Genomic DNA, 72,089 nt, shown 5'->3' on the forward strand with positions numbered 1-72,089 from the left:
CCTCAGAAGAAACCTAGCCTGTGAGAGCCTTGATCTTGGACTTCCAGCCTCCAGAGTCATGAGAGAATAAACACCTGTTGCATCAGCCGCCCTGTCTGTGGCACTTTCTCACGGCAGCAGGGCAAAACACTGCCACTGCAGACGCTAGCTTGCACTAGCTCAGACCGTGAGGACTCGTCTGGCAAGGCCACCTCTGAGAGGCAGTGACTCAGAACCCCTTTCTGAGATCGGGCAACTTCCTTTGTGCTGACTGCAGGCTCCCAGGAAACCACCTTTTCCGTGCCTTTTCTTGAGGTCAAGCTGTCTCCAGCACTTACTTCTCTGGCCTGTTTCTCCTGAAATCTGGCAGATGTGTTCCATGCGTGTGCATGTGTGTATACACACACATTAGTGAGCACGCCTACAAGCATCCGTGCTCGGTGATGACAGCCCCAGGTAGACAGGTGCACCAGCCTGGGGCAGATGGGCAGATCTACAGGCTAAGGTAAAACTGGCAAAATAGAGCTTGTGACGATGCGAAGTTGAAAGCCAGATGCTGAACATTAGTGAATGATAGTGAATGAGCCCTGATTAGGCCGTTTATGGTACTAACAGTCCGGGTAGCCAGAGAGTGAGGCTCAAGCACTTTGCTATCTGGTTCCCTGTGTTCTTGGAAACACAACAACACTAATGCAGTCTAGAGACGGTGGCTGTTTGCTTTGCAAAAAGAAGAACCGACTTATAAATTCAGTCTGGCCTAATGGAAACCGAGAGGGAGGGGCTGTGATACGTGCACCAGGAGGAGATACACCTGTCTAGATAGCCAGCCCCTCTTGCATCCTGCCTAGAGCTGCACATAACTGGCCCAGCACAGGTCTCTAGTCAAAGGAGTTCTGGGGATGGGGATGGGGGACGAGGGGTCTCAGATACTTGGTACTTTTTCATTTCATGCAACGAGTTACTGACACATTTGAGAGCAGCATGGAGGTTTAACATTTTCCCAGCAGCTTCTCTCGGCCTCTGGCTGCTAGCAAGAAAGGACCTGTAACCAGCGGGGGCCTCTCCTGGCCCAGGCCTGGTCTCAGGGCCTCCAAGAATCTGAGCGCTCTGTCTGAAACACTGAGGTCCTCACTGGCTCCTTCTTTCCTCTCATCCTTCCAGGGAAACGGCAGATTGAATCCCATCATTCTCCCTACCTACCAGCTCTGCTGAGACTCACCCCACGACCATTCAAGGGTCTCAACTTCCCTGCACATCTCCAGGGCCCCCATCTCGCCTCCCAGGGCTTGCCCTGCAGCCTGGCAGCCACCGCGGACCCCTCCTCATCAAGGTCCACCCCAGCCTCCTCCTCGGGCAACTCCTCCTTCCCCACGAAGCCATCCCCGTGAGGCCTGGAGCCGCATCAAGTGCTCAGGTAGAACCCAGGCTCCCTTCCATCAGAGCCCACTCAGTCTGTTCAAACCCTCCGTGGGGCACAGGTAAGTGACCGGCTCCCCCACCAGACGGTGAGAAGAGAGACAAAAGCAGGGTCTCCCTCCATCAGTACCCTCCCTGGGGGCCCTGGAATAAATCAGTTAGAAGCAGCCATTTCCCACTTACTTTGGACAGACTCCACACACAAAGGCATATTTTCTTTTCTTTTTTTTTTTACCTCTGTGGTTAGAAGCATCAAACTAACCATCTAACAGAGGGATTAGGGTATTTCGAGGCAGGTGTAAGTGACAGCTGCAAGAATCAATGCTCCCAGCCAGAGAGTAAGAAAAAAAAAATTAAAACAACTCAATAGGTTTAGAATGGGGAACACATGTACACCCATGGCTGATTCATGTCAATGTATGGCAAAACCACTACAATATTGTAATTAGCCTCCCATTAAATAAATTTTTTTAAAAAACTCAATAAAAGACAAAATAACTCTTTTGATGGCTTAAGATTATCCTGTCAACACAGCATATCAAGATCCCCTCTGGACTCTGGTGGGGGTGAAGATGTTTTTTCATGCTGAAGCCAGTGGCTGCGCCCCCTTTTTTTGAAAGTCAATGACTGTCCTTGTATTCTCACCTTAAGGACAAAGGCAACATGTGCAGTGCATCCTGGGTGGATCTCCACCTCCGGGCATCAGCGTGTTTTGCCACTTCTGTGAGGGAGGGCAGGAACCGGCAGACTTTCTCTGCAGACTGAACAATCTCTGTCATGATAACTCAGCTCTGCCATTGTAACATGAAAATAGCCTTAAACAAATGAGCATAGCTGTGTTCCAATAAAACTTTATTTATAAAATCTGGTGGTGGGCCAGATGTGGGCCCTGACTATAGTTTTCCAACCTATACCCAAGACATTCTTAGGATGATCTCCAGGCTGTTGTTCAGTCACTCAGTGGTGTCCAATGCTCTGCGACCCCATGGATTGTACCATGCCAGGCCTCCCTGTCCATCACCAACTCCTGGAGTTTACTCAAATTCATGTCCATTGAGTTAGAGATGCAATCCAACCATCTCATCCTCTGTCATCCCCTTCTCTCACCTTCAATCTTTCCCAGCAGCAGGGTCTTTTCCAGTGAGTCTGTTCTTCGCATCAGGTGGCCAAAGTATTAGAGCTTCAGCTTCAGCATCAGTCCTTCCAATGAATAATCAGGGTTGATTTCCTTTAGGATTGACTGGTTTGATCTCCTTGCTGTCCAAGGGACTCTCAGGAGTCTTCTCCAGCACCACAGTTCAAAAGCATCCATTCTTTGGCACTCAGCCTTCTTTATGGTCCAACTCTCACGTCCATACATGACTACTGAGAAAACTGTAGCCTTGACTAGATGGACCTTTGTCAGCAAAGTCGTGTCTCTGCTTTTTAATACGCTGTCTAGGTTTGATGCTGAGCTCCTTACTCATCATCAGTATCAGATGAGGGAGTGAAGAGACGTCTCTGCCTGGGGATTTCCAGGCCCTGAATGTCTTAGCTGTCATCTCTCCACGTCTCGGGCTGGCTTCTTAGCCTGTGCACCCTGCCAGAGCTGGAGGTGAACTCTACAGATGTCCCTCTGGGCCCTGGACCTCATACCAGGTCCAGAACTACCAGGCCATTGTAGGGTCTTCATGAGTCAGTCATTGCATATCATCCCCACCTCCAGGAGGAAACACCAGGATAATGAATGGTGTTATTAACGAGTCTCTCTCCTTGATAAAGAGCCCTCTTTAAAAACTGCTCAATAAAACTAATACCCTTAGTCAAACAAAAGAAGTTTGTTTTGCCACTGTATTCTAACCATGGGCATTAATTTAAGTGAAGCGCCCTGGTACAGAAGTCATGATACAAAACTCGCCTGCGTAAATTCTTCCTATTTGCCTTTGCTCCTCCTCCAGCTGTTTCTGTCATTTGTCTGAGTAAGCCCTCCTCCTCTTCCTTTCCCTCACTCCTCTTTAAACGTCAGGCATCACTGCCAAGACTAAGCTTAACCCCAAAGCTAATTAACCATAAATTAATTGCCACCTTAAAGAGTCAGTCCTGGAAATGACTCCCGTGGCCATTCAAGTGAGACTTCATTGAGGCTCTTCGATGGCTGTGTTTATGAGAGGATCAGAGGGCGAGAGACTGCAGCTATGAGCACCCTAGAGCGGCCAGGCCCCGCTCCCCTCTCGACTGCCAGCCCAAAGATGCCATGAAGCAGCCTGAGCTGTAACAACAGAGAGAACACGACCCAGAGAAAACTGCAAGGAGAAGTGATTTTCTCTTCAGGAACAAGAGCCATAGCTTTGGAATTCAGGAACAGCTGGGCCAATGAGGCCTCCTTGGATTTCGATTTCTGGGCAGTTCATTTTGGTCTAGGTTTCCCCGAATATCTGTATTTCCAAGACCTATTTAGAAAAGAAAAGGAGAGCTGCTCTAGGTAATAAGGGGAAGGGCCCAGAGGAGGACAATTTCAGATGCTTGTTAAACAGATTTCATCAGGATGAGGCAAAAAAATGGGTCAAGTCAACAAGTTTGACAGAAATTTAGGGTCATTCAAAAGCCTTTAATTACAAGGTTAAAGGTGCTACAAATTTAAAAATTAAAGGCAATTACGAGGGCTTCTCTTCAGCACAAATACTCAGAGGACTTGCAAAACAGAAGCTACTCTGGCAGCTCCATTAGCCCCAGCATCAAATTTGGGAAGAAATCAAGATTTCTTTTTTCAGAAGTCTTTGGAAGAAAACCCCAAAGGAAGACTACAGTTGAATAAGAGGAGAAATGTGGTGTTCTGCTTTCACCTGGGATGTAGAAAGCTGGAAAAACCACTATTCCCACCGTCATGATGAGAGGAAGCAGGATCAATTACAAAGTCATAACCTATGTTGATCTATCAGAGATCTGAGGCTGCAGAACAACCAACTATCCTGAAATCCAAAGATGGAAAGGGAGCTCCAAGGTAACGTACCAGCAGCTGCTCACCTGTGGCATAGCATGTGAGGAGAGGAGGTTAAGACCTTATAAAGAGGCAAGAAGAATTCAGCCACAGCTCTAAGGGACTACAAAAGGTTAGATATGGGCTTGCTTGAGAGTGTAGCCTCAGCAGACATCAAGGGAGTTAGCACCCACTTGCAGGTTCTTTTCCACAGTCTTCCAGCAAATGCATACAAGAATGGTCAAGGGTTGGGGAGGAGACTGGAAATAGCTTCCTCAGTGGTGCAGGCGTGGAGAAAGGGAGAAGGTGCAGATGCAGGAAAGACACGGAGCTCCCCTGGTCCTAAACAACACTAAAACCGGGAACTGAAGTCTTAAACCACTCAGGCAGTAGTCTACAGCCTTTTAGGCACCAGGGACTGATTTTGTGGAAGACAATTTCTCCATGAATCAGGGATGGGGGAGATGGCTCAGGATGATTCAAGTGCATTACCATGTTTGTGCACTATATTTCTAACCTGACACCACTGGTGATCTGACAGGGGCGCTGATCCACAGCCCAGACTTTGGGAATCCCTGATCTAGAGGAAGAACAGTGAGCCCATTCTCCCACAGAGAACAAGAGAAGAACCACTGAGGGCTACACGTGTGCGTGCTCAGTCATGTTCAACTCTTTGCAACACTATGGAGTGTATAGCCCACCAGGCTCCTCTGTCCATGGGATTCTTCAGGCAGGAATACTGGAGTGGATTGCCATTTCCTCCTCCAGGAGAATCTTCCCAACCCAGGGATCAAACCTGCATCTCTTGCATTGGCAGGTGGATTCTTTACCACTGAGTCACCAGGGAAGTCCCTACTGAAGGCTAGAGAAAGATAAAAATAAAAACCCTCCACTTCTGAGGTTGGAAAGTGAATGGTACAGGTCTGTGAAGGTTTTGCATATGTCTTCCTTTCATTTCCCCTGACCCCCACCTTGCCATTATAAACCACAACCAACCCAACAATCTCACTCTGATATAGCTGTTGAGAAAAGCAAATATTAAATATGTAAAGAGATCATCAATAAACCAAATTTCTAGGCAATTTTGCCTATCTAAACCTGTCACTCAATTAGTTTTGTGTTTCCTCACTGTCAAATAAAATAAAACGCATGAACTGACAGTTAATATCTACATCACCACCACTGAATCATTTGCAAGAATGTACAAGTGCCAGGTGGCTACACGTTAAGTAAAACTCATCAAAGCAGTGCCTCCAGGATGCCAAGCAAGCAGCTGTAAGCTGAAGGCTCGAGTCTATTTGCTTGGTTGGACTTCACCATGCAAATGCTTTGATGGCTTCTGCAGAATCAATAGCATGTTCTGTCAGGATCAATTAACCAGAAACCCCTCCCAGGCCAGTGGTACCCAGTACACCCTTTGTGGCTCCCACAGAGCAAGCAGGAAAACCGAGCACTCCGGGTGGAATTACAAGGTCTGCCACTAATGAGCCATATGTCCTGGGCGGGTTACTTCCCTTCACTCAGGCTGCAATTCCTCATCTGTAAAACTAGGAGGTTGGAATAAACCTCCTGGTACCTGCCATCTGCCACAGGCTACATTCTTGGTAAGTGGCCACTAGTCATTTGGAAATGTGTATTCATTCTGGGTTAGCTCAGGACCAGGCAATGAAATGAGAGAACTTGGCTCTGAGCTCTGTGTGTGCTTTCAGCAACTCCTCCAGCCTCCACCTCAGAACCTCTTTCTCCATCTTTCCCTCCATAACTTTGCTCAGATCATCTCCACCAAAGTTAAAGCCCTGGCAACAAGTGAAACCTCTATCCAAACTCAGGCCTGAAAAGGAAAGAACAGGAAGACTCTCGAGCAGTGAGATGAGATGGGTTTGGAAGTCAGACCTGCCGGTTCACACCCTGCTTCTTCCAGCTGTGTGACCCAGGCAGATCGCACACACCTACTGCCTGGGATTTTCTTGGGGATTCGTTGAGAAAATGTCTGCAGAGTCCACAGAACTGTGGCTGACGTTTAATAAGGATGCAACAGGGACTTCCCTGGTGGTCCCGTGGTTAAGAATCCGCCTTCCAGTGTAGGGGACGTGGGTTTGAGTCCTAGCCTGGGAACAAAGATCCCACCTGCTGCAGGGCAACTGAGCCCACGGGCCTCAACAAAAGTTCTGTGTACCACAACTAAGACCCAGTGCGGCCAAATATGTAAGTAAATATTTTAAAAAGTAAGTCTGTGCTTACTCACGTGAAAAGACCCTGATGTTGGGAAAGACTGAGGGCAGGAGGAGAAGGGGACGACGGAGGATGAGATGGCTGGATGGCATCGCCGACTCCATGGACATGAGTTTGGGTGGACTCTGGGAGTTGGTGATGGACAGGGAGGCCTGGCGTGCTGCAGTCCATGGGGTCGCAAAGAGTCACACACAACTGAGCAACTGAACTGAAGTATTTTATTTGTGAACAAATTTTTAAAAAGACTCAACAGATGTTAAATATTGCCATTGTTATCCCTTTTAAGAAAAAAAAAATGATCAAAATCTGAAGATAGTAGAATTAACGTATTTGATAGTTTGAATTGTAGTTCAGAAAATATTCATTCTTTCCCTTTCTATTCCTGGATGGAATATACCACCTTACCTCATTCAGATTGAGTTTGGCCCTGTGACTTCTTCTGGCCAGGGAAATTTCAGTGGATGTGATGCAGGCAGAAGCTGTACACATCCGTCCATAGTCTGGCTTGTTCTCTGGAATCTTCTGACCTCTGCTGGGAGAGGAATGTGCCCTAAGCTCATGGCCCATTCAGCCTGGAAGCCAGAAGGAGAAACGTGGAACTTGAGTTCAACTTGAAGTCCAGCTGTACTTCAGTGACCCCTGAGTGTAAGGGTGAATGATTGTTGTTCCAAACTTCTGGGCTCTGGGTGGTTTGTTACACAGCATTGTTATAGAGATAGCTGACTGATACATGTTACAATGACGCTATTGCAGGCCAGTGCCTGGAAATGAGGGAAGCTTTCCAGGTGTCAATCATGTTCCCCGTCCTGCCTGGTTTCTACGCCTCCACTTCCTTTCTACCACTCCGTGCTTGGGTTTTTCCCCCAGAAAATCTTTATTGACTACCTCTCTGCTGGGTTCTAGGAGTATAATGCAAACAAAACATTATCTTTACCTTCTTGTTGCTCGGTGAGAGCTATGAATAACAAAAGAAAAGTAATAATTCAGAAGGTTAGGAACCAGAATAGAAAAATGTCAGACTGCCATGGGACCAAACAAAGGGTCCCTGACCCAGGTTATGGGGTGAGAGAAGGTGGCAGGTATAAACCGAGATGTGCAGAATGTGTAGGGGTGACTGGGCAAAGAGCGGAAGGGGGCCTCACCCTGAAAACGAAGTAACAAGGTACGTGCCAGCCAAAGCCCATCTTTTAACATGGAGTTCCTGCTCCAAATGCCTGCTTTCCTCCCCTGGTGAGCTGGGTTAAACCACAGAGAACCCTCAAGATAGATTAGTGTTCATTGCACCCTCCCTTGGGGAGCTGCTTGGAAATACCGTGGCTGGGCTCGCTTCTGGAAATTCTGAGTTAGCGCATCCTGGAAGTGGCTCAGGCGATGTGCTTTGTAAAAAAGCTCTCAGATGATGCTAATACTCACCCAGTTTGGGAATCACTGGTGAGATGTTTCCCTCACCTTTCCTCTTTCCTGGGTACCGCCCTTCTCCTATGAGCCAGGACGCCTCGAGGAGCATCCCTTAAGCCCATCACCCCAAACCAGCTCCAGGGAAAGAGAGAGCCTCCTGGGGATCCACCAGGGGAGTGGACAGTGACCCCTCACTCTTCCCACTGAAAACTCCCAGCCTCAGTGACTGGACGGTTCCCCATCCACCAGACAACTGATAGTCAGGGCTCTGTGCCCCCACACACAGAAGGCAGCAACAGAGAGTCTGAATAGGAAAGAGCTTGGTTTGGGCTGGAAGGTGCAGGAAAAGTGTAAATCTGGAAATCTGATATCGTGCTCCTTCTGAGCTTTTAAACAAAGATGGTCAAAGTGAAAGTGGATGCGGCAATTGACTCAAACATATTCCTGGAAACCAAAGAGTTTAACTAAATCATTCATGAAGCTGACTTACTCAGCCCTGTTCCCACACGTGTGGTTCCTGTCTCCCCCCACCACTGTCATCTGGCCACACACTCACACAGTCACACACATACACACACTCACACACAAACATTCATACACACACTCTCACACAGACACACACACTTCACACAGACATACACTCATATAGACACACACCCTTACACACACTCACACAGATACACACACACACATTCACATACACACTCACATAGACGCACACTCACACACACACACACTCTCAGACACATACATTCACACAGACACACATACTTACACAAGCAGTCATGCACACCCTCTAACGCACACACATTCACACCATTTCACTCATAAACTCTCACACTCGCACACACTCAGCTGCTAAACCAGAGGAAGAGGTAAAGGTCAAAGGCATCACTGAACGAACGCAGCATCAGTTCACACTTGAGTGCCATCAGAACGGGGTGCCTAGTTAGGGCAGCACGAGGCGCTTGTGAATTTACGATCTGCAGCAGCTCAGATGGCTTCCTCCAGCATCTTCTCTCTGGAAGAAACATCATTCGACTCTGTGGAAAATCGAATTTTCTGTCAAGCAGCCTGACCTCAGGGAGCGAGGGAGGCAGCGCGGGGGGTGGCTGCATGTGGCGAGCTGGCCGCTGTGTAGCGTGTGTGTGGCACACACGTATGTGCTGTGGGGTGTGTGTAAGCTATACGGCATGTGTGTGAGTGGTGTAGTGTGTGTTGTATGTGGGGTGATAGTGGTGGTGGGGTGTGTGTGTGTGGAGAGTATGGTATGAGGCATGCGTGTGTGGTTGTGTGTGTATGTTTGGTGATATGTGTATCTCTGTGTGCATGTTGCATGTGGCATGAGGGGTTGTGTGTGCATGGTCATGCATGTGTGTGGTTGTGTGCATGGTTTTGTGTGTCTGTGTGTATGTGATGAGTATGGTATGAGATATGTGTGTGTGTTGTGGCGAGTACAGTACAGTTTGTGTGTGCGGTTGTGTGTGTGTGTGGTGAGTGTGGTATAAGGTATATATGTGTGTGTTGTGACAAATACAGTACAGTGTGTGTGTGTGTGGTTGTGTGTGTCACACACAAAGACAACAGCACCCACTCCGGGAGGCTGACCGATGACTGAGGAGTTTCTCCCTAATGCCCTATTTACCAGGTTTCCCCCTTTTTTTTTTTTTTGAGCATTCCTTCTGAATGTCATTTTTGCAGCTTGGACCTAACTCAAAGGTGAGTTTCTTTTCTGGAAATAGAAATTATCTAATCAATACACTTTTGAGCAACATCAGCAAAGGCAATGTAAGGGCAGATTAAAGTTCAAAATTTTCCATCAGTTTCTACAAACACACTGGGTTTTGAAATGTCAGAAGAGCTCCCCTCCCAGCCAGCCGCTCCTCGTTTTCCCGGGGCGGGCTCTCCCCCGCGGGCCCGCAGGGTGGCTGCGAACATCAGAAACTCTTCCACAGGACCCTCCTGCAGCTCCAAGAGCCCGGGCAGAATCTCACTTCTCAAACCAAGCTCTGGTTTTCCCTGTCATGCGTGGCTCTCGAGACCCACATTCAGAATACTTTGCGAAGGAAAGTCCAGGAATGGACTTCAGATCCCGGGGGCAGCAGGCTCTTCCCTGACTGCTGACAGTGGAGGACAGAAGGTGGTACCATGGGACCAGGGGGCGGAGGGGCATCAGCACTTCACCTTGAATGTCACGTCATGCCAGCTTCCTCCCTAGCCTGGGCAGACTGATGGAGGGAACGAAGGGGTAAGCGGGGCTGATGGCAGCCTGTTTACTCTGGGGCTCTTTCGACAAAGAAAAAACAGAGCTGTCTGTCCCTGTGCAAAATATTCAAGGAAGTGGCCCCAGATGGTGGGTAATGGTCACCCCAAAAGTAGCCCAGCTCTGCTTCAACCCCTCAGCCCCCAGTCTGCTCCCCAGATCCACCAGCTACCTTTCCCTGAGCCACTTTCTGCCCCCCGTGGCCGGTGTGGACCACCTCCCCTGGGGCTATGGGCTTTTGGGATTTGGGGGGCCAGCCCTGGGGAGTCCAGGCAGGAGGTGGGAAGGTTACGGGGTTCCCCCTGCTCCCCTGGGTGAGGTCGCCATTGGCGGGCTGCCTACCTTCACTGACCTAAGATCTGAGATTAGAGAAGGGGTCCTGGCCCACTGCTGTCCTCTGTCCCTCTGGGGGCACAGGGGAAATAGCAACACCCCAACAGGCACTGTTAGTTCCAGGATGGTGCCCTGCCCCTGGCACCTTCTCTCACCTTTGTGAGTAGCCCTTCATCAAAGCCTCCTGGAATGGTCCAACCTGCACACCCCACCTCTGTCTTGTCAGGACCCACTGATACACCTAGGTCACACAACACTTCCCCTTTCATTCTCCCCCCTTTAAATTGTCATTTCATCCAAGCTTCAGGAAGAGCATGCTCAGTGAACCAATTCATGCATGTACCCTGTTAATCTTCAAGGCAACTTGTACCCCACACCACTCACCTTGGCTGCGCCCGCCCCAATGCCAGCATCTCCGGCCAACTCTGCCCCTGAGTCCCCCTCCTCTTCCTGCTCTGGCCTCACTCTGCCAGCCACCATCCTCCTTCAAAACCTCTTTGCTCTGCCTTTTGGAACCCCCATTCCTTTGGAAACCTATGCTCCAACTTCACCAGATGCTCTCAGAAGGCTCCTCCCAGCCCCTGGCTCGTCATCAAGGACATCGTTTTACCGGTAACACGCTCCGGGCTGTTTGCCATCCCCAGGGTCCACGAGCCCCCAGCTAGACTAGGAGCACTGATAGTTTGGGATCTGCTTTGCAGCTTCCCAACCACAGCACTCCCACGCTCACAGAGAACTCTTCACAAGGGACCTAGAGGACCCTGAGCAGAGTCTAAATGTCCCCTTGGAACTTAAGGCCAACCTTCTGGCAGTCTCCTTAACTCTACACTTTCTTTGCAATTAATCCTCACTTTCCACGGATTTTTCACAAACCTGATGCCTGTTGTGTCCTGAGGGTGATAAGTTCCCACCCCTTCAAACCTAACCAGGTCCTGTGACTCAGAAACCCCAGTCAGGGAGCTCCAAAGAGACTGGTCACTCACCTTTCAGAGGACCAATAAGAAAAAAGCGATCTCTGTGACGTCCCATATACGTGGCATCTGAAAAGAGATGGATGTGAGAGTTGGACTATAAAGAAAGCTGACCACCGAAGAATTGATGCTTTTGACTGTGGTTTTGGAGAAGACTCTTGAGAGTCCCTTGGACTGAAAGGAGATCCAACCAGTCTATCCTAAAGGAAATCAGTCCTGAATATTCATTGGAAGGACTGATTCTGAGGCTGAAACTCCAATACTTTGGCCACCTGATGCAAAGAACTGACTCATTTGAAAAGACCCTGATGCTGGGAAAGATTGAAGGCAGGAGGAGAAGGGGACGACAGAGGATGAGATAGATGGCATTACCGATGCGATGGACATGAGTTTGAGCAAATTTCAGGAGATGGTGATGGACAGGGAGGCCTGGTGTGCTGCAGTCCATAGGCTGAGGGACTGAACTGAACTGAACAATACAAAAAGCTTTTCTCTTTAAGAAAAAAAAAAACATCTCATCCATGCACTTTGTACAACATGCCCAAGAAGAGGAAAGGATACACATCAAAGTTTGTGAGAGATTGGTCATTTCAGTGAATACTGAAATACTGTTTTACCAATTCTAAACAGTCATTTAGAATCTTATTTAAAGGGGATGCCTTTCTTTTTATTAGAGATGATGCTGTATCTAACAGTATCTAAAAATAAGATAAAAGAACACAAGTTTCTGGCTTTAGTTCCATGACTGGAGCCTACTATGATTTACTGTGGTATTATTTGTTAAATGTATGACCTATTCTAGTTTTTTATATTTTATTTATTTATCTGACTCTGCGGGGTCTTAGTTGCAGCAAATGGGATCTTCGATCTTCATTGCAACATGCAGGGTCTTGGTTGCAGCATGTGGAATCTAGTTCCCCGAGAAGAAATCCAACCAGGGCCTCCTGCCTTAGGAGCTCACAATCTTAGCCAGTGGACCACTAGAGAAGTCCAATATTGTGATATTATTGATAAAGCAATGCCTTTCCCCAGGAGAGAGAAGTTTCTCCTTTTTCTTAGAATGGTGACATCTAGGAAGAGAACGTTATACAGTAGGTAAATGCAGAAGAGAAAGAAGTCTCCAGAGCTGGCTTCAGCCCCTGATGACCTAGTGTTGGTCATCAGAAGGTCACTGATCTGCCCAAACAGGGCAGACGTGAGCTTAAGATCACCTGGCATGTGTTAGAAGCTCCAGCCTGGAAGGGCTCTCAGAGATCAGAATGGGTGCTGAGAACATGGGTGGACCTAGAAATGATCATACTGTGTGAAGTAAGTCAGAAAGAAAGACAATTACCATATGATACCACTTACATGAGGGTTTCTCCAATGGGTCAGTGGTAAAGAATCCACCTGCAATGAGGAGATGCAGGAGACACGGGTTCAATATCTGGGTTGGGAAGATCCCCTGGAGGAGGAATGGCAACCCACTCCAGTATCCTCGCCTGGAGAATCCCATGGACAGAGGAGTCTGGCGGGCTACAGTCGATAGGGTCGCAAAGAATTGGACATGACCGAGCGACTGAGCACACACTTACACTTAGTTCCCCTTCACTTTCTGTCATAAGGGTGGTATCATCTTCATATCTGAGGTTATCGATATTTCTTCCAGCAATCTTGATTCCAGCTTGTGCTTCATCCAGCCTGGAATTTCGCACGATGCACTCTGCATATAAGTTAAATAAGCAGGGTGACAATATACAGCCGTGATGTACTCCTTTCCCGATTTGGAACCAATCCATTGTTCCCTGTCCAGTTCTAACTGTTGAGTCCTGACCTGCATACCGATTTATCAGGAGGCAGGTAAGGTAGTCTGGTATTCCCATCTCTTGAAGAATTTTCCACAGTTTGTTGTGATCCACAAAGTCAAAGGCTTTGGCATAGTCAATAAAGCAGAAATAGATGGTTTTCTGGAACTCTCTTGCTTTTTCAATGACCCAACAGATGTTGGCAATTTGATCTCTGGTTCCTCTGCCTTTTCTAAAACCAGCTTGAACATCTGGAAGTTCACAGTTCACATACAGTTGAAGCTTGGCTTGGAGAATTTTGAGCATTACTTTGCTGGTGTGTGAGATGAGTGCAATTGTGCGGTAGTTTGAACATTCTTTGGCATTGCCTTTCTTTGGGATTGGAATGAAAACTGACCTTTTACAGTCCTGTGACCACTGCTGAGTTTTCCAAATGTGCTGGCATATTGAGTGCAGCACTTTCATAGCATCATCTTTCAGGAGTTGAAATAGCTCAACTGGAATTCCATCACCTCCACTAGCTTTGTTCATAGTGATGCCTCCTAAGGCCCTCTTGACTTCACATTTCAGGTTGTCTGGCTCTAGGTGAGTGATCACACCATTGTGGTTATCTGGGTCATTAAGATCTTTTTTGTACAGTTCTTCTGTGTATTCTTGCCACCTCTTCTTAATATCATCTGCTTCTGTTAGGTCCATACCATTTCTGTCCTTTATTGTGCCCATCTTTGTGTAATATGTTCCCTTGGTATCATTAATTTTCTTGAAGAGATCTCTAGTCTTTCCCATTCTATTATTTTCCTCTTTTTCTTTGCATTGATGACTGAGGAAGGCTTTCTTATCTCTCTTTGGAACTCTGCATTCAGATGGGTATATCTCTCCTTTTCTCCTTTACCTTTGGCCTCTCCTCTTTTCTCAGCTATTTGTACAAGGCCTCCTCAATCAAACATTTTGCCTTTTTGCATTTCTTTTTCTTGGGGATGGGCTTGATCACTGCTTCCTGTACAATGTCACGAACCTCCGTCCATCATTCTTCAGGAACACTATCAGCTCTAATCCCTTGAATGTATTTGTCACTTCCACTGTATTAATCTTAAGGAAAATATTAAAAGGTATATATATATTACTCACTTTGCTGTACAGCAGAAATTAACACACATTGTAAGTCAACCATACTTCAATAAAATTTTAAAAAAGAGTGGATTGCTGAGTTGGTCTGCTCCCCAGGGAGGCACTTCCATCTCCACACAGCCTGGACCTAATTTCTGCTCAACTTCAGATAGTCCTGCAGGGCTACAAAGGTTCAGGGCTTGTGAATAATTGGGCATCCAGGCAAGGACTGGGGGCCCTGAAAAGCAGGTGCAGCAGCCTGACCGCCTGCCCAGCACTGGCTTCTCAGCTCCCCTTCTTTCTCTGCTCATCACTGGATGCAGGTCTGAAGGGTCACTTGTTTTACTGGTTTTGTGTTTGCATGGAAATAAACAACAGTAATATTTACAGTTGGGCTTCCCCGATGGCTCAGTGGTAAAGAATCCACCTGCAATGCAGGAGACACCGGTTCAATCCCTGGGTTGGAAAAATCCCCTGGAGGAGGACACGGCAACCCACTCCAGTATTCTTGCCTAGAGAATCCTGTGGACAGAGGAGCCTGGCGGGCTATAGTCCACATGGTTGCAAAGAGTCACACAACTGAAGCAATTTAGCATGCACGTAATATTGACAGTGAGCATTTATTGAGCCTTGCTACAGGACAAATGCTGGGGCAAGGGCCTGCAAGCCTCATCTCACAAAACTCTGTGTGAGATGTTCTTTCTAGGGAGCTGATGCTCAGAGAGATTAACTCTAGCAAGATCATGTAGCTAAACACACAGTTGGTACCTAAATCCCAACCTGTCACCCTGTAAACTCCTTGCTCTTAACTACAGCTCTTAGCCACTTGAAGTTCTCAAGACACAATCCTCACGAATGTCAGCAGTGCCCTGTAGCAGTTATTTGATCACTGTTCATCAGACAAACATATCTTTGCACCCTGCACTCTGTAACGTACGATGCACATAAATTCAACGAGTGAGGAAGCAGGCTTTGGGGCAGAATGGTGTGTGTGTGAATACCTGGAAGAAAGGAAGTGGAGCAGGGAGGTGGGATGTAGACATTCAAAGTCAGGGCGTCAGGCATCCCAGATGGAGGGCACCCTGGGAGGTGTGGACTCATGCAGGGCACGTCCAGGAACCTCCAGCTCCCAGTCCATCAGTGTGGGCAGAACAGAACACCCTTTAGTGGACTTGGAAGGACAAACCCTCAGGGCATCCCTTCTGAGCTAGGAAACGGGGATTTCATTTGCCCAGCAAGAAACTCTTGAGCAGAGGAAATGACATGATCTGAGCTGTGATTTAAGCCTTGGTGTGCAAGTTAGATTGGAGGGTGGCCGAAGCGGGGGCAGGTAGACGGGTTATAAGGAGACGCGATCACCCAGCAGAGAAGCACTGAGGCTCTGAACCATGGTCACAGGAGGGAAATCAAAAAGGAGGGAAGAATGTGCATCGGAAAGAGAAGACATGGAATGAAATGGAAGCAGAAGAGAGGCAAAAGGGGGGTGAACTGAGCCCGGCTGGGTTTAAGGGTTTGGAGGGAGGGACACCAAGAAGAGAGAATTGCAAACTAAGAAGGTAGAAAAACCTTTCCCCAACACGTGGCCTTCACTGGCGGGTGTGGGCTCCAGCAATGGCAGAAACAGACAGGTGAATGGAAGGTCGAGAGAAGGGAATAAAGAGAGAGCACAGAGGATTAACAATGGGACAATGAGGACCCAATGCTGAGGAAGTAGGAGATGGTCAAGGGCTCCAAGAAGATGACACGTTGGAGATGACATGGCTGCACATGGTCACAGGGTCAAGGGGAAGGGAGGAGGTCAAGAAAAGCATCCAGAAGGCTGAGGTAAGTGCTGGGGACGGAGCCGAGCAGATGGGACCCAAGCAGGCTGGCGGCTTCAGCAAGACCTACCTTCTGCACCAACTAGATCCAGGTTTCTGAGTCTGGAGACAGTGTTACTCTCCTGGGTACCCTGCGATGCACAAGACGCAACTTACACAGGGGAGTTACTAAGCAACCTGAGATGCAGAATCAAGACATCAGTACCCACTCGCTTATAGTCTCCCTCCCACCAGCATTAACGGAAGACACACTGACACACGGCTGGAAGTGAAAAGGGCTCCAAAATGCTTTCCTGGAAAGTCGAGGAGCTTGCACAGCCCACGGCATACCTGAGAGTGAAGGAGGCAGGGCAGGGGTGGGGGAGGGCGCTCACCTGCCTCCGTGCAGAATGTAGGGTGGACAAGTCTGGGCAAAATCTCGCTTCCCCACGCTTATCCTAGAAAGCCACTCAAATTATTTGGACCTGAGTAAGGAGGACTATGGGCTTCGCAGTGGCTCAGCAGTAAAGAATCCGCCTGCAGTGCAGGAGTCACAGGAGATGCAGGTTTGATCCCTGGGTTGGGAAGATCCCCTGGAGGAGGGCTTGGCAACCCACTCCAGTATTCTTGCCTGGAAAATCCTATGGACAGAGGAGCCTGAGTGTCTACAGTTCATAGGATTGCAAATGAAGCGAATGACAAGGAGGAATAAGGGCGGATCCACAGTTGAAGGTGGAAAGACTGCAAATTGAGGACATGTTGGTTCAGCCCCGTATGCTAACCTGAGAGCCTGGAAAACAGCCTGAAGCCTGCTCCCTGGGGCTGCAAGAGGCAGGGATGACCCTCATGTTCCAAGCAGAGCAGAGATGTGGTGGAGTGGACCCATGTGCCACTGCTAGAGGAGGCAAGCTCAGCCTGCTGGGAGGGCAGGCTCCCCACAGCACAGTTGGCAGGCTCTCCTACAGCTCTGCCCCCTGCTTAGGAAAAACGGCTGGTTGCTTAAACAGTCAAGGTGAAATACAACCAACCTAAACCTTTCCCTCTTGACAGTGCCTAAAAGATGAGAGCCGTGACCTAGACAGTCTCTGATGGAGCCCATCTCAGCCACTAAGCCCCAACAAGTGTCAACAGAGAGAAGACGATTACTGAGCATATTAAGAGATTTGCCAGTTCCAAAGGGACAACCATGTCAGTCAGAGTTAAGCCCAGTAAAAGAATTGCTGCAAGGAGAAGAACACATTTTTTTTAAACTCTACTATATTCTCAGCAGGGTTTTCTTAGTGGCTCAGACAGTAAAGAATCTGCCTGCAATGCAGGAGCCACAGATTTGATGCCTGGTTCAGGAAGATCCCATGGAGAAGGGAATGGACACCCACTCCAGTGTTCTTGCCTGGAGAATTCCATGGACAGAGGAGCCTGGTGGGCTGCTATATCGTCCATGGGATTGCAAAGAGTTGGACATGACTGAGCAATTAACACACACATATTCTCAGTATGGTTTGAAAAGACCCTACCATTAAAATCAAAGCAGGCTATCTTGGAAAAAAAAGAGCTACTTCAAATTTAAAGGAGACCTATGTGGAAAACATGTATATGCTTAGATATGCAGTATATGTATATCCTCAGATATAAAAATGTACATATATTATATATACATATACGTGTATACATACATATACATATATGCATACATACATATATATGTATATACATATAAAGTATGTATATCCTCAGATACGCAAGTGATACCACCCTTACGGCAGAAATAAAAGAGGAACCGAAGAGCCTCTTGATGAAAATGAAAGGGCAGAGTGAAAAAGTTGGCTTAAAACTCAACATTCAAAAAACTGAGATCATGGTATCCAGTCTCATCACTTCATGGCATATAGATGGGGAAACAATGAAAACAGTGACAGACTTTATTTTCTTGCACTTCAAAATCACTGCAGATGGTGACTGCAACCATGAAATTAAAAGACGCTTGCTCCTTCAGCGAAAAGCTATGACCAAACTAGACAGCATATTAAAAAGCAGAGACATTACTTTACCAACAAAGGTCCATCTAGTCAAAGCTATGGTTTTTCCAGTAGTCATGTATGGATGTGAGAGTTGGACCATAAAGAGCTGAGCGCCAAAGAACTGATACTTTTGAACTGTGGTGTTTGGAGAAGATTCTTGAGAGTTCCTTGAACTGCAAGGAGATCCAACCAGTCCATTCTAAAGGAGATCAGTCCTGAATATTCATTGGAAGGACTGATGCTGAAGCTGAAACTCCAGTACTTTGGCCTCCTGATGGTGAAGAAATAACTCACTGGAAAAGACCCTGATGCTGGGAAAGATTGAAAGCAGGAGGAGAAGGGGACAACAGAGGATGAGATGGTTGGATGGCATCAGAGACTTGCCATGAGTTTGAGTAAGCTCCGGGAGTTGGTGATGGACAGGGAAACCTGGTGTGCTACAGTCCGTGGGGTCACAAAGAGTCAGATACGACTGAGCAACTGAACTGACTGATGTGGGAAACAGGATGACTGAACATTTTCACTTAACAGTGGCAATGGTGTTTGCTGTGTGCCGTGCACAATCCCTCAGTTGTGTCTGACTCCTTGCAACCCCATGGACTGTAGCCCACCAGGGTCCTCTGCCCATGGGATTCTCCAGGCAAGGATACTGGAGTGGGTGTCCATTCCCTTCTAAAGGGGATCTTCCCGAACCAGGGATTGAACCCAAGTCTCTTGGGCCTCCTTCATTGGCAGGTGGATTCTTTACCACTGCACAACCTGGAAATCTCAAAACAGTTTATGGTGCATTGAGAAAAGCAAACACTAACCTAATTGAGCAGATGGGAAAATGCTTCCAGGACTATAAGGAAAAAGATAAGATGGCAATTGAAGAAAAAATGCGAGTTTAATTCCGTCATGTACATTCATGCACCAAATACTCTTGGAGAGCCTGTTGGGTTCCAGACTGCTGGGTGTTGTGATGTGTCGGGGAGCAAAAGAGACAAAGATTCCAGCTCAGCTCACATTGTGGCTGGAGCCACAGACCACACACTGAGGCTACAGCTATGAGAGGACAGTGAGGGTGGCAGAAAAGGGGGAGAGTGAGACAGGTAAAGGAGGTCCCAGGATGAGGGGGAAAGGGTCAGGTGCCAATAAGGTGGTCTGAGTGGATCAAGGTAACAAGATGCTATTTGAGCAAAGACTGGCAGGGGTATGGGGGCAGGGTCCTAGCATGGGGTCATTTGGGCAAAAGCATCTCATGCGAGGAACAAGCACAGAGCCCTGGGATGAGAGGGCCTGGCATGGCCAAGGAATAACAAGGCACCTTGGGTTGCCATGAGTGATGGGGGGAGTGGCCACTGATGAGGCCAAGCAGCAATGGGAGTGAAAGTGAAGTGAAAGTCACTCATCATGTCCAACTCTTTGCAACCCCATGGCCTATACAGTCCATGGAATTCTCCAGACCAGAATACTGGAGTGGGTAGCCTTTCCTTTCTCCAGGGGATTTTCCCAACCCAGGGATCGAACCCAGGTCTCCCACATTGCCGGTGGATTCTTTACCAGCTGAGCCACAGTGGGGGTGGGGGAGACACAATGGCCTTAGTTATGGCTTCTATTCTAATGAGACAGGAAAACATCCCTGAGAGATTATTTTTGAACAGAGGAGTGACCTGCTTATATTTAATTTTAAAAGAATCATTCTGTCGACTGTGTTGAAAAAAGATTGGGGTCAGAGAGAAGACAGGGTACAGGGATGAGAAGAGGGAGGCCAGTTCAGTAATAGGAGAAATTTAGCAATAATGTGACACTGGGATGCAGCAATGGGGTGCTGGAAGTTGGTCAGTCTCTGGATAAGTTCAGAAGGCAATGCGGTGCTTAAAAGATTTCTTTGTGGTTTTGATGTGGGGAGAGACACAGAGGAATGCAGAAGGTTTCCAAATTTTCTGGCAGGAGTTACTGGAAGTCTGAAGGTGCCATCACCAGAGACAGGAGGATGCTGGCAGGCAGGTCAAGGGACTGAATCAGAAAGTCAGTTTTAAACTTAATAGGCTGGGATAGTCTGTTGGGCATCCAAGTGGGAAAGTCAAGTTGAAAGTCTGGAATTCTGGAGAGAGGTCAGCACTAAAGATGTCAATTCTAGACTCTCAGCCTCAGGATATACCTCAGCACACTCACACCTGGACTAGATCAGGGAGGTGCACTCTGAGCCCTGCTATGGGAATATGTTCTACTGAATCACAGCATGTGCTGTGCTGTGGGCTAAGTCGCTCAGTTGTGTCAGACTCTTTGCGACTCCATGGACTGTAGCCTGCCAGGCTCCTCTGTCCATGGGATTCTCCAGGCAAGAATCCCCTTTTTCCTTCTCCTTCTCCAAGGGCTCTTCCCAGACCAGGGATCAAACCCATGTCTCTTACATCTCCTGCATTGGCAGCAGGTTCTTTACCACTAGCGCCACCTGGGAAGCCTCAGCAAGGTCCTGGAGATAAATTAATTCTTTTTGTAACTGAATCCAAGCCTTAACAAGCAGGCCAATAAGTCAAGAGATGAGTTGTTGAGGCAAGAAATAGACGCTTTATTTAGATAGCCAACAGACCAAGAAGATGGTGAACTACTGTCCCAAAGAACCATCTCACCCATGTTTAAAACTCAGACTTCTTGGATACTAAAAGGGGAGGGATGTAGTTGGTTATTGTAAACTTCTTGGGACCAGAACCCTTTGTTCTTACAGCTGTCCATGTAGGTATGATCACAAAGTGCTCCTATAAACCTCTAACAAGACAAATGTTACTCTCTGTTCTGCCACTTTTTATCTCTATATAATGGAAAAGTGTTATACCCTTAAACAGAGCCCTGAGAATGGATTATTCTGTATATTCTGGGCTACAGGCAACATTCTTAGCTGGTGACAAAAACAATAGAATACAAAGACTAAACTAAAAGTTGTTGTTCAGTCACAGAGTGTCCCACTCTTTGTAACCCCAAGAACTGCAGCATGCCAGGCTCCTCTGTCCTCCTGTAACTCCCAGAGTTTGCTCATATCCATTGAGTCCACGATACTATCAAACCATCTCATCCTTTGTCTGTCCTTTGCCTTCAGTCTTTCCCAGCATCAAGGTCTTTCTCAGTAAGTCAGCTCTTTGCATCAGGTGGCCAAAGTATTGGAGCTTCAGCTTCAGCATCAGTCCTTCCGATGAATATTCAGGGTTGATTTCCTTTAGGATGGACTGGTTTGACCTCCTTGCTGCCCAAGGGACTCTCAAGAGTCTTCTCCAGCATCCCATTTTGAAAGAATTAATTCTTCAGCACTCAGCCTTCCTTATGGTCCAACTCTCACATCCATACATGACTACTGGGAAAACCATAGCCTTGACTATATGGACCTTTGTCAGCAAAGTTATATCTCTGCTTTTTAATACACTGTCTAGGTTTGTCATAGCATCCATTCCAAGGAGCAAGCGTCTTCTGATTTCATGGCTGCTGTCACTGTCCCAGTGATTTTTGGAGTCCAAGAAAATAAAGTCTGTCACTGCTTCCACTTCAAAGTAAAAGAGGCAGATTCATCCAATATGAATTCAGATTTCTTCTTCTCTGTTACAGTTGTAGCCAATCAGCCAACTACCAACATTGCAAAAGACAACTTTAGAAGAAACCTGTTAGCCAGTTGGTCATTAAAAGAATTGCAAGAATGTCAGTTAGTGGGAAAGAAGGTAGTAAAGGAAGATACCCATCAAGTTATACAAATAGACATGATATTTGCTGAGTGGTTTTTGCCCAAGACTGGAAGTCCTTAAGTCCCTCTACTTGTGCATAAGGATGGACACTGGTGAGAGTGGTCTAGAGGGGCATGACCGCTGCTGAGTGAGAACTCAGGATGGAATTTACCATCAGTCTTTGTGGATGGTCCAGTCTCTGAGTTCTCACCATGCACCAGGCACTGGTGGGAGGAGGCAGCTACAGACAGGAGATTAAATACAGCCCCCTTTCTTTTCTCCCCCCCAACCCCCTCTCCACCCCCAGCTGACCTTTTAGTCCAGGAAGATTGAGAGCAACTTCTCCAAGAAGCATTCCATGAATCCCACGTTACCCTTTCCAATGGGGAGAAAAGAGAATTACGCACACCCTCCTTCTGTCCTTGGTCCTTCCTTCTCCCACTTCTCCTGTGTAAATCCTGCAAAAAGAGAACTATTGGATTGGCCTAATTGATGGTGAAACCGGCTCACTCTCAGGGGAAAGTAAGGGAGGGTGTCCTCCAAGAGCATTGCAAGCCATAACGACAAAGCAGGGGATCTGAACTCCCCTCGGCTCTGCCAGGAACATTTGACACATGCGGCAACATCCGGAGATGTTTTCCATGATCTCAACTGGGCCAAGGGAGCGCGACTAGTCGTGGGTAGGTACTAGTCGTTGGTAGGTACTAGTCGTGGGTAGGTACTAGTCGTGGGTGGGTACTAGTCGTGGTAGCAGTGGGTGCATCTGGTCGGTGCATAGAGACCAGGGAGGTCAGTAAACCTCCTGTAGTGCAGAGGACAGCCCAAAAGCTGGACCCAGCCCAGAGAAGGGTGAAGAAGGACTCAGCTCAGAATGTCAGTAGTGCTGAAGGTGAGAAACCGTGGTCCAAAGAGATGAAGCCAGGTATACAGAGAGATCAGGGCAAATTCTTCAGTATCCCTGCGGAAAATTCTAAACAAATGCTTTATTTGCTGATAGTGTCATCAGCAGCATTACTTACACGTTTTCTTCCCTTCCATCTTGATGCTATGACACTGGTAACGCAGAGGTTACTGTGAGGGCACAAATGAGAGGCTGGCAAGCCACAGGCAGGTTTTTCTTAACCTAACCACACGACTGCACTCAATTCTTATAGTGACCTTTTGACTCATCAACTTCTTCATCATCTCATGGAGTGTTGGAACTAGAAATGGTTCTGTTACCAGATCACAAACATTTCCTGAGATCGGTACCTAGAGGGTATTAAAAGGGGAAAGGTAATGAAAGCTGGCCAATGAAACTCTTTAAAGGATGCCTAAAGATACAGACTCACATCCTACAGACTAATGGGTAAAGACATTGGTTGGACGTCTTAATCAGATGTCAAACCTGATCTTTTTGGGAGCATTTTATCACTTCCTTAATAAATGGAAATCTAAAGTAAAATAGATATAAAGTCAGAGTTGATTTTTACATTAAAACTGCTTTATATGTTCAAAGGGTAGCTTTCTGAAGGCTCCTGCCTTTTCAAGCTTTAAATAATGTAGTAAAATATTGAGAGCCTTTGATTGTGGAAGTGATTTCTGCTCTCCTCCTCTTGCTGTTATTTCAGTAGTTCAGGCCCACAGTTCAGACACTAAGGCTTGTACCACGTGCTGGTGGTTTAAGGGTTTTTTTTTATGGTGTGTTGGGTTGTATGGGTTAGGTTTTGTCTGTTGATTCTTACCAGCTGTGGAAAATCACATAAGTAGAGACACAAAAGGAAATGATTTCCTCCAGTGTTTTTGGTACCATGTCTCCAGGAGGCTTTATACAATGTACTTGCTAACCAAATGCAAGTTCCTGTGTCCCACGCACAGTGAAGCAAACAAAATGAAATGTTGGCATTTGGAGCACAGAAAGGTTTATTGCAGGGCCAGGCAAGGAGAATGGGTGACTTGTGCCCCCTAAAACCCAACCTCCCCAAAGGTTTTCAGCAAAGTGCTCTTATTTTTTTAATTATTTTCCACTATAGTCTATTACAAGATATTGAATCCCATTCCACATACTCTACAGTAGTATCTTGTTGTTTATTTTATACACAGTAGCTTGCATCTGCCAATCCCAAACTCCTGATTTATCTCCCACTTCACTTTCCCCTTTTATCTGGTGGGCTACAGTCCGTGGGATCACAAAGAGTTGGACATGACTGAGCAACACATACTCTCCCTTCACTCACTTTCCCCTTTGGTCGCCGTAAGTTTATTTTCTGTCTTTGAGTCTGTTTCTGTTTCGTAAATAAGTTCATTTGTATCATATGTTAAATTCCACATCTAAGTGACATCATCTATCTATCTTTCTCTGTCTGACTTACTTCATTTGGTGTGATAATCTCTAGATCTATCCATGTTGTGGCAAATGGCATCATTTCACACTTTTTATGGCTGAGTAGTATTCCTATATATATATATATATATATATGTATACACACCACATCTTCTTTACCCATTCGTCTGTCAATGGACATTTAAGTTGCTTCCATGTCTTGATTATTGTAAATTGTGCTGCTTTAAACATTAGGGTCCATGCATCTTTTTGAATTAGCATTTTCTCCAGATAGTTGTTCAGGAGTGGGATCAGCAAAGTGTTTTTAAAGGCAAGGTGAGGGAGGGGCATGATTGGTTGTTGCAAACTTCTTGGTGTCGGAATCCTTTGTTCTTGCAGCTGTCCACACGGGTCAGTTTACAATGCTCCTGTAAATCTCCAACAAGACAACTGTTATTCTCTGTTCTGTACTTATTAATCTCCATATGAAAGGGACAGTGTCATACCCTTAAAGGTCAGAGCCTTGAGAATCAGCTATCCTACGTATTTCCTGGAGAAGGAAATGGCAACCCACCCCAGTATTCTTGCCTGGAAAATCCGATGGACAGGGGAGCCTGGCGGGCTACAGACCATGGGGTCGCAAAGAGTCAGACACAACCGAATGACTAGCACTCACACTATCCTATGTTTCAGGCTACAGGCAACATCGATTACAAAGGTTAAAGTAAAAGAAACAGATTAAATATGGGGTCACATTTGTTCTTTTATTGCAAACTTATCTTCTGTGGCTTTGGTTTTACCAAAGGGTAGGATCTCTTTCATGGAAGCTGCAATAATGTCCTCCAAGGAGTCCCCTTCAACATCATTCAGGCATTTAGAGTTATACCACCTGAGATACAAAGCAGAAAGATATTTTCAGAAGAGAGGACAGCCCACTGAGATCATGCAGTCAGCTACCAGAAGCTGCTTCATCTGCACTTGTGTCTCTGACTCACTGAGTCACTGACCTGCTCCACTTTGCTTTACACCAGCAGGGCTGACACAGGCCCAGGAAATCAGCAGGACATCAGGAAGACGAACAGACTGACAATGACTCTCTCACTGGTTACAGGTGGCTCAGAAGGATGCTTCAAAGACTGAAATTTTGCTAATAAGAGTCCTAATTCCAAATGCCTGGGACCAATTTATTCAATGTAATGTTTTCCTGTGATTTGCCTTCAGTTCAGTTCAGTCGCTCAGTCGTGTTTGTTTGCGACCCCATGGACTGCAGCACGCCAAGCCTCCCTGTCCATCACCAACTCCTGGAGCTTGCTCAAACTCATCTCCATCGAGTCAGTGATGCCATCCAACTATCTCACCCTCTGTCATCCCCTTCTCCCCTGCCTTCAATCTTCCCAGCATCAGGGTCTTTTCCAGTGAGTCAGTTCTTTGCATCAGGTGGCCAGAGTATTGGAGAAAGGGCTAATAGTATGTTAGCAAGGGAAGTGACAAGGGGACTCAGCATCTCCTATTTGGTAGAGTGGGAATTCCCTGAGGGAAAAGAAGGAGAAAGAATCACTCTTGTGCCCATTATGTGCAGATCCTATAGAAGCCTCACAGAAGGTCCCCCTACCACCCTGAGGGGTGGCTCTGTCAGGAATTATAGTCACGAGACTCGGAGAGATTGGGCAACCTGTACAGAGTCAGAGCAAGGACGTGGTGGGGAAGGGAGCTGATCTCAGGCTGCCTCAAGTTAAGTTTCTTTCCCAAGCCCATCCCATGTTGTTTGAGATTTTCCCACACAAAGCCTGTCCAGTGTCTCCAGCAGCCCAGCCTTGCACGGGTGGGACTCACCCTGGAGACCCCCTTCCCTGCACGTCTCGTTGCACACGTGTGAGGTTGAGTGGCCCATGGCATTGTGCCCTCAGTCACAAGGAAGAAGGAGAAAGAGACCAGGGATGCAGGAGAAAGGTGAGTGCTCTGGGTCTTACCTGCCTGCAGCCCAAGGGACCTGGAACAGCCACTACAACAGGCCCCTTGGCCAGGCCGGCAGGGAACCGCACCCCAGGACTGCAGCCTGGCTCATGCTGCAGGAGCATGCCAGCTGTGTCCGGGCTGCTTCCACATGGCCCTTTCACCATAACTTTTACTCCACATCTGGGGAGTGGGTGTGCAACTCTGCCAGCCGCAAAGCCCAGTTGCACATCAGGGGTCGGACCACAACCACAGAGTGGTATGCAGGTCCGCAAACCCGCCGTGAGCTCACCTAGATTGGAAACTGCACGAGGGGCACGCTTCCTGCTGTGACTGCAGACAGAACCACCTACTCATGGTTCTTGACTTTCACATCAGCTCCCAGGACTGCTGGGACCATCCTCACAAACTGGATGACTCAAAACAACAGGAATCTGCTATCTCAAAGCTGTGGAGGCTTGGAGTCCAAAATCAAGATGTCAGCAGGGCCTCGTTGTCCCCTGGAGCCTCGTCCCAGCCTCCGGTGATTGTTGGCAGTCCTTAACTGGGGGCCACATCACTCCAGGCTCTGCCTCACACCTGAAATGAGCTTCCTCCCCATGACTGCGTCTCCCCCATGTGTCTATGTCCATATCTCCTCTTCTTATAAGGACACCAGTCACTGGATTTAGGGTTCACCCTGATCCAATACTAATTCCTCTTAACTGGATTATATGTGCAAAGACCCTATTTCCCAGGTCACATTCAAGGATGACCACACAGGGAGTTGGGACTTCCATGAAGCTTTCTGGGGGACACGTGTCAACACACGACTTTTTTTTTCATATTGATTGATATATCTATTTGGCTACATCAGGTCTTAGCTGCGGCATGCAGGATTGGCAACAGGCTTCTCTCTAGTCATGGCGCAGGGGCTCTAGATTGCATGGGTTCAGTAGCTGCAGTGCCTGGGCTTAGTTGCTCCGTAGCATGAAACACAACTTTTTATCCTAGTTCTCTGTGCATTTCATTTACCCCTGAGGAAACCCTCATCCATCTAGTCATCATCAATAGATCCCCGAGCCTCATTGCCTTCCCACTGACCATCAGCCTTACCCATCACTGAGTTTACCTTCAGCAATCTCTGCTGGTAAGTGTCCAGAACTCCATCCCTGCCAGAGAGCCAACTCTGCAGGGGTCTCACTTAGTCACTTCCACCCTCAGATCCTACATAACAGATCCATCTTAACACCCCACCTCTAACAAACCTATACAGTGTGTTAAAAAGCAGAGATATCACTTTGCCAACAAAGGTCCATGTAGTCAAAGCTATGGCTTTTCCAGTAGTCATGTACAGAGGTGAGAGTTGTACTGTAAAGAAGGCTGATCACCAAAGAATTGATGTTTTCAAACTGTGGTGCTGGAGAAGACTCTTGAGAGTCCCTTGGACACCAAGGGGATCAAACCAGTCAATGCTAAAGGAAATCAACCCTGAATGCTCATTGGAAGGACTGATGCTGAAGCTGAAGCTCCAGTACTTTGGCCACCTGATTGGAAAAGACCCTGATGTTGGGAAAGATTGAGGGCAGGAGGAGAAAGGGGTGACAGAGGATGCGATGGTTGGATGGCATCACTGACTCAATGGACATGAGTCTGAGCAAACTCGGGAGATAGTGAAGGACAGGGAAACCTGGCGTGCTGCAATCCATGGCGTGGCAAAGAGTCAGACACGACTGAGTGACTGAACAACAGTCAGCAACCTTCTGCCCCACTCCTCAATGCTAGGTCTTTGCCAGGTCGTGCAGGCCTGGGTGCCTTCCAGGTCCCGTGGGATCCTGCATCTCCATGGCAACAAGGAAGCCCAGGGCTGGAGACCAGCAGCTGGTGGCACAGACATGAGGGGAGAGTGTCAGGCCCTGCCCACCACAGGTCGAGGGACCAGGATAAGTAGTGATTGCAAGAGCTTCTTACAACCTGGCCCCTAACCATTAGCCAGGGAGGGGGTCCTCAGGCCAGAAAGCAAAGGAAAGGTGTGGATGTGGAGGGTCCCATCCAGAGCTGGGAACATGCACAGTAAGGCATGGACTCTACCCAGCAGCTCTCTGAAGGGTGGAAGGGGCTTTTGGGGGTAAAAAGAATGGGGCATTGGCCCAGGAGGCAGTAGGCAGGGATTCCATCCAGCTACAGACAAGGAGGCTTACTGGGTCCATCAGCTGCCAGAGCGGACTCCCTTCTGTGGGGTTGGCCACACGGCCCATTAGCACACACTGGCAGAAAAGCAGAGGCATGCACCAAGCTTTAACTCACAACCTACAAAAGCGCTTACAACCAGAAAAGTACCATCCATTGACGTCATGCTTTCTGGAAAGTGGGAGGAGACTGACAATCGTTCCCTCCTACAGCACAAGCCCTCAGCTCTGCTCAGATGCAGACCTGTCCAGTGGATAAGCATCCACCTACCAATGCAGTGGACATGAGTTCGATCCCTGGTCTGGAGAGATACCACATGATGCAGGGCAACTAAGCCCGAGCACCACAACTATTGATCCTGTGCCCTGGGGCCTGAGCATCACAACTACTGAAGCCCACTGCTGCTGCTGCTGCTGCTGCTGAGTCACTTCAGTCGTGTCCGACTCTGTGCGACCCCAGAGACGGCAGCCCGTCAGGCTCCCCCTTCCCTGGGATTCTCCAGGCAAGAACACTGGAGTGGGTTGCCATTTCCTTCTCCAATGCATGAAAGTGAAAAGGGAAGGTGAAGTCGCTCAGTCGAATCCGACTCCTAGCGATCCCATGGACTGCAGCCAACCAGGCTCCTCCGTTCATGGGATTTTCCAGGCAAAAGTACTGGAGTGGGGTGCCATTGCCTTCTCCAACTGAAGCCCACACACTGCAGTAAAGACATGTCCCTGCTCACCACCACTAGAGAAAGTCTGTGTGCACCAATGAGGAATCAGTGCAGCTGAAAATTAATTCTTTATTGATCACATTTGAAATAATCATATTTTTATATGTCATGTATAATCGTATATGTACTACATACATTTTATAATACTTAGACTGTTACTACATAATATAATTTATGTAATACAGTATTAAAATTTCACTTGTTTAATCTACCCAAAAAAGCGTGCAGAGTAATGATAGTAAAGATGATGCAAGATTTCCTGAGAATATGAGTCCCAGCAGGTGTTCTCCACCGGAAGTTCTCCTTCATCGGATAAGCTTAGGAAGTGCCATATATTTCCTCTCTCCTTTGAAAATACACATTTGCACACAATTAAAGAACCTGGTCTTGGGCTTCCCTGGTAGCTCAGCCAGTAAAGGGTCTGCCTGCAGTACAGGAGACCCAGGTTCAATCCCTGGGTTGGGAAGATCCCTGGGAGAAGGAAATGGCAACCCACTCTAGTACTCTTGCCTGGAGAATCCCATGGACGGAGGAACCTGGCAGGCTGCAGTCCATGGGGTCGCAAAGAGTCGGACACTACTGAGCGAGGCTACCATACCATACACAGGAACCTGGTCACATAACGAACCGGCATTTCCCCCCAAATGGTATTTTTTCCATTCTGTCCATTTACATCCCACGGAACCTACTTTGAGAAATGCTTTGCCAACATACAGAGAGCACCTGCAACCACCAGAGAGGCTGAAGGTGCAGCATGAACGCCACGTGCAGAACACCCCAGGCTCAGTGGGAAACAGCCGAAAAGAAACAGTGCTCCCCGGAAACAGCGCATTCCATTTCCGGGTCAGTAACCCTCAAGATCAGAGTCGATGTCTTCGAAGGGCTGATGGGAGCAGGCCAGGCAGCAACCTCATCGGCCACGGAATGAATCACCTTCAGGTCTAAATCACAGCCTGTTTCGCACAGGCAAGACAATTACCTTGGGAGGGAAGGAGCGTAATAAGCATTAAATACCGTGTGCTGCAAACACCCACCTCCGGGGTCACAGGACATGCAGTTGGGAATGTTTCCACTACTTAGTAAAAAAAAAAAAAAAAAAAATTTGCCAGGCTTCCCTAGTGGCTCAGTGTGTAAGAATCCGCCTACCAATGCAGGGAAGATGGGTTCGATCCCTGATCCAGGAAGATCCCACGTGCCCTGGAGCAACTAAGACCAAGCACCACAACTACAGAGCCTGTGCACTACAGCCCGGGAGCTTCAACTACTGAGCCCACGTGCCTCAGCTACTGAAGTCTCAATTCTCTAGAGCTGTTGCTTCCCCAGCAAGAGAAGCCGCTGCCATCAGAAGCCCAAGCAACACCGCTAGAGTAGCCCCTGCTCGCCACAAGTAGAGAAAGCCCATGCACAGCAAGGAAGACCCAGAACAGCCAAATAAATAAATGAAACTATTTAAAAATAAAACCTCTTTTCCTCCAGAGGCCAAGGATTTTCCATTCGAAAGGCGTGTCTCTGTCAAATTGTCAACCAGCTGTAGGATCTTAACAATATTCCATTCTCCGCTGTCTTTACTTTTGGGCGCGGGGACTGTTAGCAAGAGGAGGTTTGACAGCGATCAGCAAGTAGCCTCCATTAGCACCACCAGCTCTTTGTCTGACTTGGGGATGGGAGAGACCTCACTGTCCTGGGAAGAATCACTGGCATGGCCTCACTTGTACCTTGGAAGTAATGTCACTAACTAGCCATGGCCTTGGGGAAGGGGTGGCAGGCCTCTGATGGTTTGAAAGGTCCTGAGATCTGACTTCTTCTCCCTGTCACATTGGACCATGGTCTGGCCCAGCATCCACTCGACCAGGGGCTGAGTTCTCTCTGAAAGACCAGTCATTCTGATGATGTTGATTTCAGGAAAACAGCCTTTTGGGACCCCATGGACGGAAGCCAGGTAAAGGATTTTCTCTGCTTGCCATCTCCTGTCAAGCGCAGCGTCACGCTCCTTCCAGAAACTGTCATACCACCCCAACCTCTCCCTAAGGATGGAAACCTTCAACACTGGAGCAGCCTGAGACCCAGAGCATGTCCCAAGAAGCCACAAAGGTCACCGCTTGGCAAGGCTAGAAGGGATCATGAGGGTTTCTTTCTGCCCATGGGTGGGACGGGGAAGGGTCTGAAGTTTTCTATCCACACCCTGGAACAAAAAGTCATGAAACCTTAGCCAAAGTCCAGTTTTGACTTCCTTCTCCCTCTTCAAGTTGCGAAAGATAAGCTTCTTCATAACCTGTCCGTGGAGCAGTCATGCTTGCTAAATCACTTCAGTTGTGTCTGACTCTTTGCCACCCCATGGACTGTGGCCCTCCAGGCTCCTCTGTCCATGGGATTCTCCAGGCAAGAATACTGGAGTGGGTTGCCATTTCCTCCTCCAGGGGATCTTCCTGAGCCAGGAATCAAACCCGCCTGCATTGGCAGGTGGGTTCTTTACCACTAGCTCCACCTGGAAACATCCACATAGAAGGAAAAAAGGAACATGGGAGGAGAAGGAGGACAGCAGAAAGGCTAAATCGATGTTCCTACTTGAAGTGCCCGCTTCTGGGATGCATTAGTTTGCCATCTGTGAGGGTCTACAGCTTAGTGTCCAGAAAAACAAAGCAAGCATGACGTCACTTGCTTAAGAGTCTTGTTCCTCATCTGTTAGGTTCATCTGTCCCATTAGAAGGTGAACACAGGTACTCCAGCGGTGTCCTAAGGGTCTCCCTTAGCTCCCACCTGAGGCTCACTGGCAGGAAAAGGATCCAAGTGACTGGAGGGGGGTCACTGTGGGGAAGGGGTCTACAAGGGAGGGCCGCCAGGCCTGGCAGGGAAGAGCAATGCCAGGAGATGCCCCACTCCAGTCCCAGGGCCAGAGCCCAGGAGGTAAAGTAAAGCATGCTGGACCAACAAGCTGGGCAGGGACCTGTGACACAGAGGGCACCCTGGCAGCAGGCCCAGACACCGGGCAGGGGTCAGGCCCCTTCCTCCAGTGACACCAGAGGGAACTGCGCTGGCGGCCAAAACCAGAATGGGCTTGGAGAGCTGGGGTTCGCCTGCTTTCCTCCCCAAGAAGTTTCCAAAGCAGAGCTGGCTGCCCAGCAAAGCAGGACTCCCAAACAACACGAGCAGAGGCAGAGGTTCCCCTTTCCCTTGCAGGAGAAGAATTTCTCAACTTTATCTTCAAGGCAAGGAGGACTATAATTATTTAGCGTTAATTATGTCGATTCTCCAAGTAAGATTCTGGAGTGAGTTGCCATGCCCTCCTCCAGGGGATCTTCCCAAACCAGGGATCAAACCCAGGTCTCCTGCATTGCAGGCAGATTCTTTACCACGTGAGCTACCAGGGGAGCCCGTATTTATTTTGTTTATTTTACACCCCTGGGCAGATTTAATAGTGAAGTTTCTTTTAATCCAGGGAAGAGTTCCCCCAGAAGGGTGGGACCATGGCCACTTTCTTCCGCAAACATTCTCTTTTCCTGCTGTCCATTAGCCATCCACCTATCCCGTGACAGCCAGGAGATCTTGGCGATGCAGAAGCAGCAACATTTTCCTCTTAAATCACAGTCCTGTGGGCCAAGCTACCCAGGTTGACAAAGTCCAAAGGGATGGAGTGATTGAGGAGTTGGCCAAGCTGCTCAAGGGGAGTCGAACTTGAGCACTTGGGGTCACCAGCACCCCCCATCAAGGTGCACCTGGCATTCACAACTGTATCCTTCCCAGCCCTTCCCAGCCTGGCACTGAGGAAACCACCCATAACGTACTTCAGGACACCTTGCATTGGAACAAGATGGGAGAGAGACTGAAGGCATGAATGCGGGAAACCAGCCCCGAGCTCCCTGTTTGGTCTCATTAGAAAGTGATGGTGGGGGTGGGGGGGGGGACCAGGGCAGGGGCTGGATGAGCCAGGCATGCCCGCACCCCAACATCTGTCTCCTCTCCCTCTCAACCCGTCTCCCTCACTCCTCTCTGCCCACACTCGCCCTTGCAACTCCCAGCACCCAGAATGTCCAAGCATCTTCCCGCTCCCCAGTAAGGACGGCTTCCCGACCATCCAGCCTGAAACAGATTGGGGACAGGGGCCATCTGCGGCCCAAGAAGCCGTCAGCAGGAAGGCGATGGAGGGCTGGACCTGGCTTGGCAAACCCAGGGCTCTGCACACCCCTGTGCACATTACCAGCATCTCAGCATTTCCTCACCTGGGAGCCCACCTCGCTGAGGGAGGAAACACATAAATCAAACCATTAAGGGGCACGGATGAGCTAATTAGCTGGCAAAGCACTGGGCAAGGGCTTGGCAGTGTTGTTATTTTTAGTCAGGGGTTTTGAATCGGGACATGAGGCATCATTAACCGCTGCTGTGTCAGCTTTAACGAGGCACTCATTTAAGTCCAAGGATGCACGCTAGCACCTGCCCTAGGTCAAGTTTCCGTGGGCATGAGCCATACGGATCCCCCGAGGAGACAAGCAGTAGGCTGGGCAGGGGTGGGATCTCCAAACGGTTCTAACATGCCCAGTTACCTCTGGACCCCGAGTCTGCCCTTGCCCCATGGCTCTTGGTGGCAAAGCTCTTCAAAAGACGTGTCCACACACACACCTCTAGGTTCTCACTCTCCATTCATTCACTTCACTCCATCCAATCCACCTGCTCGAGGTCACCAATGACTTCCCACTGAAAATGGCCAACTGACCCCCTAAAGTGACAGACTTTATTTTTGTGGGGCTCCAAAATCACTGCAGATGGTGATTGCAGTCATGAAATTAAAAGATGCTTGCTCCTTGGAAGAAAAGTTATGACCAACCTAGATAGCTTATTAAAAAGCAGAGACATTACTTTGCCAACAAAGGTCAGTCTAGTCAAAGCCGTGGTTTTTCCAGTAGTCATGTATGGCTGTGAGAGTTGGGCTATAAAGAAAGCTGAGTAGAATTGATGGTTTTGAAGTGTGGTGTTGGAGAAGACTCTTGAGAGTCCCTTGGACTGCAAGGAGATCCAACCAGTCCATCCTAGGGGAAATCAGTCCTGAATATTTCATTGGAAGAACTGATGTTGAAGCTTAAACTCCAATACTTTGGCCACCTGATGCAAAGAACTGACTCTTTGGAAAGACCCTGATGCTGGGAAAGATCAAAGGCAGGAGGAGAAGGGGGCGACAGAGGATGAGATGGTTGGATGGCATCACCGACTCAATGGACATGAGTTTGAGTAAACTCCAGGAGTTGGTGATGGACAGGGAGGCCTGGCGTGCTGCAGGCCATGGGGTCACAAAGAGTAGGACATGACTGAGCGACTGAAATGAACTGAACTGATCCCTAAATGCATTCGTCCTGCCCCAGTCTCATCCCTGGGCAGCCTACTCTCCTCTGCCTGGATGTCACATAAGCATCTTGAACACAAGTGTGCAAAGAGAACTTCCATTAGAGCACTTCACACCCACTCCTCTGCCAGCAACCGGAGCAGTGAGGGGCAAAGCCATCCAATACTGACCAGACCAAAGCAATGGCCCACTTCTTGACTCTCCCATCAGGGGTCACCCACCCTGGGGCCATGGACCAGCACCAGTCCTCAGCCTGTTAGGAATGAGGCCATCCAGCAGATGAGAGGAGGTGAGCAAATGAAGCTTCCTCTGTATTTACAGCTGCTCTCCCTCACTCATGTCACCACCTGAGCTCCACCTCTTGTGAAGCCAGCAGCAGTGTTACTTTCTCACAAAGAAAGAAAGCGAAGTCGCTCAGTCACGTCCGACTCTTTGTAGCCCCATAGACTCTAGCCCACCAGCCTCCTCCATCCATGGGATTTTCCAGGCAAGAATACTGGAGTGGGTTGCCATTTCCTTCTCCAGGAGATCTGCCCAACCCAGGGATTGAACCAGGTCTCCTGTATTGTAGGCAGAGATGCTTTACCATCTGAGCCACCACTTTCTCAAAGGAACTGAGTAAATGCAATGCACTTGACTCCTTGGAAAGAAAGTTATGACCAACCTAGACAGCATATTAAAACGCAGAGACATTACTTTGCCAACAAAGGTCAACAATAGTCAAGGCTATGGTTTTTCCAGTGGTCATGTATGGATGTGAGGGTTGGACTGTGAAGAAAGCTGAGCGCCGAAGAACTGATGCTTTTGAACTGTGATGTTGGAGAAGACTTGAGAGTCCCTTGGACTGCAGAGAGATCCAACCAGTCCAACCTAAAGGAGATCAGTCCTGAGTGATCATTGGAAGGACTGATGCTGAAGCTGAAACTCCAATGCTTTGGCCACCTGATGGGAAGAGCTGACTCATTTGAAAAGACCCTGATGCTGGAAAAGATTGAAGGCAGGAGGAGAAGGGGACGACAGAGGATGAGATGGTTGGATGGCATCACCGACTCAATGGACATGGGTTTGGGTGGACTCCTGGAGTTGGTGATGGACAGGGAGGCCTGGCCTGCTTTGGTCCCTGGGGTTGCAAAGAGCTGGACACAACTGAGTGACTGAACTGAACTGAACTGAATCATCCAGAAACCATTCCCCCAACCCCTGGTTCCGTGGGAAAACTGTCTTCCATGAAACTGGTCCCTGGTGCCAGAAAAGTTAGGGACCACAGTCTCCTCTTTTCTCTCACTCCCCTCATCCTATCGGCTCCACCCTTAGAACATACCCAGAACACCACAACACTCACCCTGCGGCCGGCACACCAGCCCAAAGCTGCCTTACCTCCTCCCCCAGAGCAGCACACCTCCAGAGCGGCTCTCTCTGTGCCCTGTCCTGCACAATCTCTTTTCAGCTTGAACTAGATCATGTAGTTTCATGCTCAAAAGCATCAGATTTGAGAACCCTCACCTATAAAAAGGCTTTGTTCTATGTCAGCTTTGAAAACTCTTTTTTTTTTTAGCCACTCATGGCATGCGGGATCCCCGCCAGGGACTGAACCCTCATCCCCTGCAGTGGAAGCTCAGAATGTTAACCCCTGGACCACCAGGGAAGTCCTGCTCTGAAAACTCAAGCTTGGCATCCTGTGCTTACATTCTTCTCCTCCAACAGTGAGGGGTGAGAGCAGGCTGCTGAGGCGATAACACAGGGACATAAAGATCCTTGCGTCTCAGCTTGATGTACTATTAACAGGACCGCAATGAGCGTGGAGACACTTGGGTGCTGGCTGCTGATACAAATCCACTGAGATGTCTGAGCAAGGATGTGGTCAGAGAGGAAAGAAGCAGGTCCACTGGGGACCCGTGTCCTTTGTGTATGTCTGCTAGAAAGCAAGGCAGGCCAAGAGGGCTGACCTGTTGGTAATGGACTGGAATCCTTATGCATTTACCATCTGGGAAGTTACTCAGTGTAAGGAAAGGGATGGTGTTACTTGCTCCGTTGTGTCTGACTCCTTGCGACCCCATGGACCAGAGCCCTCCAGGCTCCTCTGTCCATGGAATTCTCCAGGCAAGAATACTGGAGTGGGTAGGCATTCCCTTCTCCAGGGGATCTTCCTGGACCCAGGGATCAAAGCCAAGCTTCCCGCATTGCAGGCAGATTCTTTACTATCTGAGCCACAAGGGAAGCCAAAAAATTCTGCCTGCAATGCTGGACACACAGCTTCGATCCCTGTTTTGGGAAGACCCCCTGGAGAAGGAAATGGCTACCCACTCCAGTATTCTCGCCTAGAGAATCCATAGACAGAGGAATTTGATGGGCTACGGTCCATGGAATTGCAAAGAGTTGGACACGACTGAATGACTAACACTTTTTGGGGGGAGGTAAGGAGAGTGACTAAGGAAATCATGCGTTATTACACGTCAGAGAAATACCTCAGGGAAATCTAACAAACACTGCAAGGAAGAGCATCTGTCAATAGCCACAGTTAAAGCAGAAAATACTGTTTCAGTTTTTGGAGCTCCACAGTAGTTTATTTTGAAGGCTTAATCCCCAGCTGTATGCTTTAGTTTTTGCAAAGAAAAGGGGCAGCAAGCAATCGGTAAGAATCTGCATCAAAGCAAGAGAAGACAAGTTTCACTAACATAGGTCCTTGCTCATTTTACCAGCGAGGACGACAGTGTTACCGTGAAGAGAGCCAGAACCGTGGTTTTAACACACCCGAACTCAAAACATGGGCTCCAAGCAAAACGAATTATCGCATTTTTAAGAGTCATCCCCACTGGGAAGCAAAGGGAGGCTGATACAAGTGCAAATCGTTTAGAATGAACAACCTGCCTCTTTATGCGAGTTTCTAAATCAAATAGGGAAATAAAATCCAGCTGCGCCCTTTCACAAGCTGGCAGTGCTCAAGGGCAGAGAGACCTGGAACCGAGTCCACGAGCGCTTGTAATCAGCATGGGAAAAGTAGGAAACGTGGGCCAACTTGCCTTTATGAAAGCCAGTCTTACCCATGCCTGGACCCTCTCCATTCTCCTCGTCTTCCTCTGCTGACATCTGCCAAAGGGCAACTTCTCCCACCACGTCTTGAGCAAGCATCGACAGCTGCTGTAGAGGTGGCCCTGCCCAGCAAAGAGGGAGGTAACGTCCCTTCAGAAGGAGAGCTCAGCCCAGGCCAGAGCGAAGGTGAAGCAGCGAGATGGGGAGGAGGAACAGTCAGGATGCAAGGCCGGTTGGAAGAAGGGAAGGGAAAGTTCCATTCCGTGACTGGGAGGCAGGAGGGTGGCTTAGAGCCGATGATGACATTTGGCTCGGGCAGTGAAGGACTGTGAATCTCAGAAATAAACAGGGGTTCCTGAAGAGCCAGGTGGGCAGGCACCAAGTCAAAGACCATGGTCAGGGGACAGCGATTGTCTGGCCCGGCTCCTGGGCGGAGAGAGGAGCAGAACAAAGAGGAAGGGAGGAGTCTGGAGCAAACCTGGACCTGGGCAGGGGACATCTTGAGTAGCACTCTTGAACTTGATTCAGAAACAGAAGACCTTGTCCTCCTGGAGTTGGCTATCCTAGCATCACAGTGTGGCTCTCCCCAGAGAGGGAGACTCTGTGACGCCGGAAAACCCCACCTTCTGGCCACACTCTGAACTCAGCCTGACCACAGCCCAGGGGCACAGGGCTGTTTCTTTGGCAAGACACGAATTTTGGCCACCTGATGCGAAGAGCTGACTCATTGGAAAAGACCCTGATGCTGGGAAAGATTGAAGGTGGGAGAAGGGGGTCACTGACTCGATGGACATGAGTTTGAGCAAGCTCTGGGAGATGGTGAAAGACAGGCAGGCGTGCTGTGCTGCAGTCCACGAGGTCACAAAGAGTCAGACACGACTGAGCGACTGAAGAACAAACTAAGCAGAAATGGCCTCTCTCCTCCCAAGACAGTAAGCCCACCGCATTTCAAGAGTCCAGCAAATCCTTTGATCTTTTTATGTCTAAGCTTCTGATTCGATGGAAGCCATGGGCCCTCACCCTCGTCAGTCACTGCACTTTCACAGAAGTGTGGGCCCCCAGCCACAGACACCCTGCATAGACGGTCTGCCTCAGGAATGGGGTGGATACAGCCTTAAGTGACTCATCTTCCCCAATAGCAAACTGCTAGGTTATACTCAGCACACCTGGGGTACTGGATCAACATAATCAAGTAAAGTAAAAATAATTATTCAGAGATTCTGTTGTGATAGCATTAACGATGCATTTGCTATCCTTATAATTGGCACTTATGTGAAAGCCAGAGGCAAAAAGCAGTCCCAGAGCGTGGCGTGGTAGAGACAGCCAGTTCCCGGGGGCTGTGACACGTTGGTGTGATGTCAGGGCCACCAGGCAGGTCCCCATGCCCTGCTCACCCCCTCTATTCTAGCCTGGACTCTGGGCCCTGTCACTTCCAAACTTGTTGGCAAAGCAGTTCCCTCTCTCACTCATGTTCCTGCACCAGGATGGGAGGTCAAGATCAGATCAGATCAGATCAGTCGCTCAGTTGTGTCTGACTCTTTGTGACCCCATGAACCGCAGCACACCAGGCCTCCCTGTCCATTACCAACTCCCGGAGTTCACTCAGACTCATGTCCATCGAGTCAGTGATGCCATCCAGCCATCTCATCCTCTGTCGTCCCCTTCTCCTCTTGCCCCCAATCCCTCCCAGCATCAGAGTCTTTTCCAATGAGTCAGCTCTTTGCATGAGTTGGCCAAAGTACTGGAGTTTCAGCTTTAGCATCATTCCTTCCAAAGAAATCCCAGGGCTGATCTCCTTCAGAATGGACTGGTTGGCTCTCCTTGCAGTCCAAGGGACTCTCAGGAGTCTTCTCCAACACCACAGTTCAAAAGCATCAATTCTTCAGTGCTCAGCCTTCTTCAAAGTCCAACTCTCACATCCATACATGACCACAGGAAAAACCATAGCCTTGACTAGATGAACCTTTGTTGGCAAAGTAATGTCTCTGCTTTTCAATATGCTATCTAAGTTGGTCATAACTTTCCTTCCAAGGAGTAAGTGTCTTTTAATTTCATGGCTGCAGTCACCATCTGCAGTGATTTTGGAGCCCAGAAAAATAAGTTCTGACACTGTTTCCACTGTTTCCCCATCTATTTCCCATGAAGTGATGGGACTGGATGCCATGATCTTCATTTTCTGAATGTTGAGCTTTAAGCCAACTTTTTCACTCTCCTCTTTCACTTTCATCAAGAGGCTTTTGAGTTCCTCTTCACTTTCTGCCATAAGGGTAGTGTCATCTGCATATCTGAGGTTACTGATATTTCTCCCGGCAATCTTGATTCCAGCTTGTGTTTCTTCCAGTCCAGCGTTGGACCAACCCCACGTCCAAAGAGCCGTGGCTGCGCAGGCACAGGAGGGCCTAGAGGAGCTATCCCACATTGAAGGTCAGGAAGGGCAGTGGTGAGGAGATACCCCTCATCCAAGGTCAGGAGCAATGGCTGCGCTTTACTGGAGCAGCTGTGAAGAGATACCCCACACCCAAGGTAAGAGAAACCCAAGTAAGACGGTAGGTGTTGCAAGAGGGCATCAGAGGGCAAACACACTGAAACCATACTCACAGAAAACTAGTCAATCTAATCACACTAGGACCACAGCCTTGTCTAACTCAGTGAAACTAAGCCATGCCCGTGGGGCAACCCAAGATGGGTGGGTCATGGTGGAGAGATCTGACAGAATGTGGTCCACTGGAGAAGGGAATGGCAAATCACTTCACTATTCCTGCCTCGAGAACCCCATGAACAGTATGAAAAGGCAAAATGATAGGATACTGAAAGAGAAACTCCCCAGGTCAGTAGGTGCCCAATATGCTACTGGGAGGTCAAAGTGTTAGTCAATTAGTTGTATTTGACTCTTTGCGACCCCATGGACTGTAGCCCACCAGGCTCCTCTATCCATGGGATTCTCCAGGCAAGAATACAGGAGCAGGTCTGCCATTCCCTCCTCCAGGGGATCTTTCCAACCCAGGGATCGAACCCAGGTCTCCTGCATTGCAGGCAGATTCTTTACCAACTGAACCGGATGGGAAGATCCCCCTCAATGTCTTGGCTCCAGCAGAAAGCCAATATTGTTTCCCCAGTCCTGCCTTCTTTGAAACCCTCTTCCCAGAGGCACAGAGCTCAAACAGCTCTCCTGCACCCCCTCCCACAGACTCTGAATAATCACCCAACAGACCTGCAGATTCCTCCCTCCACTTCCTCCATCCCCGGCCAGCTCCGTGCAGCCCCTGCTCTGCCCGGGGCTCCCCAGACGCAGCTCTGGACTCCGAATTGGTTCTGCAGCAGCAGCATTCTCATCTGTGGAAGGAGTTTAAAATGCAGATTTCCTGGAAATTCCCTGGCAGTCTCAAGGTTAGGACTGGCTGCTTTCATGGCTGTGGCCCAGGTTCAATCCCTGGTCAGGAAACTAAGATTCCAGAAGCTCCACAGTGCAGCCAAAAAATAAAAAACCATATTTCTAGGCTCATACATAGTATGTCTTGAAACCTGGAAGTCATTTGTTCTGGGAGCATCCCTGCCAGTTCTGACCACGGTCAAGCCTCAACACCGGCCAGCCTACGGACCCTGGCTTCCCCACTCTGGGCCCTCTGGCCTTGCTACAAAATTGCAGTACCACTTCCATCCTTAAGGTCTTCTGCACGCATGTCCTGAGCACTTTCTGTGGGCTGGGTACTGTGCTCGGTGCAGAGGGGTTTAGGGAGGGAATTGATGAGAAATTTGTAAGACAATCCTTGCAATGGAAGAGCTCATTGTCAATTACAAACACGAGTTCAGTTCAGTTCAGTTCAGTTGCTCTGTTGTGTCCAACTCTTTGCAACCCCATGAACCACAGCACGCCAGGCCTCCCTGTCCATTACCAACTCCCGGAGTTTACCCAAACTCATGTCCATTGAGTTGGTGATGCCATCCAACCATCTCATCCTCTGTCATCCCCTTCTCCTCCTGCCATCAATCTTTCCCAGCATCAGGGTCTTTTCAAATGAGTCAGCTCTTCCCATCAGGTGGCCAAAGTATTGGAGTTTCAGCTTCATCATCAGTTCTTCCAATGAACACCCAGGACTGATCTCCTTTAGGATGGATTGGCTGGATCTCCTTGCAGTCCAAGGGATTCTCAAGAGTCTTCTCCAACATCACAGTTCAAAAGCATCAATTCTTCTGCCAATAGGCATAAATCACTGCCACACATGGTGAACAGGTCTCCATTAAAACAGTCGGCGAAGTTCCAACAGAACTCAGTCAGCAAAAGAGAGGCGGCCTGCCTGGAAGCCCAAGGGGGCTGCCACACATCCTGCAGAGCTGGTCCTGGACACACTAACCCAACGGGGGTGGGGGGTCACTCACCAAGCCAGGTGACTTCCTCCTATACCATCATTTCTCAGCTGCTGCTGCTGCTGCTAATTCGCTTCAGTCATGTCCGACTCTGTGTGACCCCATAGATGGCAGCCCACCAGGCTCCGCCATCCCTGGGATTCTCCAGGCAAGAACATTGGAGTGGGCTGCCATTTCCTTCTCCAGTGCATGAAAGTGAAAAGTGAAAGTGAAGTCGCTCAGTCATGTCTGACTCTTAGTGACCCCATGGACTGCAGCCCACCAGGCTCCTCCATCCATGAGATTTTCCAGGCAAGTGTACTGGAGTGGGGTGCCATTGCCTTCTCCATCATTTCTCAGGGTTGCAGTCTACTCCATAATCTATAAAATCCATCTCCTGTTACTGAACATTCCGGTTGTTCTTGATTTTACCCCATCCTAAACATATTGTAATCCTATGGAATTAAAAATAATATTCCCCTCAGAAAAATTCCACAGCCTGGTGAGAATACTGGATTTTAACACTTATTATTTTCTTAATCTTCATCCTTTTGAAAGGCCAAAATTTGATTATCACTTTCATTTCTATTCCTAAGAATATTAATGAAGAGATACTTTTTAAAATATTTATTGGCAATTTTTAATTCTTCCTTTGAGAATTTTCCATCTTTTGATCATTTGTCTAATGCAGCGTTTGTAAAAGAAGCTGATTTCAAATAATGTGTTAATCTTATGAAGATACTGACTTTTCATTACATACATGCATATGCAGTACATATTTAAAATTCTTTAAATTGTTGTTCACCTTTTATTTTTCATATGATGTCAAGTCTTCTTTTGCAAAGTAATATCTAGCAATATTTTGCTTTGTGATTTCTGCTTTGGGTGACAGTATCTCATTACCAAACTCTGTTTTAAATTGATGTGTATGTAACAGCTTCTGCTATGTTGTCCTATATTCTATGTTCTACGAGTATGTTTTGTAATTAAATACTGATGGAGTCTATTTTTAAGATGCACTATTAAACATTTTGTCACTGTGTAAGAAGCAGTAGTTGCTCATAGGAATCAATTATCCTACAAATATGAGAAACCTGCTTCTATGCTATAGAAAGGTTCAAATCAAATGTTCCCTGCAGCAGCTACGACAAGTATCACTAAAGAACACGTGCCTACACTAGTCGGTGTGGCAGACGTCTTTTCTTCCGTCATCATGATGTCTTGTGAAAGTTCTGTCACCATTCGGGTCAAAGTAGTAACCAATAAAACATAATGAAACAGAGCAAGAGTTCTTAATTCACATCTAACCTCACGCCTCCTGGTCATCAGATCTGCCTTTCCTTTGCTTCTTAAAGGAGAATTCATTTCTTTCCACTCTCAAATCCCAGACCTTTAAAATAGCTTTCATGAAGGTCCCCAGTGACCATACCTAGGCAACACTTGCCTGCCCTGTGTGACAGACTTTTGAATTCTGCAGCCCCATCCCCCATTTCCCTGAGATTTCCCCCCATTTGGATTTGGGAATCTGCTCTGATTTACCCCTGGCCCTACTATTCCTCTTTGAAGGCCCTCTTCGCCCGTTTCCCCGTTTTTTTTTTTTAAGAATTCCTAGCTCAGCTTTCTTTGCTCAACCCCAGCTGTTCTCACAGTGTGCTCCCTGGACCCGCAGCATCCCCAGGAGCTTGCTAAGAAATGCAGATCCCCAGGGCCCACCCCAAACCTGCTGAATCTGAAATTCTGGAGTTGGAGCCCAAGCGCACTGGAGTTTGGAAACCATCACTGTCCATATCACATTAAAATTTCCCAACCGTTTGCTCCAGGCCAACGTTCCTTGTGAGCGCTAGACCCGCACTCTAAACTGCCCTGTGAGACGTCTCCTTTCCTGATGTCCACCAGGGGCCTGAACTCCACATGCAGTGCCTGCATGTTGTTGCTTCAGTCATGTCTGACTCTCCGCAACCCCATAGACTGTAGCCCCCCAGGCTCCTCTATCTATGGGATTCTCCAGGCAAGAATACTGGACTGCGTTGCTGTTTCTTTCTCCAGGGCATCTTCCTGACCCAGGGATCGAACCCACATCTCCTGCACTGGCAGGCGAATTCTTTACCACTAGTGCCACCTGAGAAGCGTCACTTAGAAATATCATCATTCATCCCCCACCCGCCTCCACTGAATTGCACATGAGAAGTACCTTTCTCTGTGAATTGCATCTCCAGGTGCCCCACTTCCTTTGAGGCTCTGCTCACATTCCCCACTTCTCACGAGTCCTACCCATCACCATTTCTAAAACTGCAACCCACCACCCACCCGCTCTCTTCCAATCCCCCTTCCCCTGCCTGCTCTTTATTCCATAGAGCACTTACCACCATCTACATATGTACCTATTCATTATGTTTACTGTTTATTGTCTGTTCAGAACAGAAGCTCCATATGGGAGGGATCATTGAATGTTTTGTTCACCAAATGTCCCAAGCATTCAGATTAATGCCTGACATACAAGAGGCACTCATTAAGTAGTCAGATGAATGAATGAGTCTGTCCAATTCAGTCCACTTCCGCCAAGTTTTTACTAAGTCAGACAGTACTTTGGCAGACGATGAGATGGTTGGATGGCATCACTCACTCAATGGACATGAGTTTGAGTAAACTCTGGGAGTTGGTGATGGACAGGGAGGCCTGGTGTGCTGCAGTCCATGGGGTTGCAAAGAGTTGGACACGACTGAGTGACTGAACTAGATGACTAAGGCATGACTTCATGAGTTTCACAACACACTGCTGAGTGGAAAATGATTGCAGAGCTTAGCATGATGACCTTATTTGCAATTATGTATGTAGATGCTACACGTAGGTAGCCGCAGAGCAAGGTCCAGGAGGAAAGCCAGGAAGACGTCGGAAGTGATTATGGCTGGTGACCTCAGTCACGCCACCACCGCGCGCGTACGCATGGATCTCTACCCGTCAGATGCAGATGGAATAGTTGTTATTTCAAGACTCTCAGCTGCTTGCTCTTGTTGTCTCCTCGTGGGAACTCTGCACACTCTTGGTTTTTGCAATATCATCTTTATTGGTCCTCGTCCTTTCCCCTGGTTTTCATTCCTTTGCTTCACTCTCCCTCTGACCCTTACCCACCCTCATCACCTGCCCACTCACTACAGCAGCCTCCAAGTCTAGTTTTCCTGAGTCTTCAACCCATTCCATACACCTTCCTGGAAAAGCCCATCCGCTCCCTCCAGTGAAAGGCCAGGCACCCTCCTAGACTTATCCCACCCCGATGCATCACTGGGGACTTCTGGACTACAGCCTTGCATATCATATATCCAGCTGTGCATTTCTACTTGGCCTCTCAAACCCACAAGCACTTAAAAAAAAATCACTGAGATGAAAATGCTCATGTTCAGTGTTCTCGTAACTATTCTTGCTTGATCATTCTTCCCAATGTACTTTATAATTAACTAGTCTAATTCCTGGGGGGGAGGAATTGTGGGTATTTTTATTCAGATTACATTATGTATAAATTAATATGTAAAATTTGCATCTTTTAAGTTGTTGGGTTTTCTGCCCAAACACATGTATGTCCTTCCATTTTTTCAAGTTCTACCTGTGCTTTTCAAGAGGGTCTTTTGGTCTTCTTTAAGCAGGTTTAAGGCATTTCTTACATCTATTCTAGCTATTTTATTTTCCCTTCCCTTATTTTATGCATTAACTTCATGACTGGTAATTTCTCTAAGCTCTCTTTTTTAATAGCCTTTTCATCATTTACTTGGGTTTTCCAGATACATTTAAAAATAGGGATAGTTTTAGTTTTTCTTTCCAGTACTAATGCCTTTTATTGCTTTCCCTTGTCAAATGCAAGGGTTCATAATCCCAACATATTGTTAAATTATAGTAAAAATAGTGAACATATTTTCTTCATTTAATGAGAAATCCTCAAGTGGTTTCTGACTAAGTAAAGTGCTAGTTTGGGAGCATAAAATATGTGTGTGTTTACTTTTGGCATATTAGTAAAGTACCCATCATCTTATTTTATTGAGTGAGTATTGCCTTTTGTCAAAAGCTTTGTTTTTGCTTTTTTTTTTTTTTGTATCTTTGGAGATGGCTTTTAAAATTTTTGTCCTTGTCTCTGTTAGTATGATGAATTATATTAATGGGTCTCCTGATATCTATCCAACTTTTCTGTATTTGTTTTCTATTCAGTTCAGTTCATGTCTGACTCTTTGTGACCCCATGGACTGCAGCACACCAGGCCTCCCTGTCCATCACCAACTCCCAGAGTTTACTCAAACTCATGTCCATTGAGTCAGTGATGCCATCCAACCATCTCATCCTCTGTCATCCCCTTCTCCTCTTGCCCTCAATCTTTCCTAGCATCAGGGTCTTTTCAAATGAGTCAGCTCTTTGCATCAGGTGGCCAAAGTATTGGAGTTTCAGCTTCAACATCAGTCCTTCCAATGAACATTCAGGGTTGATTTCCTTTAGGGTGGACTGGTTGGACTGCTGCATAACAAGTCATCCCCAAACTGAACGGCTTAGAATAACAATAAACATGTATTTTCTCACATTGTTTCAAAGGATCAGGAATTTGGGAGCAGGTTGTCTGGGTTAACTAGACATTGACCAACAACAAGTATTAACATCACACACACACAGAGGCAACTGGGTGTTGTGTGTCTTCTGATGGGAGAACATACCATCACCTATGAAGTATTCTTGTTAAAAAAAAAATTCAACTCAGATTTGATCAAGTCTTGACCCAACTACCAATTAATTTATGAAAATACAGAGGGTAGGAGAGCATGTAAAATACATCATAGGGAAGCAGTACAATCCAGGCCACAGGAGATTCTGTGTGAAAATAACCTAATTTCCCAACATGTAAATTACAAAGGAGAGAGAAGGGGATTTAAGATAAAAACAGATTTAAGAGACAGAGTATTCAGTCACAGTAATTGTATCTTATATGTATCCAAAAAGAAATAATAAGAAAATTATTTCCAAAGAAATAATAAGAAAAAATTATGAGACAATTAGAAGTGTCATCACTGGCTGACAACCTGATCATATTAAGAAATCATTGTTAACTTTTTTGTTGTATTAATGGTACTTTGAGAGTTCATCAAAAAAATTCCTCATCTTTTAGAGAAACATCCTGAACCATTAATGGATGATGGAATGTGATGTCTGGTATTTATTTCAAAATAGTAGATGAGTGGGAGGTGGAGGGCACAGATGACAGTGTTGGCCCTGACTGGCCATTGTCATAGGTGAGCATTGGCTACACTGGGTCTCATTAACCTGCTCTGTGATTTCTGTATATATTTGATATTTTAGCACATACATAGCTTTTTAATCATCTGAACACATCCTTTTATCCCATTCTGAGCTGTTCCTTCTCTTGAAAGCCTTATTTCAGTTAATAAGTAAGACCTCTACACAAGGGCCTCAACCAGAAATCTAACACAGCCAATTCTCCCTCCCTCTCACCACGTCACAATGCCCATCAAGTCCTGCGTCCTGAGGTTTTCTTTATCTCCTATTTTTTATTAAGATGAAAGTCACATAACATACAGTTAGCCATTTGGAGGTGTGCCCTTCAGTGGCATTCGGTGCACTCACAAACGTTGTGCAACCAACATGTTCTTTAGCTTCTAAGCCTTTTCATCAAGCCAGAAAAACTCCCTGCACCAATTTCCCCATCCTCCCATCCCCTGGTGATGTGCTCCTCCTCTCCCTGGATTTCCCCAGCCTGCAGATAACATACCAAAAGAGTCATGCAGGGCTCCCTTAGTGGTCCAGCAGTGAAGACTCTGTGCTTACACTGCAAGGGGCAAGGTTCCACCCCGGGTCAGGGAACTAAGATCCCACAGGCTACATGGTGAGGCAAAAAGAAAAAGGAACCGGCCACCTGGGGACTGCAGTGACTGGCTTCTGTCACCGAGTGCAGGGTTTTCAAGGTCCGTCCAGATTGCAGTGTGTCAGCACCTGTAAATGTTTGGTTATTTGTATTTACTTCCTTGGCTGTGCTGGGTCTTCATTGCGGCACAAGGGCCTCTTTCTTGCAGCTTGCAGGCTTCTCTAGCTGTGACACTCGAGCTCAGTTGTCCTTTGGTATGCGGGATCTTACTTCCCTGACCAGAGATCGAACCCACATCCCCTCCATTGCAAGGCAGAGTCTCAACCACTGGATCACCAGGAAAGACCCTGTAACTGTTTATTAATTGTTCTCTTTCTTTCCAGCTACTTACCAACTCTGCTCAACTTCAAGCCTTTCCTCTGTCTTCCCTGGACTGTTTGAGCAGTGATCCTCCTGCCTTCTGACCCAACCTGCCTCCTGCAGCCAAAGTGATCGTGTCTTTTACCATCACATCCCACTACCCACACGAGCCCACCGTCCCCAATCCACTCAAATTGAAACACCATCCTCCATTGTTCTTTCTTCACTCTCTTACTTCCTTGATCACGCTCATTCTAATTATTCTAATATTTGAAACACTTTTTGTCCCTTTTTTAAAATTTCTTTATTTTTTATTGAAGAATAATTGCTTTACAGAATTTTGTTGTTTTCTGTCAAGCATCAACATGAATCAGCCATAGGTATATATAGGTATCCCCCGCCTTCTGAACCTCCCTCCCATCTCCTGCCCCACGTTTGTCACATTTATTACAGCGTGGCTTTCATTAGCCAAACACCAGGAACAACCAAAAGCTCATCCATAGAGGCAGGGTTGGAGCAATTATATTATATCCGCAGGATGGAATGTAATTATTATCCAGTTGTTAAAAGGAATGAGGCTGAAAGAGACTGACATCAGGAGCTTCCTGGTGGGATCTACTAGGTAGAACACAGCATCACTAACCCAGTGTTCCTGCCCAAAGCGAATGGCCTGACCCTAATAAGGAGGTGACAGTCAGACAAACTCAGATTGAGGGCATTCTACCGAACACCTGGCCTGTCTGTTTCGTCTCAGTGTCGTGAAACATGGAGACGGATGAGCCACAGTCACAGGTTGAAAAGTTCAAAGAGACGTGACAAGCAAATGAAATGCGTGACCCTGGATTGGATCCTGAATCAGGAAAAATAATAAATTGTAATTAAGGACATGAAGGAGACAACTGATGAGATTTGAATATGGAGTGTATATTAGACAGTGGTATTGTATGGATATTCAGTTCAGTTCAGTCGCTCAGTCGTGTCCAACTCTTTGCGACCCCATGAATCACAGCACCCCTGGCCTCCCTGTCCATCACCAACTCCCGGAGTTCACTCAGACTCACGTCCATCGACTCAGTGATGCCATCCAGCCATCTCATCCTCTGTCGTCCGTTTCTCCTCCTGCCCCCAATCCCTCCCAGCATCAGAGTCCTTTCCACTGAGTCAACTCTTCGCATGAGGTGGCCAAAGGACTGGAGTTTCAGCTTTAGCATCATATTCCTTCCAAAGAAATCCCAGGGCTGATCTCCTTCAGAATGGACTGGTTGGATCTCCTTGACTCTCAAGAGTCTTCTCCAACACCACAGTTCAAAAGCATCAATTCTTTGGTGCTCAGCTTTTTTCACAGTCCAACTCTCACATCCATACATGACCACAGGAAAAACCATAGCCTTGACTAGACGAACCTTTGTTGGCAAAGTAATGTCTCTGCTTTTCAATATGCTATCTAGGTTGGTCATAACTTTCCTTCCAAGGAGTAAGCGTCTTTTAATTTCATGGCTGCAGTCACCATCTGCAGTGATTTTGGAGCCCAGAAAAATAAAGTCTGACACTGTTTCCACTGTTTCCCCATCTATTTCCCATGAAGTGATGGGACCAGATGCCATGATCTTCGTTTTTTGAATGTTGAGCTTTAAGCCGACTTTTTCACTCTCCACTTTCACTTTCATCAAGAGGCTCTTAGTTCCTCTTCCCTTTCTGCCATAAGGGTGGTGTCATCTGCATATCTGAGGTTATTGATATTTCTCCCGGCAATCTTGATTTCAGCTTGTGCTTCTTCCAGCCCAGCATTTCTCATGATGTACTCTGCATAGAAGCTAAATAAGCAGAGTGACAATATACAGCCTTGACATACTCCTTTTCCTATTTGGAACCAGTCTGTTGTTCCATGTCCAGTTCTAACTGTTGCTTCCTGACCTGCATACAGGTTTCTCAAGAGGCAGGTCAGGTGGTCTGGTATTCCCATCTCTTTCAGAATTTTCCACAGTTGATTGTGATCCACACAGTCAAAGGCTTTGGCATAGTCAATAAAGCAGAAATAGATGTTTTTCTGGAACTCTCTTGCTTTTTCAATGATCCAGCGGATGTTGGCAATGTGATCTCTGGTTCCTCTGCCTTTTCTAAAACCAGCTTGAACACCTGGAAGTTCACGGTTCACGTATTGCTGAAGCCTGGCTTGGAGAATTTTGAGCATTACTTTACTAGCATGTGAGATGAGTGCAATTGTACGGTAGTTTGAACATTCTTTGGCATTGCCTTTATTTGGGATTGGAATGAAAACTGACCTTTTCCATTCCTGTGGCCACTGCTGAGTATGGATATTAAGTTCCCTGAAAATGACATGTACCCTGTGTGGGTAAAGGAATATCCTTGTTCTCGAGACACACATGGAAGAATTCAGTGGTAAAAGATGGTGGTGTCCCTAACTCACTCCCAAATGACTCTGTAATAAGAACAACCACTACAGGACTTCCCTGGTGGTGCAGTGGATAGGAATCCACCTGCCAGTACAAGGGACGCAGGTCCAATCCCTAGTCCAAGAAGACTCACGTGCCACGGAGCAATTAAAAGCCCCGAGGCCACAACCACTGCGTCCTCATGGTGCCCCTACTGAAGCCTGGGCTCCTGGAGCCCGTGCTCTGCAGCAAGAGAAGCCCCCACAATGAGAAGCCCAGTCACCATGACTAGAGGAAGCTTTCACACAGCAGCAAAGACCCAGTGCAACCAAAAATAAAGCAACAGATTTTTTAAAGGAAACATTTTTTTAAATAACAATCATTACATATATAGAAAGAGCAAAATACAGCAGAATGTTAACAAAATGGCAAAACTGTAATGGGAATATAGAAATGCATTACCTCATTCTTATAATCTTTCTACAAGCTTGAAATTTTCCAAAGGAAAAAATGAAGTAAATCACTATCTGCTGGCATGGAAAGATGTCTCCCTAATAGCTTGTCAAGTTTCAGAACACAGTGCTGAACTCCATGCAGCACAAAACCCACGAGCTATTCCCAGCAGCTGCTGCCCGGGCAGTCCTGGCTCCCATTGCTTGTCCTGAGATACAACATCTTCTCTCGTGAGTTCCTGTTTATAGATGATGAATCACATGGTCCATGAGCTACAGGAATGGGTTGGTGAACATAGAGGATGTTACTTTTTACTTCCTCCCAATCTTTAGAGTTTTTTTTTTTTTTTTTTATTGGTGAGGATCCATTACTTTCTACTGAAATACTCTCTTAAAAAGTCTCCAAAGAAGACATACAGATAGCTAACAAACACATGAAAAGATGCTCAGCATCACTCAGTATCAGAGAAATGCAAATCAAAACCACAATGAGGTACCATCTCACGCCGATCAGAACAGCTGCTATCAAAAAGTCTACAAACAATAAATGCTGGAGAAGGTGCAGAGAAAAAGGAACCCTCTCACACTGTTGGTGGGAATGCAAACTAGTACAGCCACTATGGAGAACATTGTGGCGATTCCTTAAAAAACTGGAAATAGAACTGCCATATGACCCAGCAATCCCACTGCTGGGCATACACACTGAGGAAACCAGAAGGAAAAGAGACACGTGTACCCCAATGTTCATCGCAGCACTGTTTATAATAGCCAGGACATGGAAGCAACCTAGATGTCCATCAGCAGATGAATGGATAAGAAAGCTGTGGTACATATACACAATGGAGTATTACTCAGCCATTAAAAATAATGCCTTTGAATCAGTTCTAATGAGGTGGAGGAAACTGGAGCCTCTTATACAGAGTGAAGTAAGTCAGAAAGAAAAACACCAATATAGTATACTAACGCATATATATGGAATTTAGAAAGATGGTAACGATGACCCTATATGCGAGATAGCAAAAGAAACACAGATGTAAAGAACAGTCTTTTGGACTCTGTGGGAGAAGGCAAGGGTGGGATGATTTGAGAGGGTAGCGTTGAAATGTGTATATTATCATATGTGAAGTGGATCGCTGGTCCTCATGAGACAGGGTGCTCAGGGCTGGTGCACTGGGATGACCCTGGGGGATGGGATGGGGAGGGAGATGGGAGGGGGGTTCAGGAAGGGGGACACATGTGCACCCGTGGCAGATTCATGTCAGTGTATGGCAAAACCCACCACAATATTATAAAGTAATTAGCCTCCAATTAAAATAAATTAATTAATTTTTTAAAATACCAAAAAAAAAGTCTAAACTATTCCTCTTACAAATTCTATCTAATCTATAGGTGTGGGCTTTAAGTTACTCATCAAAAAATATTGTAAAAACCTGTAAGATATGCTCAGCCTCAATAATGATTAGAACAGCATGGGGTCATTTTCTCAACCAACCTGGCTAAAATGGGGTAAATTTAGCTTTAGCGAAAGTAAGAGAAGGAAGGTTGGCCTCCTCACACACTGCTGGTGAGAAAAATAAATTAGCTCAGCCTTTTGGAGAGTATTTTGTAGCACTTATTATAATGGAAACTGCACCGCAGTGCAGCAATCTAACTTTTAGATCTACATCCTTGAGAAACTCTATACACAGAGAGATAAGTTCCAGTGCTCATTGTAGCTTTGTCTGCAATAGAGGAAACTGAAAGTCAACATCCACCGGTAGGGGGTGGGCAAATAAAACAAAGGTACACCTACGAGTTTTGACTGTAAAAACAAACGCACCAGGACGTCCCTGGCGGTCCAGCGGTTAAGACTCTGCGCTTCTACTCCAGTGGGCACGGGTTCAACTCCTGGTCAGGAAACTAGGACCCCACACGTCACACAAGGCAGCCAGAAATTTTAAAAATAAAAAAGTTAAAAGAGATGCACTAAATCCATACATGGTAACTTGCAAAGATTTAAAAACTTAAAAAAGACAAGATACAGAATAATACGTGCCACTTATGTATAAAGATTTTTAACACAAAACAATATTTTATATACTATTTATATACAAATACATATTTATATTATTTTTAAGTGGAACACAGGGATATGTAACAACCTCGTGAGAGAGATTGTTGTTGTTCAGTCGCTCAGTCGTGTCCGACTCTGCGACCCCAGGGACTGCGGCACGCCAGGCTTCCCTGTCCTTCTCCATCTCCAGGAGCTTGCTCAAACTCATGACCATTGAGTCGGTGATGCCATCCAACCATCTCATCCTCTGTGGTCTCCTTCTCCTCCTATCCTCAATCTTTCCCAGCATCAGGGTCTTTTCCAATGAGTCAGTTCTTTGTATCGGGTGGCCAAAGTATTGGAGCTTCAGCTTCAGCACCAGTCTTTCCAATGAATATTCAGGGTTGATTTCCTTTAGGATTGACTGGTTTGGTCTCCTTGCTGTCCAAGGGACTCTTCCAGGCGTCTTCTCCAGCACCACAGTTCAAAAGCATCAGTTCTTCGGCATTAGGCCTTCTTTATGGTCCAGCTCTCACATCTGTACATGATTACTGGAAAAACAATAGCTTCGACTATACAGACCTTTGTCAGCAAAGAGATGTCTCTGATTTTTAATACACTGTCTAGGTTTGTCATAACTTTTGGCTGACTTTGAGAAAAGAAAAGAATGTAGAATTATAGTGGGGAGAGGACCAATCTGACAGGTAGAAGATAATGGCTTCAATTTTAAATTAAAAATTAAGGGAGAAAATCTGTCAAAATATTAACAGTTGTTAATTCTTGGTGGTACAAATATGAGTAAATATTTCTAAATTTTTCTTTTTCAAAATAAATATGAAGATTTTAAAGTACATGAAAGAAAAAGTATTTTCATAATATTCTTTCATCATCCAGAGGTTGGGGTCCTTGACAACATAAAATAAAGCTCATGTCCCGGAAATAGCCAAATCAATAGCTTGACTGCAACTTGATTCTAAGGAATAAAATATAACCAGAACATTGAAGGGTCTAAACAGAGCAGCACACAGGCATGTGGATCAAAACTAGCCAGAGATACGACCCACACGTGGGACGGATCCCATCTGTAATTTTATACCTGCCGACGCAACATGTTCTGGGGAGAAATCATGGCAGCCGCTCTCAAATGCATCTCTTTTCTTTTTTTTTTTGCGATTTCCTCTTGAAGTTAGTGAATAATGAAGTGGGAAGGGAGGACTAAGTCTTTTCTTTGTGATATAAAAGCGAATCTACTCATTTCAAAATGTGAAGGTCAGGATCCAAAAGAAATCTCCTACCTGCAGCACATCAAAGGTCTAGGTGCACTCAGCATACACGGGGCAGCAGTCATCAAGTGGTTCACATCAGAACCGCCTGGGAAACTTACTAAAAATTCAAATTCCTCGGCGCCACACTCAGCAATTTTGACCCAACAGGGATGAGATGGGGCTGAGCATTCTGTGTCTTTAGCAAATGCTTCAGATATATACCGTCAGTAGAACACAGTTTGATAAAGAATTTTGTTTATTTTATATATTTATTTTTAGTTGCACTGGGTCTTCATTTCTGTGTGGGGGCTTTCTCTAGTTGCAGCAAGTGGAGGCTACTCTTCCTTGCAGTACACGGGCTTCTCACTGCGGTGGCTTTTTCTGTTGCGGAGAACAGGCTCAGTAATTGTGGCTCTCGGACTCTAGCCCAGGCTCAGGAGTTGCAGCTCATGGGCGCTGTTGCTCTGCAGCACATGGAGTCTTCCTGGACCAAGGACTGAACTCCCCTGCATTGGCAGGCAAAATCCTACCTATTGCACCAGCTGGAAGTAAAAAGAAATCTTCAAAAATTACCGATTAGGGAATTAGTACTTTTCATTCAATAGCAACTTCGGTTGTGTTGGTTGGCTGGGCGGTTGGTTGGGGGGGTGGGTGGGTTGGTTGGTTCTTGATTGGTTGGTAGGTGGTTAGCTGATTGTTTAGTGATTGGCTGGTTGGCTTGTTGGTTAGTTGGTTGGTGGTTGGCTGGTTGGTTGGTTCTTGATTGGTTGGTAGGTGGTTAGCTGATTGTTTAGTGATTGGCTGGTTGGCTGGTTGGTTGGTTCTTGATTGGTTGGTTGGTTCTTGATTGGTTGGAGGTGGTTAGTTGATTGGTTAGTAGTTGACTGGTTGGCTGGTTGATCGTTATGTTAGGTGGTTGGCTAAACTGCTTTCTAAAAACTGTGGACAGAACTTCTGCCCATTCTCTCCCATTTGGCTCCTGCTCTCCACATAAGAAATTTGAAGTTTTTGGTATTCATCCCACCCTTGTCTTTCACATCAGAATAAGTCTTGGGTGGTTAACACAGGAGGAGCACTCTGGAGTCAAACATTTTCTCAAGTCCTTCTGTTCTAGAAACCTGTACTGAGCCATCTTAGGACAAAAAATAAGCCTAGTGCTTCAGTCTTTGCCTTGTGTGTGATGGTGCTCATAACTTACTAGAAAGTTAATGAGTGTAATTGCAGGATAAAGCATACTTCTTAGGTAAAGTCACTGTGATGTGCCAAAGTGCCCCCACATTTGGTCAAACATTCTGAGTGTGTCTGTGTTTCTGGACGAGATTAACATTTGAATCAGTAAGCTGTGTAAAGCAATTGCCCTCTTTAATGTGGGTGAATCCTAGCCAATCAGTTAAAGGTCTGAACAGAACAAAAGTCTGACCCTTCCATGAGCAAGGGGAGATTCCTGCCGCCTGACTGCCTTTGAGGTGGGACACTGAGTTTTTCCTGCCTTTGAACTCGAACTAAAACACTGGCTTTTCATGAGTCTCAAGCATGTCAGGCTTGGGACCAGAACCACACCATCAGTTATGCTGGGTTTCCAGCTTGCCATGGCAGATGTGGGGGCTTGTCAGCCTCCACAAACATGTGAGCTGATTTCTTGTGATAAATCTCTTTATATGTATATAAGTACAATACAGGCATGCACACATGCATACACAAACACACACACATAATCTCTTGGTCTATTTCTCTGGAGAACTCTGACTGATACAAGGAGCAATAGGAAGTGAATACACTTATTTTACAAAAAGCGACGTGTGGTCCAGAGGAATGCAGTGAACTTAACAAAGCTCACGTCAACTGTGTTAGGACCAGGACTCACGGTCTCCTCCAACACACCACGCACTTCCCACCTCCATGCTTGGCCACCACGCCACACTGCTGTCACACGCTTATCTGCTCATTCACCTTGCCAGAAGATAATGATGGAAAATGATGAACTAAAGGGGTCAACAGACCCAGGGGGAGTGTGTTGAGTTCTTTAATGGCACAAGGTACCCCACACACACCTGGAGATGCTCTGATGCTCCAGGGGGCAGTGGCTTCTGACACTTGGCAGAAACCTCACTCCTCGTGCCTGGTGTCAGCCATGGGCACAGCCCAGTGTGTGCAACTCTGGGACTTCTGGAAAGCAGATGCCAGCTTACCTCCTGTCTTAAGTCAACACCTGGTCCTTGTGTTCTCTGCTATAGAGTGAATCTGTGACGTCCTTCTGTTGTTCAATTACCGCTTGACAGTAACTCTCATGCACTCAGATATTTAGTTAATAAAGAAAAGGGCCTCAAGTCTTGATGAGGAACTGGAAATCTACCACGTGGGTCTCTGCAAGACACATCATGTTAAAGTCAGAAAGAAGACCAGCACCCGGAGTTGCTGTTCTGAGACCCACATCCTGCCATGTGCCGAGGAAAGCCCCTAGGGCTCCCACGATGAGGACGCTAGCATTTGTCCTCCGAGGGTGTGGGCTGCAAGAACACACAGCTGATGGTTGAATCCCATGGCCAGGGTTGCACACCTGCCTAAATGGACTGACCAGTGCTGGCTCTCGAGCAGGGGGTACTCATATCATTTCAAATCAGGCCAAAGGAGAAATGACAGGTCACAAAGAGGAGCTACAGCTCGGTAGAAAGCTGAGCTGCCCCAGGGAGAGGGATGGTGGAAGGGACCCGGCCAGGCTGAGTGCTGGGCTGGCACCAGAGAGTAAAGAGAGAAGGCACTGCTCTCACGCTGGGCTTGGGGCGAGATCGAACTCTCCAGAAGAAGAAGAGTTTCCAGCTGGGTAAACACTAGGGATGTTGACTCACGGGAAGAATCATTCAACTTGGAGATAAAGGATCTGCCAAGTAAGGCAACTTTGTGAACTCATTACCTGAACTATCCAGGTTTCAATTTCTTCATCTGTGAAATGGGCTAATGGTGCTCATCCACATTGCGGTTGTCAGAATGAAATTAGAGCACTTGTGTAAACTCTCATGGCACTGTATTCGCCAGCGCTAAGATCTAATTGTCTGTAATTGTCACAGACGTAGAGAACAGACATGTAACTGCCCAGCAGGGTGTGGGAGAGGGTGGGAGAGGCAGGGAAGGATTGGGAATCGGGAGCCTGGTGGGCTTCTGTCTATGGGGTCGCACAGAGTCGGACATGACTGAAGCGACTTAGCAGCAGCAGCAGCAGAGGCAAACTATATAATATATAGTTATATGTAGGATGGATAAACAACAAGTTCCTATGATAGAACACAAGGAACTATATTCAATATCCTGTGATAAACCATACTGGAAAAGATTAGGAAAAAGAAGATAAACGAGTGTAATTGAGTTACTCTGTTGTACAACAGAAATTAACACAACATTGTAAATCAACTATGCATACATATGTGCTAAGTCACTTCAGTCGTGTCCAACTCTTTGCAACCCCATGGACTGTAGTCCACCAGGCTCCTCTGTCTATGAGATTGTCCAGGCAAGAATACTGGAGTGGGTTGTCATGCCCTTCTTCAGGGGATCTTTCCAACGCAGGGACTGAACCTGTATCTCCCTGCGGCTCCTGCATTGCAGGCAGATTTTTTACCAGGGAAGCCACCAGGAAAGCTTCCCGCTAGGGAAGCCCCAAATCAACTATGTGTGGGTGCTAGGTGGCTTCAGTCGTGCCAGACTCTTTGCAACCCCATGGACAGTAGCCCACCAAGCTCCTTTGTCCATGGGATTTTCCAGGCAAGAATATTGGACAGGGTTGCCATTTTCTCCTCCAGGGGATCTTCCCAAACCCAGAGATCGAATCTGTGTCTCTTAAGTCTCCTGCATTGGCAGGAGGGTTCTTTACCACTATACATCAGTGACTTTTTTTTTAAGATTTAATTGTCTGACCCATGGTAGAGTGCTTTGGAAGAGTTTGTTGATTCCTAACTTTTAGTTTATTCTGGGGGGGCTCCAAAATCACTGCAGATGGTGATTGCAGCCATGAAATTAAAAGATGCTTACTCCTTGGAAGGAAAGTTATGACCAACCTAGATAGCATATTGAAAAGCTGAGGTATTATTTTGCCAACAAAGGTCCGTCTAGTCAAGGCTATGGTGTTTCCAGTGGTCATGTATGGATGTGAGAGTTGGACTGTGAAGAAAGCTGAGCACCGAAGAATTGATGCTTTTGAACTGTGGTGTTGGGGAAGACTTTTAAGAGTCCCTTGGACTGCAAGGAAATCCAACCAGTCCATCCTAAAGGAGATCAGTCCTGGGTGTTCATTGGAAGGACTGATGCTGAAGCTGAAACTCCAATACTTTGGCCACCTCATGCGAAGAGCTGACTCATTGGAAAAGACTCTGATGCTGGAGGAGAAGGGGACAACAGAGGATGAGATGGCTGGATGGCATCACTGACTCGATGGACATGAGTCTGAGTGAACTCCGGGAGTTGGTGAGGGACAGGGAGGCCTGGCGTGCTGTGCTTCATGGGGTTGTCAGACACGACTGAGCGACTGAACTGAACTGAACTGAACTTTTACTTTGTAATTGAATCCTGTGGTCACCCTAGGAGGAGGATATCCTAGTTTCTGGTTATGGTGGAAGCTTCTCTGGGACCTTGGGGAAGGTATCCATGTGAACTCAGGTCCCCACCAGGACACAACCAGTGCTGGGGACCCCTGTGCCCGCTCAGCAATCACTCCTCACTACCTGCCCTTTCCTATCTCCACCTCCTCCCTGGGGAGGGGAGAGAGGACACCAGCCCCCACCCCAGTGATATCCATGCACAGAGGGGTGTTTGTGCCCGGCCACGGCGGGGCATGACCAACGTGGCAATCAGGGCCCTGGATGTGGGCTCACACTCTCCCAGTCTCTTCTCTTGCCCCCTCTTGGCCAGAGATGACCCAAGCTGCTTCCTCTGTTTTCCCAGCCTTTGTCCCAGGCCTGGCGGAAGAGAGCCTTCCCAAGCTCCCCACCGTACTGGAATCTGTAATGAAGTCACTAGCCTGCGGAAGAAAAGGCCTCTGTCTCTATGGCTGGTGGGGCTCGATGCCGGGATGTGTGTGATGCAGCTCAGATCCCCAGAAATAAAGCAGTGACTGTTAAGGGCATGTCATCTGGCCTGGCAGCCCTGAGCGGGGACATTGCGTTTCTACCCTGTGAGTCCCCCTCTGACCACATGATGGCTGTTGATTTTCTGCCAGGCTGGTATGTGCCACCCAGACAGAAGAGCCCCGGTCTGTACTTCCCCTGCTCCCAGGGCCGTGCAAACCACGCAGTGTCTGCCGTGTACAGAGGGGCTCCTGGAGGCTACCTAGGCCTATGGTGACTCTCAGGCCGGGACCAGGTGATGTGCCCCCACTTGCAGTGAAGGCCAGAGGGGTCACCTTGTCTCGGTTCCTGAGGATGGAGCTGCAGGTATCAAGCTGGAGTGTAGCCATCATGAAAACCAGTGAGGCAAGGAGTCAGGGGCCAGGGCCATGTGCAGCCTGGGGCCAGACCAGGGCCATCTGATTAGCATAGAGCAGATGGCAGATCCTGGGGGCAAGGGTGACCAAGAATCCACAGGCCAGATGGAGGCCAACCCCCGCAGCACTTGGCAAGGAGAGGAAGCACGTGAGCCAGGGATGGTGAGTCTTGCTAAATTCCTAAAGTGGCCCATTGGCCACATCTGTATGAATCACAGAGCTAGGCTATTCATTCAGAATCCTGGTTCCTACCCCAAACCGATCCAAAAACAAACCCCAAAGATCTGGCCCAGACCTGCATTGTGGAAGGGCTCTCAAGGAGCCACTTGAGTTCATTAAAATAGAGTCTACACAGGGTCTACAGAGGAGAGTGAAAAAGTTGGCTTAAAACTCAACATTCAAAAAACAAATATCGTGGCATCCGGTCCCATCACTTCATGGCAAATAGATGGGAAAACAATGGAAACAGTGACAGACTTTATTTTCTTAGGCTCCAAAATCACCGCAGATGGTGACTGCAACCATGAAATTAAAAGACGCCTGCTTCTTGAAAGAAAAGCTATGACAAACCTAGACAGCTTTTTAGCAGAGGCACTGCTTTGCCAACAAAGGTCTGTCTAGTCAAAGCTATGGTTTTTCCAGTAGTCATGCATGGATGTGAGAGTTGGACCATAAGGAAGGCTGAACGCCAAAGAATCAATGCTTTGGAGCTGTGGTGTTGGAGAAGACTCTTGAGAGTCCCTTGGACTGCAAGGAGATCCAACCAGTCCATCCTAAAGGAAATCAGTCCTGAATCCTCATTGGAAGGCCTGATACTGAGGCTCAAACTCCAATCCTTTGGCCACCTAATGCAAAAGGTGACTCATTGGAGAAGACCCTGAGGCTGGTTAAGATTGAAGGTGGGAGAAGGGGACGACAGAGAATGAGATGGTTGGATGGCTTTACTGACTCGATGGACATGAGTTTGAGCAAGCTCCAGGACATGGTGAAGGACAGGGAAGCCTGGCATGCTGCAGTCCATGGGGTCACAAAGAGTCGAACACGACTGAGCGACTGAACACCACCACCACAGGGTCAGGACAAGGTCACAGGTGGCTTTTTCTGGGAAGTGGGGAGAACAAAACCTTATAGATCATTGTTTACATTACCTCCTTCCTCTTATTTGACTATTTTGTCCCATTTTACACTATTTCAACCATCCCCATCAAAGCAGCCTTGCCAATGGGTTAGTAAATACCTTCTTTAATTGAGATGTGTCTTTCAAAAGAGCCTATTGCTTGCCGTAGAAAGGCATTTTTCACTTTTATAAAGAGGGTTGCCTCGCATAGATGCTTCTTAAGTTTTCACTCCGCACTTGAGATGCATCTTTGCTGCTAAGTGAGCATCTCCTCCATCATTTTAAGTCCTGCACAGATTCCATGGCCTGTGTGTCTACCATATTCTCTTTCTCAGCTCCCAGTGGTGGGCGCTGAAGTTGGCTTCATCTACACCATCACAGATGCTTTTGAACTGTGGCGTTGGAGAAGACTCTTGAGAGTCCCTTGGACTGCAAGGAGATCCAACCAGTCCATTCTAAAGGAGATCAGCCCTGAGTGTTCTTTGGAAGGAATGATGCTAAAGCTGAAACTCCAGTATTTTGGCCACCTCATGTGAAGAGTTGACTCATTGGAAAAGACCCTGATGCTGGGAGGGATTGGGGGCAGGAGGAGAAGGGGACGACAGAGGATGAGATGGCTGGACGGCATCACCAACTTGATGGACATGAGTTTGAGTGAACTCTGGGAGTTGGTGATGGACAGGGAGGCCTGGCGTGCTGCAATTCATGGGGTCACAAAGGGTCGGACACGACTGAGCAACTGAACTAAACTGAACTGAACACCATCACACACACACACGCACACACTCTTTTAACATTATAATTTATCTTTCACATTTAGGTCCAAGCGGGTCCCATCTTTGCTGGGTGGTAATCTAGCTTCGTCCTTCTCCATTTTGTTGGCCAGTTTCCCCAGCACCTTCAAAGCAGCCTGTCTTTCCCCAGTGCCACTCTCGTCATATATTAGATCTGCACGTGTACCTACACCTGCTCTGAGCTCCTTATCTCCTTCCTTTAGCCCACTCTGTCCCTTCAGTCTATTTGTCTGTTTTGGCCCCAGTTCCACACTGTTTTAAACAGCCAGCCTCTTGCGAAGCCCCATTTCATAGAAGCCTCTCTCAGCCTTGAGATACAATCCTCTGATCTCTGGAAAGTTCACCCTCTTCTCCACCTGTGCCTCTATCATTGTATGCTGGGAGGTTCTGTAGGACTTTATTTTTACCATTCTTTTTTTATTTAATTGTCTGCACTGGGTCTTAGTCTCAGCGCAGGAACTCTTAGTTACAGCATGCCAACTCTTACTTGCAGCTCATGGGATCCAGTTCCCTGAACAGGGATCACACCGGGCCCCCTGCATTGGGAGCTCAGAGTCTTAGCCACTAGACCACCAGGGAAGTCCATCCTGTAGGACTTTGATCACTGTGTTGCTCTCCAGTTTCCTAGTCAACCCAAAAGCCAAGGTGAAACAGCTGAGAGTTTATGGTTTGTTGTTGTTCAATCGCTCAGTCGTGTCTGACTCTTTGTGACCCCATGGACTGCAGCATGCCAGGCTTCCCTGTCATTCACCATCTCTCAGAGTGTGTTCAAACTCATGTCCATTGAGTCAATGATGCCATCCAACCATCTCATTCTCTGTCATCCCCTTCTCCTTCTGCATTCAATCTTTCCCAGCATCGGGGTCTTTTCTAATGAATCGGCTCTTCCCATCAGGTGGCCAAAGTATTGGAGCTTCAGCTTCAGCATCAGTCCTTCCAATTCCAGCTTATGGTCAGGCCCTTTGACTGGGCTAACTATTTTAAAAACCCAAATCTGCTTTCAAATAGGCAGGGTCCAAAGTCATTTTTTAGGGCTTCTCTAAAGCATGACTTTAAGGATTAGTGTCTGGAAATGGCAGCTCTGGTTTCATCATCACAAACATCCCTGCCTCCCATCCACCTGGGGTCCTGGGTGTCCCCAAGTTCAGTATAACACCACCCCTCAAGCCTCTAGCTTATTAAAAAAAATACTGCACTCTATAATTGTCTAACACTCTACAATTCTGGAAGAGCATTACTTATTGCATTAGAACCTTAGAACTTTCTGATGAAGTGTTCAAGGCCCCACGCTGTTAGCTTCATTTTAAAAGTGAAGAGGGACTTCCCTGGCTGTCCAGTGGTTAGGAGTCTGAGCAGAGGCCACAGGTTTGATCTCTGGTTGGGGAACAAAGATCTTGCAAGTCATGCAGTGAAGCCAAAAATTTCTTTTTTAGTTAAAAACACACACAGACCTAAAAGTGGAGAGCCTGAGCTGCAGAGGTAATGTACGACCACCTGTGACCCCCAGCCAGGAGTGACGGACGGAACCTGGGAAAGGCCTGGCTTTTCTCACCTACGCTGTGTAACTGCGTTAGTCGCCTAGGGCTGCTGTAACAAAACAGCACAGGTTGTGTGGCTGAAATAACAAAACATATTTCTTGTCGTTCTAGAGGCCGGACATCCCAGATTCAGGTCCAGTGGGGCTGAGTTCCTGATGAAAGCACTCTTCCTGACAGGCCACATTCTCTGAAAAGCCTTTCTTCTGAGAGTGCAAGGAGAGCGCACACGTGCACACTCTGGTGTCTCTTCTTACAAGGACACATCCTGCTGGACCAGGACTCCACCCGCGTGACCTCATTCAACCTAAATTACCTTCTAAAGATTCTATCTCCAAATATAGTTACCCTGGGAGTTGGGGCCTCAAGATAGGAATTTGGGTGGAGATGCCATTCGGTCCACAGTGCTGCTGTAACAAGTCACTACAAACCCTAGCAGCTTTAGACAACACACACCTACCACCTCGCAGTTCCAGAGGCCAAGTGTAAAATCAACAGGGCCGTGATCTTTCTGGAGGCATCACGGGAGGACCCTCTTCCTTGCCTTTTCCAGTTCTGGGATCTGCCTGTGTTCCACGGTTCAGGCTTCTCTCTCTCACGTCGTTCCAACCCCTCCTTCCATCACCACATCTCCTATGACTCCCTCTGAGCCCCTGCCTCCCTCATGCAAGACCCCCATGATCACATTGAGCCCACTCAGATAATCCAGGATAATGTTCCCAGGTCCTTAACTTGATCGCAGCTGTTAAGTCCCTTTTGCCAGGTAAGGTGACACAGTCACAGCTACCAAGAATTAGGGAGTGGACCTCTTTGGGGCCCTTATCCATTCTTCCCCGTTCACTTAACTCCTCTGGACCTCAGATGTCTCTTCTGTAAAATGAGGAAGTGGAATGAGATTTCTACGACCCTCACAGACCATCTCCTGCTGGGGCTATGGACAACCCTGTTCAGGCAGGCGTGTGCACGTCATCTACCTGCCGAGCTTTCTTGGTGCACAGTACCGATCGGGTCACCTCTCTGTTAAGTCATGGTGATTTTCTTTGGACAGTCTTTGTGATTTCTTTTTTATTTTTAATTTTTGTTGGAATATAGCTGCTTTAGAATGCTGTGTTAGTTTCTGCTGTACATTGAAGTGAATCAGCTATACGTGTACATTAACCCCCTGCTTCTGAACCTCCTACCCACATTCCATCCCATCCCACCCATCTAGGTTATCACAGAGCACTGAGCACCTGTGCTACACGGCAGGTTGCCATTAACTACTTATTTTACATATTGCTGTTGTTATTCAGTAACAACAATCTTTCCCAGCATCAGGGACTTTTCCAATGAGCCATCTATTTGCATCTGATGACCAAAATACTGGAGCTTCAGCTTCAGCATCAGTCCTTCCAGTGAATATTCAGGGTTGATTTCCCTTAAGATTGACCGGTTTTATCTCCCTACTGTCCAAGGAACTTTCAGGAGTCTTCTGCAGAGCCACAGTTCAAAGGCATCAATTCCTTGACACTCTGCCTTCTTTATGGTCCAGCTCTCACAACTCTACATGACGACTGGGAAGACCAGAGCCTTGACATTTTACAATGGGTAGCGTGTATATGTCAATCCCAATCTCCCAGTTCACCCCACTCCCCCTCCTCACCATGTCAGGATGCCCTTTCTCTGTGTCTGCGCCTCTAGTCCTGACTTGCAGATAGGTGCATCTGTACCATTTTTCTAGATTCCACATGGTGCCAGTTGTCAGTCTCTCAGCTGTGTCTGACTCTCTGTGGCCCTATGGACTGTAGCCTGCCAGGATCCTCTGTCCATGGAGTTTTCCAGGCAAGAATATTGGAGCAGGTTGCCATTTACTACTCCAAGGGATCTTCCCAACCCAGGGATTGAATCCACATCTATATTTCATCTCTCGGCAGGCAGATTCTTTACCTCTAGTGCCATCTGGGAAGCCTACCTAGATTCCACATATATGTGTTAATATAAGATATTTGTTTTTGTCTTTCTGACTTACTTCACTCTATATGAAAGACACATCCGCATCTTTACAAATGACCCAATGTCATTCCTTTTTATGGCTAAGATTCCATTATATATATGTGCCTCAACTTATTTACCCATTCATCTGTTGATGGACACTTAGGCGGCTCCATGTCCTGGCTACTACAGATAAAGCACCCTACACCAGCACTTTTGTTCACCAACATTACTTTCCAATTTTAGGGAAGCTTCAAAATGAATACATTTTGCTCAAATATGAGACACCGTCCCATTTATTTCTAGTTTTTCTGCAGGCATTGATTAGAGCACGTGTGCATTCATTAAGTCATTCCTCAAATGTTTGCTCACATTGGTATGCCAAGCTCTGTGATAGAGCCTATAGCCAAGATGTCCACACCAGTCAACATGAGGGAGTACATCATGAGAAACGCTGGACTAGAAGAAGCACAAGCTGGAATCAAGATTGCTGGGAGAAATATCAATAACCTCAGATATGCAGATGACACCACCCTTATGGCAGAAAGGGAAGAGGAACTAAAAAGCCTCTTGATGAAAGTGAAAGTGGAGAGTGAAAAAGTTGGCTTAAAGCTCAACATTCAGAAATCAAAGATCATGGCATCTGGTCCCATCACTTCATGGGAAATAGATGGGGAAACAGTGGAAACAGTGTCAGACTTTATTTTGGGGGGCTCCAAAATCACTGCAGATGGTGACTGCAGCCATGAAATTAAAAGACGCTTACTCCTTGGAAGAAAAGGTATGACCAACCTAGACAGCATATTCAAAAGCAGAGACATTACTTTGCCAACAAAGGTCTGTCTAGTCAAGGCTACAGTTTTTCCTGTGGTCATGTATGGATGTGAGAGTTGGACTGTGAAGAAGGCTGAGCACCGAAGAATTGATGCTTTTGAACTGTGGTGTTGGAGAAGACTCTTGAGAGCCCCTTGGACTGCAAGGAGATCCAACCAGTCCATTCTGAAGGAGATCAGCCCTGGGATTTCTTTGGAAGGAATGATGCTCAAGCTGAAACTCCAGTACTTTGGCCACCTCATGTGAAGAGTTGACTCATTGGAAAAGACTCTGATGCTGGGAGGGATTGGGGGCAGGAGGAGAAGGGGAAGACAGAGGATGAGATGGCTGGATGGCATCACTGACTCAATGGACGTGAGTCTGAGTGAACTCTGGGAGCTGGTGATGGACAGGGAGGTCTGGTGTGCTGCGATTCATGGGGTCGCAAAGAGTCAGACACGACTGAGTGACTGAACTGAACTGAAGAAAGACCTGGGTGAGGATTCACAACACCTGGTGTATCCATCCATCGGGGATCTGGCAGGAAACGCAGTCCAGATGGAAAGACTCTGGTGAAAGGACCCCTGGACTCGTGCAGAGGTGTGAGCAGGGCAGAGGGACCACCCAAGAGATGGTGGGGAACCCAGCCATATGCCACAGAGGGCAGTATCACCATCCCAGGGCCAAAGGCGTGACCGAAGACCGGTGAGAGCTGGAAGCATGCACGAGGACGCAGTCATGGAAGATGGGCCAGAGCTACCACCGGAGACAGGATGGCCAAGCAGGGAGCACCAGCAGGAGTGCCCCAGCCTCTCTCTCTTCCTGCCCCTCCCTCACCTAATGCCAGGGTACCTCCCAATGGTCAAACCCAAGCAGAAGCCAGCCAGGGAGGGAAATGCAACTAGAGGGCTTAGTCGCCAAGGGCGCTCAGAGGGCAGAGAAGCAGACAATGAATGCTGCCGGGGGTGGGGAGCAAGAGACGATGGCGACAGCCTTCATGCCTTCTGGCCTGGCTCTGTTACCAAGCAGCTCTGCCGCCTTGAGCAGGCCATCTACTTTCTCCAGGTTTTTGCTTTTCTCACCTTAAAATGAAGTGTAGAACTGAAATCTATGAGGTCAAGGATGATCTCTATCCTCTATTTCCATTTCAATCATCTATGGTTTGAGATATAGACATAAAAAATAGGAATATATATATATATATATGTAATTTATATCCAACACATCACCAAGCCATATGTTTGTTTTCCATAAATAAATGAATTACCGTAAAGACAAGGCTTCCCAGGCATCCCGAAGTATAAATATATCAGCTGGGTGTCCCTTGGTACACATAATTCAAAGCGGATATCCACAGAGTTAAGAGGCATATCAACAGATCAGAGTACATTATAGCACTTGGTCTGGCCTGACTTCTTTGGTGGGGTGGGGGGTATGACTGTTCAGACTTCCTTGGGATTTTCATCTTTCCACAGACAGCTGTCATAAAAACAGCAAAGCTTTGTGAAGCAAACAGTGCCCTAACGACAGCCTTCCCTGCTCACAAGCTATAAATTCATGGTCGAGACAGCAATGTGCACTCGAGGACAAGCTCTGTAGAGAGCAAGGGGTGGGTAAGTACTTCCTTCCAACCTCGTAGGCGAAGATGAAACCAAGCGATGGTGTCCCAGAGATGGCAGTGTTGTCTGACAGCCCCCAGCACAATGCTATCTCAGTCTGGGGGCTAATCTAGCAATACCTTTGAACAGGAAGAGACAGCCATCAGCAGCAAAGAAAAATACAGTGAGGCATTTGAAGAGCAACTCCGAGGCCAGCTTCCCACTGGCCTTGGATGACATCCTCAGGTGGGCACCCCCTGGCCTTGGCTGGGAGCCACTGCCATGGCCAGATGTCGCCTTCTGGACTCGTGCCACTGACATGCTTCCTTCCTTGTCACTGCAGCAGCGGGTTCTGCACCCTTCCCCTGGGGCCACGGCCGGGTTTGGAGGTCGAGTCACTGGAGAAAAATAACAGTAAGTGCTTGGAAAAGGTGGGTCGTGGATTCAAGAATGGGTACATGCCTGGAAGTTTCTGGAATGCAATGGTGCATCCCCTTGGGAAATGGCAGGAGTCCTTTTGGGAAGGAAAATCAAGCTCCTGGGGTAGGGGGAGTAATTTTATCTTCATTATCCATCCTTTAGCTCTTTCTATGTTTGTGATGTGTGTGCATAACTTTTTTAACTAAAAAAAACCGCTCTTCTGAGACATTCGCCCATTCTATGAGCTCTGATCTGCGGGTTTTCAGCAAGAAGATATTTGCCACAGAAGGGCTTGCAGAGGACCTGTGACGCATCCGCACACAACCCAGTGAAGGTGTGATGAATGAGCTTACTTAGAATTCATAGAATCATATTAAATAAAAGCAAAAGGCTATAAAACATCCAAAGAAGGGCCATTTCTGAGTGTGCTGACAGGCTGTCAGATGGTGCAGGCTGCAGCAACAGCGGGTGACATCCAGAGTGGCGGGTCCCGCAAGCCTAGTTGAGCGAGAAGGTGGATGTCTCTTTGCAGGAGAGGATACCGTTGCGGGGGGCGGGGAGGGGGCGTGGCCACTGCCAGCTCCACCTCTTCATGCGACATTTCTGCTGGTGGATTCCTTGTGGTTTCAGGGCCTCCCATCAGCCCCTGAATTTTTCCCAAAGAGCAGAAAAAGGGCAGAGGCCACCTCTGAGAGCCTGTACCAGCCTGGGGTTTGAATACTGTCAGGAACTCAGTCCCCCATCTTATGGCTCTCTATGAGAAGGAATTTATGGTCTCTAAAAATCATGATTTTGGAAGGACTCCACCGTGACTACATACACTCCAGACCCAAGCCGGTGATGTCCTCTGCTCTGAGGTTACTCATTAGTTTCGGGTCCTGATGGCCACCCCTGTCTCCAGTCCCGTTCCAACACCATCACTCTACCCTCTTTTCCAAGCTCTCCCACTCCAAATCCTGTCCTAACTCTAAAATTCAACCAAGTCCTCTCCCAAGCTGCAGCTGCTACCACTCGGAGCAAAAAGTCTAGGTCACCTGTGTTCTCACCAACATTCACACTATCGTGTTCTTTCATCGGATTAAAACTGTTATCTCCACCCAACGGTCACATTGCTGGTTCGTTTGCCAAAATGCTTACAGGCACATGGTTTGCAGCTACATCCTTTGCTACCCTGACCCTCAGGCAAATCTACACCCCACTTCGTCATGTCACTCTGTCACCTGGGAGAGTGCCTCTCCCACGAAACCTACCTCCACACCCACCCCTTCCCGCCACGAAGCACCCTCTGAGGTCAGACATGAAACAGTAATTAGGGAAAGTCCATTCTTTGTGGGAGAATCTGAAGCCCACTTGATAAGGCGTGGAAGACTTCCACCAACTCTTGGCCAATGAACACCACTAGCTAAAGGACCATGCGAATGCAAAAGCTGGAAAGTACCCCTTCCGGCCCCATCTCCGCCCACCCTGCCTCCAGCTACCATAAAACACCCGAGTCCCTTCTTCTGTGATCACCGGCCTCCTGCTCCTCTCCTCCCGCCCCATAATAAAACTCCATGGGAGTCTCTGCTAAGCTCTGCTACACCCAGACTCCATCCTAGCCCTCTGTTCAGTGAATTACTCAGTTTTTCTCATTAACTCTCTCCTCTCCGGCTGTATGATACTGACGATGGCCATGGAGAGACCACAACACACAGGATCTACCCTCTTCTGAGTCTCCCATAGGACAGCTTCATCCTCCAAAGCTTTTCTCAATCCGAGGGATAGGTCCCAGGCATTATAACTTGGTACAGACAAGCGTGCCTTCCACCTGAATTATCTTGCACATGAAGACTTTGATATTGTGGGGTGGGCCAAGGTATATTAGCTCCCCAAATATCCCTAAAAGGATTTCCAGGTGTCTCAATGGTAAAGAATCCACCTGCCTATGTAGGAGACATGGGTTCGATTCCTGGAGGAGGAAATGGCAACCTACTCCAGTATTCTTGCCTGGGAAATGCCATGAACAGAACAGCCTGGTAGCTACAGTCCATAGGGTTGCAAAGAGTCTGACATGACTGAAGCAACTGAACATGCAGGCAATAATTGGGGAGACTTAGTTTGGGAAGAAGGGTCAAAATCACAGGCAAAAGAGAAGGAAAAATAAAGGGTCTCTGTTCACTTCGGCAACGTCCGTGCCTTGAACTAGTTTTGAGGCTCCATATTTAGAAGGCTTGGGCTGGGAGCTAATAGAATTGCTTTTATAAAAGAACCATGTGAGCCTCTGGACACAACAGAGCCTTGAGGGATCACGTGACAGTGTGGCACTGAACTGCAGGAAAGGCTCATCTTCTTACCTTTGAGCCAGTTCCACTCTTGATACACGACGAGCCATCAGCTTTGGAGACCTCTGGCGGCTGCAGCCTTGGCACATACGAGATTCACTGGAGCAGCAGCTACAAGGTGGAAGCCAGAGGAGAGCAGGAAATAAATAAGGTGGATCCATTCACAAAATACTGCAAACAATTTTAGGAGGTTCCCACAGAGCCTTTCCATGATTCCAATCCAAGAATCCAGGTTAACGACCACTGGAAGCATATCTTGCTTGCATTTCCCCATTAAATCTGCTCATCCCAATAGGCTGTAAGCGCCGGTAGGAAAGCTCCAATACTTTGGCCGCCTGATGCAAAGAGCCAACTCTTTGAAAAAGACCTTGAAGACTGAGGGCAGGGGGAGAAGGGGACGACAGAGAATAAATGGTTGAATGGCATCACCGACTCTATGGACATGAGTTTGAGCAATCTTCAGGAGATAGTGAAGGACAGGGAAGCCTGGTGTGCTGCAGTCCATGGGGTCACAAAGAGTCAGACATGACTCAGTGACTGCACAATGACAATGACAACCAGCAGGAAAACGAAAGCCGTGAGCACACTCAGATGCCCATGGCACTCACCCTGACTTTCTTTGCTTCCTATGACCCTGATCTCATGCAGAACTCTAGCTTCTTTCTTTCTTTTTTTTTTTTTTTTTTTGGCCATGCTTGCCAGAATCTTAGTTCCCTGACCGGGGACTGAACCCAGGCCACGTCAGTGAAAGTGCCAAACCCTAACCACTAGGCCACTAGGGAACTCCTTGAACTCTACACTCTTGAGGTCACTATTCTGATTTCTTGTGATTGCATGCATGCATGCTATGTTACTTCAGTAGTGTCCAAGTCTTTGCAGCCCTATGGACTGTGGCCTGCCAGGCTCCTCTGTCCATGGGATTCTCCAGGCAAGAATACTGGAGTGATCACTGGGAATCCTTCTCTAGGATTCTTCCTGACCCAGGAATTGAACCCATGTCTCTTGCGTCTCCTGCATTGGCGGGTGGGTTCTTTACCACTAGCGCCATAAGAAATTCAATTACCATGAAGGACAGGGAAGCCTGGCATGCTGCAGTCTGTGGGACTGCAGAGTCGGATACAATTTAGAGACTGAACAACAATAATCCTGACTTCAGTGCTGTCTCACGCCATGAATGCCTGGAGTTCAAGCCCTCGACCACCCCACCATGTGAGCCAGCTTTCTCAAGCACTGCCTCACCTCCCTCCAACCCAGTACAATTTCCTGTCCTCAGATACCTGATGGGCACCCAGTCAAGCAAGCCCAGCTCCCCTATAAAACAGGCATTTGGAATCAGCAGTGGGCTTTGACCCAGGTGCTGGCCACTACCTCATTTCCAGAGGTTACTGGAGAAAATTTCCCCCAAATTCCAAACAGCCCTCTCCTTTTCTCATTCTCCAATAATGATTACAAGTATAAAAATGTCTGATTTTAATTTGGTCCGTTCATCAGTATTTCTAAATCAGCGTAAACCAATTCCAACTCTTTCTTGCAGAGACATGGATTAAAATCTATCTCTGTAATTTACAACAGTTAATCCTTCCTTGAATTTGATGCTCCGAAGCTAAACTTGGCTTTGGGGGATATCAGAACCGATTAATGACAATAAGTTAATGCTTGCTGATTATGAACAGTTCAGTCCATTTCTCCAGCTGTTCTCCTTTGCCGTTTTTATCAGAAGTCATCTCCCAATGATTTTCCATTTTGGTGGTGAGACTCAACAATACATGAGTGTCTACATCAGCCCAGGTTATGTGTCACAGGCATTGCCATGTGGCTCGCAGTTTATTTCCACCTCTATCAGCACTCACTCTGCTCACTGGCTTTCCAGAAGGCAAAGCTGACATTGTCTCTGGCACAGTCAC

The sequence above is a fragment of the Bos indicus genome, chromosome 3, assembly GCF_029378745.1.
Source record: "Bos indicus isolate NIAB-ARS_2022 breed Sahiwal x Tharparkar chromosome 3, NIAB-ARS_B.indTharparkar_mat_pri_1.0, whole genome shotgun sequence".
Classification (NCBI taxonomy): Eukaryota; Metazoa; Chordata; class Mammalia; order Artiodactyla; family Bovidae; genus Bos; species Bos indicus.